General features: G+C 45.8%; 1 protein-coding gene across 4 annotated transcripts; it reads left to right on the forward strand.

The window, feature by feature from the left end:
- Positions 1 to 36,653: 36,653 nt before the first annotated feature.
- LOC103643234 (uncharacterized) lies at positions 36,654 to 44,071 on the forward strand. Of its 4 annotated transcripts, XM_008666388.4 has the most exons (7): positions 36,654 to 38,497; positions 38,620 to 38,803; positions 38,885 to 39,053; positions 39,186 to 39,344; positions 40,022 to 40,097; positions 43,226 to 43,384; positions 43,619 to 44,071. In XM_008666388.4, the coding sequence occupies exons 1-7, from the start codon at positions 36,749 to 36,751 to the stop codon at positions 43,709 to 43,711; spliced, it is 2,589 nt and encodes an 862-aa protein (XP_008664610.1). In that variant the 5' UTR covers positions 36,654 to 36,748; the 3' UTR covers positions 43,712 to 44,071. The 4 variants fall into 4 exon arrangements, 3 of the variants coding, with proteins under 3 accessions (XP_008664610.1, XP_008664609.1, XP_020402260.1); XR_560904.4 differs by having other exon boundaries at positions 38,620 to 39,053; positions 39,200 to 39,344; XM_008666387.4 differs by having other exon boundaries at positions 38,620 to 39,053.
- The last annotated feature ends 28,018 nt before the right edge of the window (positions 44,072 to 72,089 follow it).

Consider the following 72,089-nt stretch of genomic DNA (forward strand, 5'->3'; position numbering starts at 1 on the left):
GTGAGCTTGTGCCGCCCTCGGGCGTCTTGTCGCAGTCGAAGCACCAGGTCGCCCACCTGGAGGTCTCGGGACCGGACCCCTCAGGCGTGGTAGCATCGCAGAGACTGCTGGTACCACGCCGAGTGTAGTAAGGCCATGTCCCGAGCCTCTTCCAGCTGGTCCAGTGAGTCTTCTCGATTAGCTCGATTGCTTTGGTCGGTGTAGGCCCTCATCCTCGGGGAACCGTATTCTAAGTCTGTGGGCAAGATGGCCTCGGCCCCATAGACTAGAAAGAACGGTGTGAAGCCCGTGGCTCGGCTCGGCGTCGTCCTCAGACTCCAGACCACCGAGGGGAGTTCCTTCATCCATCGCTTGCCGAACTTGTTGAGGTCGTTGTAGATCCGCGGCTTGAGTCCTTGTAGAATCATGCCGTTGGCACGCTCTACTTGCCCATTCGTCATGGGTTGAGCCACGGCGGCCCAGTCCACCCGGATGTGATGATCCTCGCAGAAGTCTAGGAACTTTCTGCCGGTGAACTGGGTGCCGTTGTCGGTGATGATGGAGTTCGGGACCCCAAAGAGATGGATGATGTTGGTGAAGAACGCCACCGCCTGTTCGGACCTGATGTTGTTTAGGGGTCTGACCTCGATCCACTTGGAGAATTTGTTGATGGCGACCAGCAGGTGCGTGTAGCCCCCGGGTGCCTTCTGCAAGGGGCCGACGAGGTCCATACCCCACACAGCAAACGGCCAGGTGATGGGTATCGTCTGCAGAGCCTGAGCGGGCAGGTGTGTCTGCTTCGCATAGAACTGACACCCTTCGCAGGTGCGGACAATTCTAGTGGTGTCGGCCACCACCGTCGGCCAGTAGAAACCTTGTCGGAAAGCGTTTCCAACAAGGGCTCGAGGCGCTGCGTGATGACCGCAAGCCCCCGAGTGAATTTCTTGCAAGAGCTCCTGGCCTTCGGCGATGGATATGCACCGCTGGAGGATGCCTGAGGGGCTGCGGTGGTAGGGCTCCTTCCCGTCCCCCAGCAAGACGAACGACTTGGCGCGCCGCGCCAACCGCCGAGCTTCGGCTCGGTCGAGGGGTAGCTCTCCTCGGTGGAGATATTGCAGGTACGGGGTCTGTCAGTTTCGATTAGGCGTGACCCCGCTCCGCTCCTCCTCGACGTGCAGTGCCTCACCCTCGGGGGCCGAGGATGCCTCGGGCTGAGCCGAGGGTGCCTCGGGCTGGGCCAAGGGTCCCTCGGCTCAGCCCGAGGCACCCTTGGCCCAGCTCGAGGCACCCTCAGTTCGGCCCGAGGTACCCTCGGCCCCCGAGGGTGAGGCACTACGCATCGAGGAGGAGCGAAGCGGGGCCACGCCTAATCGAAACTGGCAGACCCCGTACCTGCAATATCTCCACCGAGGAGAGCTACCCCTCGACCGAGTCGAAGCTCGGCGGTTGGCGCGGCGCGCCAAGTCATTTGTCTTGCTGGGGGACGGGAAGGAACTCTACCACCGCAGCCCCTCAGGCATCCTCCAGCGATGCATTTCCATCGCCGAAGGCCAGGAGCTCCTACAAGAGATACACTCGGGGGCTTGCGGCCATCACGCAGCACCTCGAGCCCTTGTTGGAAACGCGTTCCGACAAGGTTTCTACTGGCCAACGGCGGTGGCCGACGCCACTAGAATTGTCCGCACCTGCGAAGGGTGTCAGTTCTACGCCAGGCAGACCCACCTGCCCGCTCAAGCCCTGCAGACGATACCCATCACCTGGCCTTTTGCTGTGTGGGGTCTGGACCTCGTCGGCCCCTTGCAGAAGGCACCCGGGGGCTACACGCACCTGTTGGTCGCCATCAACAAATTCTCCAAGTGGATCGAGGTCCGACCCCTAAACAGCATCAGGTCCGAACAGGCGGTGGCGTTCTTCACCAACATCATCCATCGCTTTGGGGTCCCGAACTCCATCATCACCGACAACGGCACCCAGTTCACCGGCAGAAAGTTCCTGGACTTCTGCGAGGATCACCACATTCGGGTGGACTGGGCCGCCGTGGCTCATCCCATGACGAATGGGCAAGTAGAGCATGCCAATGGCATAATTCTACAAGGGCTCAAGCCTCGGATCTACAACGACCTCAACAAGTTCGGCAAGCGATGGATGAAGGAACTCCCCTCGGTGGTCTGGAGTCTGAGGACAACACCGAGCCGAGCCACGGGCTTCACGCCGTTCTTTCTAGTCTATGGGACCGAGGCCATCTTGCCCACAGACTTAGAATACGGTTCCCCGAGGACGAGGGCCTACGCCGACCAAAGTAATCGAGTTAATCGAGAAGACTCACTGGACCAGCTGGAGGAGGCTCGGGACATGGCCTTACTACACTCGGTGCGGTACCAGCAGTCCCTGTGACGCTACCACGCCCGAGGGGTTCGATCCCGAGACCTCCAGGTGGGCGACCTGGTGCTTCGGCTGCGACAAGACGCCCGAGGGCGGCATAAGCTCACGCCTCCCTGGGAAGGGCCGTTCGTCATCGCCAAAGTTCTGAAGCCCGGAACGTACAAGCTGGCCAACAGTCAAGGCGAGGTCTACAGCAACGCTTGGAACATCCAACAGCTACGTTGCTTCTACCCTTAAGATGCTTTCAAGTTGCTCGTATACCTCGTTCCCACGCAAAGTTTAGTCATCAAGGAAGGGTCAGCCTTGCCTCGGCAAAGCCCGACCCTCCCTCGAGGGCTAAAAGGGGGGAACCCCCTCTGCGTCGAAATTTTCCTCGAAAAAAGATCCTTTCTGCCAGAATGTCTTTCGTGCTTTTCGACTACTTCGAAAGTGGATCCTGAAAATGACGGAGTACACGTAAGCAGCCAAGGCTGACCGAGCCGAGGGACTCCTACGCCTCCGGGATACGGATACCTCACTCATCACCTTCTGCGATAAGTAACTCGCGTTCGGATAAGTGATTCCGCGGACCGAACAAGTCTTCACGCTCGAAAGCTCCTCTGCCGAAGCGATTCTTCGGGCCTTCTCGACTGCGTCGATGACAGAACCCTATGGATGGGCAAGAGTGCGCGTAAGCGGCAAGGCCGACCGAGCCGAGGGATTCCTACGCCCCCGGGATACGGATACCTCACTCATCGCCTTCCGTGAAAAGCAACTCTCGCTCGCACAGACAATTCTGTTACCGACGAAAAAGTCCAGATACCCGAAACAAGGGGAAAAGAAACGCAGCTTTACAACACGACGATGGTGTGTTTGGGCCTCGGTGGCCGCAGAAAACACACACTACAAGATAATCCGATCTTGCAGGCTCGGATCTTGACAGTTGAAGGGGGCAGCAGCACCCTCGGCGTCAACTACACCTTCGGCGAGGTCCGACCTAGCCTCGGACGGCGACGCGGTCCGAGGATCTCCACTCTGAGGGACGACATCATCACCACGCCCAGGCCATCGCCGCTAGGGTCTTCTCCAGGAATCCGGCTCAAGCGGACGGCTCGGCCGGTCACCCCGAGGCCTCGGCCTGCTGTCCCCCGAAGACATCAGCCCGGCCTGAGGCCTCGGCAACTCAATTCCGGCGTCGGTCCCGCCAGTGGACGACCCAGCCAGGCTCTGGCCGACCAAGTCTTCTTTTCGAGCCAACTCTGCCTCTGTCCGTGCTGACGCCGCTACCCCTGGCTTCGGCTCATCGAAGAGCGGCCAAGGGGTTCCTTTAACTAAGCAAGAGAAGCCTCGGACAGCAAGGCCGACCGAGCCGAGGGACTCCTACGCCTCCGGGATATGGATACCTCACTCGTCACCTTTGCACGGGGCGACTCACGCTTGGTGAAGCGGTTCAGATAACCAACAGGCGAGTCTTAGTGCTCGAAAATGAGGAAAAACACGGCTCCGCGCCAAAAATACATACATGTTCAGGCCCCAACAACCACAATGAACAAAAGACCGGCACTCAAGGTGCCATTACAAACGGAACTCCGGTTCCGTCCCCGCGGGTATGAACAACCTCCACACCGGGGAGCCTGCGGGGCGACAAGTTCCGGGCGACTCGCCAGCGACCTCTGCAGCAGCAGCTATGGTCCCAGGACGGACGCGGCCACCGGAAGGCTCTCGTTCGCGTCCCCGCTCAAGGGACGCGAACCAGACATCAAAGCCAAAGAGCGGGCCGCTCCAAAGCGCACCGGTAGGTCCTCGCTCCCGTCCTCGCCACGCAAGCGAGGAAGAGGACGGAATGTTGCATCCTAGCTGGGCAGCAACAGTCCGCCTCCCCCGGCATGGCTGGAGGACGCCTCCTCCGCAGAGCTGGAGGATGGTTTCCACCACCAGAAGCTAGAAGAGGAGGTGGCCAGCCGACCCGTGCGGGAGGTAGAGCCCCGGCTAGCCTCGCTCTCCGCCCCAGCGAGGATGATGAACATCCTTGAAGCTGAGGGCGGGACCAAGATCGCAGCCCGGCTTGCTTCTCCCCATCCAGGGGCTGGTGGTCACCGTCTCAGGTGACCACCGGCGAGGGGATGCAGCCGGGCCGCGTTATGAAAATCCTTGAAGCCGAACGATGGCTGAAAGGTAGCAACTTCCACGAAGTTGTGTTCCTTCAACGACAAGGCGGAAGGATTGCGGGTGTCCCCCATCTGGGGGCTCGGAAGGTGGAAAGACACGGTGCATAAGGGAGCGCGAAGACATGGTCGCCTTTCAAGGGGGTCACCCTCCTTTTAAAGGCGACTCTCCCTACTTGCGTCCCCAGCCGTCGTGGGCTGAGTCTTCTCCAACATGCTCCAAGTTCCTCCCCCTACGGTGCGGGGGCTGGGTCCCACGCGTCATGCAAACTGGCCCAGGGCAGAAGAAGCCAAACCGCCGCGCGCGGTGCATGCAACCGCCCAGCGGTTACAAGCATTCCTCCACTTTCGCCCAGACCGGCGGGTGAAAGGGCGGACAGCCGTGCAGGCGGCATGCAACCGTGCCAAGTGGGCGTGCCCCTCCGACTTCCAATGCACCCAGTATGGAGGCCCAGGCCCACGCGTCATGCAACCGGCGCGCCGGTTGCTACGTGCGAGCAACTGCACCACCGCTCGCACCACTACCACGCCTCCTCGATTGCAGAACCAGTACCGCGACTCGAGGCAACCCTGCGTACGACCCAGCAGTGCCAGCCAGGCGCGACGGTCAATACGGCCAAAAATGGGCCGGCAGTAATGGTGGTGGCAGGCAGGCAGGAGCAGCGGCCACGTTGTCAGCCAAGCTTACGTCCCATCCAGGGGCAGCGAGAGAACCCTCTCTCACGGCGTGAAGACGGCGCGCCCGTGTTCCGTTCCTCGAACGGCTCGCGCACGCGCAACGGCTGCCCCGCGAACCGCTCGCCCCGTCGCATTAACTCCGCGGCGGGACAGGCGGCGCCTCAGGCGGGAGAAGCGAGCAACGCTTCGCCTTCGCCATAATGACCGCGTCAAAAAAGGTACGCCACGTCATTCGATTTCGTATCCTTTTCCTTTTCCTCTTTCTCTCTCTTACAACAGGGACCGGGAAAGGGGGATACCCCGAAAAGGATCCTTCTCCGTGAAGGAAACAGGCCCCGAGCCTCACTACTGATCAGAGGTTCGAAGGCTGGCCCCTCGGAGGGGTTCAACAGCCGCCTCAGAGCGCTTGGGTTCTGCGCCCACTACTGGTCAGAGGTTCGAAGGCCGGCCCCTCGGAAGGGTTCAACGGCCGCCTCAGGCCACTCGGGCTCCACGCCCAGTACTGATTAGGGGTTCGTAGGTTGGCCCTCGAAGGGTTCACAGCCGCCTCGGACACAGAGCGAGGGATGACCCTGGGTACGTTCGATACATAACCAAGGCTCGGGCTATGCTCCCGAGGTACCCTAGGACATTTCCGAGACCAGCGGGAATGATCTTGTAACGGAATCCCATCAGAGGGAGGCATCAAGCCCTCGGATCCCGTCGAAAGGGGACCGGGTCCGGCAGATCACCCGCAGGTACTTTTGAGCGCGCCTCCGGGCCTCTAGCCGACCCCTAACAATTGGGACACGGGCGTCCACTCGGATTACCCGCCAGCAGCTCACCGGAGACACCATGTTCGGCGCCCTCCGAGGGCAACATGGCGCTTTCCCCCTCCTCCTTGCGGAAAGGCGACGCATGGGCGTATGTAAAAAAGTTGAGTCTGTCCCTGACCGTCCTCTCGCCCTGTGCAGAGGCTCGGGGGCTGCTCTCGCAAACCCGGCTCCAGCCAAACCATTGACAGCGTCAACATACCAGCCCGAGAACTTGGGACCCGACCGTGCACCCGGGCTACGGCCAGCTCGCATGAGGGAACGACCAGACCAGCCGAAGCATTGCGCGAGGCATTAAGACCTCGCAGGAGTCAAACCACTCCTCCGAGGCCTTGGGGGCTACACCCGGTGGATGCGCTCGCGCGCACCCACCGGAACAAAACGCAACCGAGAAAGGCTGGTCCCCTTGCAAAAAAGTGCGACAAAAGCCTCCAAGCGAGTATTAACACTCCCTTCGAGGCTCGGGGGCTACTGTCAGGGACCATAATTAGGGGTACCCTCAAGACTCCTAATTCTCAGCTGGTAACCCCCATCAGCACAAAGCTGCAAAGGCCTGATGGGTGCGACTAAGTCAAGGATCGGTCCATTCGAGGGACCCGATCACGCCTCGCCCGAGCCCAGCCTCGGGCAAGGGCAGCCGACCCCGGAGGATCTACGTCTCGCCCGAGGCCCCCTCCAGCAACGGACACACCTTCGGCTCGCCCGAGGCCCAGTCTTCGCCAAGAAGCAACCTAGGCCAAATCGCAACACCAACCGACCAAATCGCAGGAGCATTTAATGCAAAGGTGGCCTGACACCTTTATCCTGACGTGTGCCCTCCAGTCGACAGAGCCGAAGTGACCGCAGTCACTTCGCCGCTCCACTGACCGGTCTGACAAAAGGACAGCGTCGCCTGCGCCGCTCCGACTGCTGTGCCACTCGACAGAGTGAGGCTGACAAGCAGCCAGGCCCGGCCTCAGGCGCCATAGAAAACTCCGCTTCGCCCGACCCCAGGGCTCGGACTCGGGCTCAGCCCCTGAAGACGACGAACTCCGCTCCGCCCGACCCCAGGGCTCGGACTCGGGCTCAGCCCCTGAAGACGACGAACCCCGCTCCGCCCGACCCCAGGGCTCGGACTCGGGCTTAGCCCCGGAAGACGACGAACTCCGCTTCGCCCGACCCTAGGGCTCGGACTCGGGCTCAGCCCCGAAAGACGACGAACTCCGCTTCGCCCGACCCCAGGGCTCGGACTCGGGCTCAGCCCCGGAAGACGACGAACTCCGCTTCGCCCGACCCCAGGGCTCGGACTCGGGCTCAGCCCCGGAAGACGACGAACTCCGCTTCGCCCGACCCCAGGGCTTGGACTCAGCCCTGGCCTCAGCCGACGGTCTCTGCCTCGCCCGACCCAGGGGCTCGGACTCGACCTCGGCCTCGGAAGACAGACTCGACCTCGACCTCAGAGGAGCCTCCACATCGCCCAACCTAGGGCACGGACCGACCACGTCAACAGGAGGCGCCATCATTACCCTACCCCAAGCTGACTCAGGCTACGGGGAACAAGACCGGCGTCCCATCTGGCTCGCTCCGCCAGACAAGTAATGATGGCGCCCCGCACGCTCTATGACGACGACGGCTCTCAGCTCCCTTACGGAAGCAAGAGGACGTCAGCAAGGACTCGACAGCCCCGACAGCTGTCCTTCCGCTAGGCTCCATCGCTCCTCCGACGGCCACGACACCACACGAACCGGGTGCCAAAACCTCTCCGGCTGCCACGATGGCATGTACTTAGGGCGCTAGCTCTCCTCCGCTAGACACGTTAGCACACTGCTACACCCCCATTGTACACTTGGATCCTCTCCTTGCGCCTATAAAAGGAAGGACCAGGGCCCTCTTACAGAGGGTTGGCCGCGCGGGGAAAGGACGGGACAGGCGCTCGCGTGAGACCGCTCGCTCCCTCCCGCGTGGACGCTAGTAACCCCCTACTGCAAGCGCACTCGACCTGGGCGCAGGACAAACACGAAGGCCGCGGGATTTCCACCTCTCACGTCCGTCTCCCTCCGGCTGCCTCCCCCTTCGCGCTCTGTCTCGCGCCGACCCATCTAGGCTGGGGCACGCGGCGACAATTTACTCGTCGGTCCAGGGACCCCCCGGTCTCAAAACGCCGACAGGGATGTTTGAATATACTAGAGCTAATAGTTAGTAGCTAAAATGAGTTAAAATATCCAAACACACTAGCTAACAGTTTAACTATTAGTTATTTTTAGTAAATTAGTTAATAGTTAGATAGTTATTTGTTAGCTAGCTAATTTAACTAACAATTTTTTAGCCAACTAACTATTAGTTCTAGTGCATTCAAACACCCCGTTTGAATGCACTAGAACTAATAGTTAGTTGGCTAAAAATATTAATGAAATTAGCTAACTAACAATTAGCTAGTTAACTATTAATTAATTTTCCAAAAATAGTTAATAGCTAACTATTATCTAGGGTGTTTGGATGTCTCAACTAATTTTAGTCACCAACTATTATCTCTATTATATTCAAACACCCATTTAAACTAATTTACACTCAATTCACCTAAACACATGAAGATTGAAGCCAATACTAGATTACCCAAATAAGGGGATGTTTGATTGCACGAAAACTAATAGTTAATGACTAAAACTAGTTGAAACATTCAAACACCCTAGCTAATGGTTCAACTACTAACTATTTTTGGTAAATTAGTTAATAGTTAGATAGTTATTTATTAGCTAGTTAATCTAACTAACAATTTTTAGCCAACTAACTATTAGTTACAGTGCATTCATGAAAGTCTCCTAGAGGGGGGTGAATAGGGCGAATCTGAAATTTATAAACTTAAGCACAACTACAAACCGAGTTAGCGTTAGAAATATGAATGAGTCCGAGAGAGAGGGTAAGAAACAAATCGCAAGAAAATAAAGAGTGAGACACAAGGATTTGTTTTACCGAGGTTTGGTTCTTGCAAACCTACTCCTCGTTGAGGTGGTCACAGAGACCGGGTCTCTTTCAACCCTTTCCCTTTCTCAAACGGTCACTTAGACCGAGTGAGCTTCTCTTCTCAATCAAACGGAACACAAAGTTCCCGCAAGGACCACCACACAATTGGTGTCTCTTGCCTTGGTTACAATTGAGTTTGATCACAAGAAGAATGAGAAAGAAAAGAAGCAATCCAAGCGCAAGAGCTGAAATGAACACAAAAGTCGCTCTCTCTAGTCAATATTTGATTTGGAGTGATTCCGGACTTGGTAGAGGATTTGATCTCTTTGGTTATGTCTAGAATTGAATGCTATAGCTCTTGTAAGGTGTTGAAGGTGGAAAACTTGGATGGCCTTGAATGTGGGGTGGTTGGGGTATTTATAACCCCAAGCACCAAAATATGGCCGTTGGAAGGCTGCTGTCGCATGGCGCACCGGACACTGTCCGGTGCGCCAGCCACATCAGCAGGACGTTGGGGTTCGACCGTTGGAGCTCTGACAGGTGGGGCCTCTGGGCTGTCCGGTGGTGCACCGGACAGGACCTGTAGACTGTCCGGTGCGCCAACTGTGCATGCTCTATCCACTGCGCGCGCAGGCGCGCATTAAATGCGTTGCAGTCGACCGTTGCGCGCGAAGTAGCCGTTGCTCCGCTGGCACACCGGACAGTCCGGTGAATTATAGCAGAGCGGCCTCCCATTTTCCCAAAGGTGGCAAGTTCAGCTTCGAGTTCCCTGGTGCACCGGACACTGTCCGGTGGTGCACCGGACAGTCCGGTGCGCCAGACCAGGGTGCCATTTGGGATGTCTTTTGCTCTCTTTGTTTGAACCCTTTCTTGGTCTTTTTATTGGCTTATTGTGAACCTTTGGCACCTGTAAAACTTATAATCTAGAACAAACTAGTTAGTCCAATTATTTGTGTTGGGCAATTCAACCACCAAAATCAATTAAGGAAAAGGTGTAAGCCTATTTCCCTTTCAATCTCCCCCTTTTTGGTGATTGATGCCAACACAAACCAAAGCAAGTATAGAAGTGCATAATTGAACTAGTTTGCATAATTGTAAGTGCAAAGTTGCTTGGAATGAAACCAATATATTCTCATAAGATATGCATGGATTGTTTCTTTATATTTTTCAACATTTTGGACCACGCTTTCACCACATATTTTGTTTTTGTAAATTCTTTTCAAAGTCTTTTTGCAAATAGTCAAGGGTAAATGAATAAGATTTTGAGAAGCATTTTCAAGATTTGAAATTTTCTCCCCCTGTTTCAAATGCTTTTCCTTTGACTAAACAAAACTCCCCCTTAATAAAATCCTCCTCTTAGTATTAAAGAGGGTTTTAGATATTAATTTTGAAGAAGGTATGCCAATTTGAAATTATATCATACACAAGATATCAATTGAAAAATTCATCTTTTCTTAATTCAGATTTTTGAAAATTGGTGGTGGTGCGGTCCTTTTGCTTTGGGCTAATACTTTCTCCCCCTTTGGCATGAATCGCCAAAAACGGATACTTGAGTGAAATATAAGCCCTTTTTACTACTTTCTCCCCCTTTGGTAAATGAAATATGAGTGAAGATTATACTAAAAACGGAGAGTTGCTCGGAGTGACAGCGAAGGATGAGTAATTTCTATGGAGTGGAGTGGAAGCCTTTGTCTTCGCCGAAGACTCCAATTCCCTTTCAATCTTTTGATCGACGGATTTACCTCCCGTGTCGAGGTCGAGATGCCCATTGGTTCCCATGGGTGTCTTGATGGGCTTGGCATCCTTCATCCCAAACTTGTTTAGAATGTCTTGAATATACTTCGTTTGGCTAATGAAGGTGCCCTCTTGGAGTTGCTTCACTTGAAATCCTAAGAAGTACTTCAACTCCCCCATCATTGACATCTCGAATTTCTGTGTCATGATCCTACTAAATTCCTCACATGTAGATTCGTTAGTAGACCCAAATATAATATCATCAACATAGATTTGACATACAAACAAATCATTTGCAAGAGTTTTAGTAAATAAAGTAGGATCGGCCTTTCCGACTTTGAAGCCATTAGTGATAAGAAAATCTCTTAGGCATTCATACCATGCTCTTGGGGCTTGCTTGAGCCCATAAAGCACCTTAGAGAGTTTATATACGTGATTAGGGTACTCACTATCTTCAAAGCCGGGAGTTTGCTAAACATAGACCTCTTCCTTGATTGGTCCATTGAGGAAGGCACTTTTCACGTCCATTTGATAAAGCTTAAAGCCATGGTAAGTAGCATAGGCAAGTAAAATGTGAATTGATTCTAGCTTAGCTACGGGTGCATAGGTTTCACCGAAATCCAAACCTTCGACTTGTGAATATCCTTTGGCCACAAGTCGGGTTTTATTCCTTGTCACCACACCATGCTCATCTTGCTTGTTGCGGAAGACTCACTTGGTTCCTACAACATTTTGATTAGGACGTGGAACTAAATGCCATACCTCATTCCTTGTGAAATTGTTGAGCTCCTCTTGCATCGCCACCACCCAATCCGAATCTTGTAATGCTTGCTCTACCCTGTGTGGTTCAATAGAGGAAACAAAAGAGTAATGTTCACAAAAATGAGCAACACGAGATCGAGTAGTTACCCCCTTTTGAATATCGCCGAGGATTGTGTTCACGGGGTGATCTCGTTGGATTGCTTGGTGGACTCTTGGGTGTGGCGGTCTTGGAACTTGTTCATCTTCCTCATCTTGATCATGGGCATCTCCCCCTTGATCATTGCTCTCCTCTTGAGGTGGCTCAACTTCTTGATCTTCTCCTTCATCATTTTGAGATGTATCCTCATCTTGAGTTGGTGGAGATGTTTGTGTGGAGGAAGATGGTTGATCTTGTGTTTGTGGAGGCTCTTCGGATTCCTTAGGACACACATCCCCAATGGACATGTTTCTTAGCTCGACGCACGGAGCCTCTTCATCACCTAATTCATCAAGATCAACTTGCTCTACTTGAGAGCCGTTAGTCTCATCAAACACAATGTCACAAGAGACTTCAACTAATCCAGAGGACTTGTTAAAGACTCTATATGCCCTTGTGTTTGAATCATAACCTAGTAAAAAGCCTTCTACAGCCTTAGGAGCAAATTTAGATTTTCTACCTCTTTTAACAAGAATAAAGCATTTGCTACCAAAGACTCTAAAATATAAAACATTTGGATTTTTACCGGTAAGGAGTTCGTATGATGTCTTCTTGAGGATTCGGTGTAGATATAACCGGTTGATGGCGTAGCAAGCGGTGTTGACCGCCTCGGCCCAAAACCGATCCGAAGTTTTGTACTCATCAAGCATGGTTCTTGCCATGTCCAATAGAGTTCGATTCTTCCTCTCCACTACACCATTTTGTTGTGGCGTGTAGGGAGAGGAGAACTCATGCTTGATGCCCTCCTCCTCAAGGAAGCCTTCGATTTGTGAGTTCTTGAACTCCGTCCCGTTGTCACTTCTTATTTTCTTGATCCTTAAGCCGAACTCGTTTTGAGCCCGTCTCAAGAATCCCTTTAAGGTCTCTTGGGTATGAGATTTTTCCTGCAAAAAGAACACCCAAGTGAAGCGAGAATAGTCATCCACAATAACTAGACAGTACTTACTCCCGCCGATGCTTATGTAAGCAATCGGGTCGAATAGGTCCATATGTAGGAGCTCGAGTGGCCTGTCAGTCGTCATGATGTTCGTGTGTGGATGATGAACACCAACTTGCTTCCCTGCCTGACATGCGCTACAAATCCTGTCTTTCTCAAAATGAACATCTGTTAGTCCCAAAATGTGTTCTCCCTTTAGAAGCTTGTGAAGATTCTTCATTCCAACATGTGCTAGTCGGCGATACCAGAGCCAGCCCATGTTAGTCTTAGCAATTAAGCAAGTGTCGATTTCAGCTCTATCAAAATCTACTAAGTATAGCTGACCCTCTAACACTCCCTTAAATGCTATTGAATCATCACTTCTTCTAAAGACAGTGACACCTGTATCCGTAAAAAGACAGTTGTAGCCCATTTTACATAATTGTGAAACTGAAAGCAAGTTGTAATCTAAAGAATCTACAAGAAAAAACATTGGAAATGGAATGGTCAGGTGATATAGCTATTTTACCCAATCCTTTGACCAAACCATGATTCCCATCCCCGAATGTGATAGCTCGTTGAGGATCTTGGTTTTTCTCATAGGAGGAGCACATCTTCTTCTCCCTTGTCATATGGTTTGTGCACCCGCTATCGATGATCCAACTTGAGCCCCCGGATGCATAAACCTACAAAACAAATTTAGTTCTTGATTTTAGGTACCCAAATGGTTTTGGGTCCTTTGACATTAGATACAAGAACTTTGGGTACCCAAACACAAGTCTTTGACCCCTTGTGCTTGCCCCCAACATACTTGGCAACTACTTTGCCGGATTTGTTAGTTAAAACATAAGATGCATCAAAAGTTTTAAATGAAATTTTAGAATCATTTGATGCAATAGGAGTTTTCTTTTTAGGCAATTTTGCACGGGTTGATTGCCTAGAACTAGATGTCTCACCCTTATACATAAAAGCATGATTAGGGCCAGAGTGGGACTTCCTAGAATGAATTCTCCTAATTTTGCTCTCGGGATAACCGGCAGGGTACAAAATGTAACCCTCGTTATCCTGAGGCATGGGAGCCTTGCCCTTAACAAAGTTAGACAATCTTTTAGGAGGGGCATTAAGTTTGACATTGTCCCCCCTTTTGGAAGCCAATGCCATCCTTGATGCCAGGGCGTCTCCCACTATAGAGCATACTACGAGCAAATTTAAAATTTTCATTATCTATCTCATGCTCGGTAATTTTAGCATCTAATTTTGCTATATGATCATTTTGTTGTTTAATTAAAGTTATGTGATCATGAATAGCATCAATGTTAACATCTCTACATCTAGTGCAAATGGAAACATGCTCAATGGTAGATGTAGAGGGTTTGCAAGATTTTAGTTCAACAATCTTAGCATGTAATATGTCATTTTCACTTCTAAGATTGGATATGGTAACATTGCAAACATCTAAATCCTTAGCCTTAGCAATTAATTTTTCATTATCAATCTTAAGGCTAGCAAAAGAGATATTCAATTCTTCAATCTTAGCAAGTAATTCAACATTATTATCTCTAAGATTGGGAATTGAAGCATCACAAACATTTGAATCAACCTTAGCAATTAAACTAGCATTCTCATTTCTAAGGTTGGTGATAACATCATGACACGTGCTTAGCTCACTAGACAATTTTTCACATTTCTCTACTTCTAGAGCATAAGCATTCTTAACCTTAACATGCTTCTTATTTTCCTTAATTAGGAAGTCCTCTTGGGAGTCCAAGAGTTCATCCTTTTCATGAATAGCACTAATTAATTCATTTAATTTTTCCTTTTGTTGCATGTTTAGGTTGGCAAAAAGGATGCACAAATTGTCCTCCTCATCACTAGCATTATCCTCATCACTAGAGGTTTCATATTTAGTGGAGGATTTTGATTTTACCTTCTTTCTTTAGTCGTCCTTTGTCATGAGGCATTTGTGGCCGACGTTGGGGAAGAGTAGGCCCTTGGTGACGGCGATGTTGGCGGCGTCTTCGTCGGAGGAGGAGTCGGAGGAGCTCTCGTCGGAGTCCCATTCGCGGCACACATGGCCATCGCCACCCTTCTTCTTGTAGTATCTCTTCTTTTCTCTCCTCTTTCCCTTCTTGTCGTCACCCCTGTCACTATCACTAGATAATGGACATTTAGCAATGAAATGACTGGGCTTACCACACTTGTAGCACACCTTCTTGGAACGAGGCTTGTAATCTTTCCCCTTCCTTTGTTTGAGGATTTGGCGGAAGCTCTTGATGATGAGCGCCATTTCCTCATTGTCGAGCTTAGAGGCATCGATGGGTTGTCTACTTGATGTAGACTCCTCCTTCTTCTCCTCCGTTGCCTTGAATGCAACCGGTTGTGCTTCGGGCATGGAGGGGCCATCTAGCTCGATGATTTTCTTTGAGCCTTTGATCATCAACTCAAAGCTCACAAAATTTCCTATCACTTCCTCGGGAGACATTAGTGTATATCTAGGATTGCCACGAATTAATTGAACTTGCGCAGGGTTAAGAAAAACAAGGGATCTAAGAATAACCTTGACCATTTCATGGTCATCCCATTTTGTGCTCCCGAGGTTGTGCACTTGGTTCACCAAGGTCTTCAAGCGGTTGTACATGGCTTGAGGGTCCTCGCCTTGGTTGAGTCGGAACCGACCGAGTGAAAGGGAAATGTGCCCTTGGGCCATTTCTAAGTATTTTGGTGGTTTAGTGCCCAACACAAGTACCTAAGTGTAAAAAGGTGGACAAAGTACAAATCAAGGATAAAGGTATGTTTCTCAGACTTAGTACATTGCTTTATGGACTAATGTATTGTGTCTAAGTGCTGGAAACAGGAAAAATCCAATTGGAAATGTCTTGGCTAGAGCAGCCAAGACTCTTCTGAGTCTGGGAGCACCGGACTGTCCGGTGCGCCAAGCTGGCTCGAGCGAAGTGGTCGCTCTCGGGAATTCACCGGCGACGTACGACTATAATTCACCGGACTGTCCGGTGTGCACCGGACTGTCCGGTGAGCCAACGGTCGGCCGGGCCAACGGTCGGCCGGGCCAACGGTCGCCGCGCAATCTGCGCGGGACACGTGGCCGAGCCAACGGCTAGAAGGGGGCACCGGACTGTCTGGTGTGCACCGGACATGTCCGGTGCGCCAACGGCTCTCAGGCTGCCAACGGTCGACTGCGCCATTTTTGGAAGGAAATCGGGCACCGGACTGTCCGATGCGCCAGTCGACAGAAGGCAAGATCAGCCTTCCTAGATTGCTCTCAACGGCTCCTAGCTGCCTTGGGGCTATAAAAGGGACCCCTAGGCGCATGGAGGAGAATACCAAGCATTCCTACAACATTCCTAAGCACCAAGACATCGATTCCACGCCTTTGATTCTTTGCGATAGCAATTAGAGCTCTTGTTGAGTGGTGAACTCATTGAGTTGTGTTGTGAGCTCTCGTTGCGACTTGTGTGCGTGGTGTTGCTGTGATTTCTTGTCTTGAGTGCGTTGCTAATCCCTCCCTTGCTCTGTGCTTCTTTGTGAATTTCAAGTGTAAGGGCGAGAGGCTCCAAGCTGTGGAGATTCCTCGCAAACGGGATTGAGAAAAGCAAGCAAAACATCGTGGTATTCAAGTGGGTCTTTGGACCGCTTGAGAGGGGTTGATTGCAACCCTCGTCCGTTGGGACGCCACAACGTGGAGTAGGCAAGCGTTGGTCTTGGCCGAACCACGGGATAACCACCGTGCCATCTATGTGATTGATCTTGTTGGTTATTGTGTTTTGTTGAAGATTCCTCTCTAGCCACTTGGCGGTTATTGTGCTAACACTTAACCAAGTTTTTGTGGCCTAAGTTTTTAAGTGTTACAGGATCACCTATTCACCCCCCCTCTAGGTGCTCTCAATTGGTATCAGAGTCGTTCTCTTCACAAAGGGACTAACCGCCCGAAGAGATGGATCCTAAGGGGAAGGGAATCGTGGTCAACGACAAAGAGAAGGAATCCTTCGTCAACGAGCCGAAGGATGACAAGCCTACAGACTCCGGCTCGGGCCATAGACGGAAAGATGGGAAGAAGAAGAAGACGAGGCACATCAAGGAGATCGTCTACTACGACGACAGCGATGAGTCTACTTCTTCCCAAAAGGACGACGACCACAACGACTACGAGAGAAGGAAACCGGTCAATTCTAACTTTTCTTTTGACTACTCTCGTATTCCTCAAAGTACAAATGCTCATTTATTATCTATTCCACTTGGTAAACCTCCTCATTTTGATGGAGAGGACTACGGATTTTGGAGTCACAAAATGCGTAGTCACTTGTTCTCTCTCCATCCTAGTATATGGGAGATTGTAGAGAGTGGAATGCACTTTGATAGTTCGGATAGTCCCATGTTCATTAATGAGCAAATTCATAAGAATGCACAAGCTACTACTGTTCTTCTAGCTTCATTGTGCAGGGATGAATACCACAAACTGAGCGGCTTGGATAACGCCAAGCAGATCTGGGACACCCTCAAGATTTCACATGAGGGGAACGACGTCACCTTGCTCACCAAGATGGAGTTGGTGGAGGGCGAGCTTGGACGATTCGCGATGATAAGGGGCGAGGAGCCGACACAAACATACAACCGGCTCAAGACCCTTATCAACAAAATAAGGAGCTACGGAAGCACGCGATGGACGGACCACGACGTCGTCCGACTGATGCTAAGGTCCTTTACCGTTCTTGATCCTCATTTGGTGAATAATATTCGTGAGAATCCCAGGTACACCAAAATGTCGCCCGAAGAAGTCCTTGGAAAATTCGTAAGTGGGCGAATGATGATCAAGGAGGCGAGGTACGTGGACGACGCATTGAATGGTCCAATCACCAAGCCTCAACCCCTTGCTCTCAAGGCAACAAGAAGCAAGGAGGCGCTACCTAGCAAGGTGGCACAAATTGAGGCGGCCGGACTCAATGATGAAGAGATGGCTCTCATCATCAAGAGATTCAAGACGGCGCTAAAGGGTCGCAAGGGGCAGCCAAGCAAGACCAAGACAAAGGGGAAGCGCTCATGCTTCAAATGTGGTAAGCTTGGTCATTTTATTGCTAACTGTCCCGACAATGATAGTGACCAGGATCAAGGGAACAAGAGGGAGAAGAAGAAGAACTACAAGAAGGCAAAGGGCGAGGCACATCTTGGCAAGGAGTGGGATTCGGATTGCTCCTCGTCCAACTCCGACAATGAAGGACTCGCCGCCACCGCCTTCAACAAGTCGTCCCTCTTCCCCAACGAGCGTCACACATGCCTTATGGCAAGGGAGAAGAAGGTATGTACTCGAGACTCTACCTATGCTTCTTCAAGTGAGGACGAATCTAGTGATGAGGATGAAATAGATTATTCATGTTTATTTAAGGGCCTAGATAGAACCAAGGTAGATAAAATTAATGAGTTGATTGATGCCTTGAATGATAAGAATAGGCTTTTAGAAAAACAAAAAGATTTGTTGTATGAAGAACATGACAAATTTATAGAAGCACAAAAATCTTATGCTTTAGAAGTTAAAAGAAATGAAATGCTTTCATGTGAATTATCTTCTTGCCATGAGACAATTTCTAGCTTAAGGAGCATGAATGATGATTTGAATGCTAAGTTAGAAATAGCTAGTAAACCAACAACTTGTGTAGAAAATGTTGTTATTTGCAATAGATGTAAAGATTTTGATATTGATGGTTGTAGTGAACACATAACTTCTATTGCAAAGTTAAATGATGAAATGGCTAGTCTTAATGCCCAACTTAAGGCTAGCAAAAGTGATTTTGATAAACTTAAATTTGCTAGGGATGCCTACACGATTGGTAGACACCCCTCAATTAAGGATGGGCTTGGCTTCAAGAGGGAAGCCAAGAACTTAACAAGCCATAAGGCTCCCATCTCCGCTAAGGAGAAAGGGAAGGCCCCTATGGCAAGTAGTACTAAAAAGAACCATGCTTTTATGTACAATGATAGAAGACAGTCTCATAGGAGTTGTAATGCTTTTGATTCACATGCCTATGATTCTTATGCCATGTATGCCTCCAGTTGTTCCTATATGCATGGTAGAAATATGCCTAAGAAAAATATTCATCATGTGCCTAGAAAGAATATTGTTCATGTTCCTAGAGAAGTTATGAATGGTCCCTCTACAATTTATCATGCTTTAAATGCTTCCTTTGCTATTTGTAGAAAGGATAGGAAGATAGTTGCTAGGAAATTAGGGGCAAAATGCAAGGGTGATAAAACTTGCATTTGGGTCCCTAAGGAAATTGTGACTAACCTTGTAGGACCCAACAAGAGTTGGGTACCTAAGACCCAAGCCTAAATTTGCCTTGCAGGTTTATGCATCCGGGGGTTCAAGCTGGATTATCGACAGCGGATGCACAAACCATATGACGAGGGAGAAGAAAATGTTCACCTCCTACGTCAAGAATAAGGATTCCCAAGATTCAATCATATTCGGTGATGGGAACCAAGGCAAGGTGAAAGGTTTAAGCAAGATTGCAATATCGAATGAGCACTCTATCTCTAATGTGTTTTTAGTTGAGTCTCTTGGATATAATTTACTATCTGTTAGTCAATTATGTAATATGGGATATAATTGTCTATTTACATATGTAGATGTGTCTGTCTTTAGAAGATGTGATGGTTCACTAGCTTTTAAGGGTGTACTAGACGGCAAACTTTATTTAGTTGATTTTGCAAAAGCGGAGGCCGGTCTAGATGCATGCTTAATTGCTAAGACTAGCATGGGCTGGCTATGGCATCGCCGATTAGCACATGTGGGGATGAAGAACCTTCACAAGCTTCTAAAGGGAGAACACGTGTTGACTAACGTGCAATTCGAAAAAGATAGACCTTGTGCAGCTTGTCAAGCAGGTAAACAAGTGGGAGGAGCACATCACAGCAAGAATGTGATGACCACTTCAAGACCTCTGGAGCTGCTACATATGGACCTATTCGGACCCGTCGCCTATCTGAGCATAGGAGGAAGTAAGTATGGTCTAGTTATTGTTGATGACTTTTCCCGCTTCACTTGGGTGTTCTTTTTGCAGGATAAGTCTGAAACCCAAGGGACCCTCAAGCGCTTCCTAAGGAGAGCTCAAAATGAGTTTGAGCTCAAGGTGAAGAAGATAAGGAGCGACAATGGGTCCGAATTCAAGAATCTTCAAGTGGAAGAGTTCCTTGATGTTGGGGACTTGTTCTCAAATGCTATGAGCTAAGAACAAGGCAACATAGAAAATGTTAAACGATAAGGTCCTTCGTCCTTTGAAGCATTATTTCCCTTAGGATATAACGATCTCCGGACGAAGGTCATGAAGGACGTACCTTCATCATCACAGTATACAAAAGACGAAGCATATGAAACATAAAAGATAGCATGAATAATCATATAACATCATTCATTTAACTTTATTATATTATCATAGAGAAATAGAAACAATATTGAATTATAAATGTACCTTCGGCTCGGAAAGAGATGAAAATACAAGTGTGACGCAAAAGCAAATGCCAAGTCAGCGTGAACAGTACGGGGGTACTGTTCACCTATTTATAGGCACAGGACGCAGCCTGTGAGGAATTACAAGTATGCCCCTTATGAAAACTTACAACATTGACTCAGACATTTATGGACTAAAAGGTCATTCTATCTTTAAGTCGGTTTGCAATGCCGAAGCTTTACGAAGAGGAACCTTCGGCTATCTTATACAAACAGCTTCATCCGAGGATCGCTTCTCTCTACAAGACCTTCGGCGACGAAGCATGGACCCAACAGTAGCCCCTTTCGCGGTGCTAGATCGTTTTTCGTAACGAGCTTGATCCGTGAAAAAAGTTTCTTAAGCTTCGGAGCGCCGAAGGTCTCAAAAACACCTTCCCTGAGCTCGTTGTCGAGAAACGATTCAATTTCCCTGCGCGTGGCGACCCCACCGTACAGAATTACTGTTCAGTCTTTGCGGCCCACCGTACAGCGAGTGCGAGCGGGTGTCCGCCTGGTGTAAAACTTCTGGCGCTTCGCCTTCTTACCTGCGGCACTATATAAACAGACGAGTAGGTGTGAAGTTACCACAGCATTTACTGCTATTTGCACTGTTTTGCTGCCAAAATTTTTAACCATCGCCGAAGCTTGTTTGTCAGAATTGAACGAAGCTCCATCTTGAAGCCTGCTTCGGAGAAAAAAGTATTAAAGTTTCACAAGTTCATAGTTAAATGGCCAGAGTCCGTTCTACAGCTAGGGTTGAACGTGAGGGGGACGAAACTGAAGCTTCGGAGACCGTCCCTATCTCCGAAGCCATGCGACGATCCGGGTTAGTGACTTCGGAAAAGGCTCCTATTGATGATGTAGAACAAACAATCGCTGAAGCAGAAGGAGAAGATGCTGAGGAAACTGACCCCGAAGATGATTATCACCTTGCTACGCCAAACAAACCCAGCCACTTGGACTTCGGGAAATCTACTGTTTCGAAGGCTGATTTGTCCAAGATGGTAAAGTCAGGCTATTTTACTGAAAATCAAAAGAAGCTATTACGCTTCGGGGGAGAAGAGACTACCCCAAAGCCGGAAAAAGATGAAATTGTTATTTTTAAGAGCTTCCTAAAGGCTGGGTTAAGATTCCCCCTTCATGGGATTATTGCAGAGATATTAAAGAATTTTGGAATCTATTTTCACCAGCTGACCCCCAACGCTATCGTTAGGCTCAATGTTTATATCTGGGCACTCCGAAGCCAGGCGGTGGAACCGTTTGCGGACAGCTTTTGCCGGGTTCACGAATTGCACTATCAGACAAAGGCTAGAAAAGATGGATTACATGAGAATTTTGGTTGTTATAATTTTGCTTATCGGAAAACTACGAAGTATCCTGTGATCAGCTACCGAAGCAAATGGGCAGCAGGGTGGAAATCGGAATGGTTCTATGTTAAGGTTGATGATGATAAAGAAAAGCTTGTGCAAAGTCCACTGGAACTGACCTTCGGGGAAACTCGCCCCCAGTGCCACATGTTACCAGAGGGTCCAACCCAAAAAGCAATGTATGAATTCAAAATAATTGCAAAGAATATCAGTACAAGGGACCTGGTTCAGGAATTCTTGGCTTTCAAGGTTTTCCCTAGTGTAAAAGAGTGGGAAATGCCGAAGCTGGAGGGGGAAAAGAAAAAAGGTGAACTTGTACGTTTGCCTTACTACTTCAAATTTAAAAAATACTTTAAAGCTCCTTGCCAAGAGTGGCTGGACACGATTGAAGTGATGTGCAACGAAATACTTGGTAATTATTCCAAAAAAGAAGATCAATTGATGACCGCAGCCTTCGGCACCCGTCCAAAACGAAGGCTGAATCGAGTGTTGGACGCCTTGGGTTTCGAATATCCAGACTACGAAAATCTGAACAAAGGTGCCGGAGGCCAAAAAAGGAAAAGGGTAACTGAAGCCCTAGATGAAGGTAAAAAAGAGCCAATAAAGAAGAAAATTCCAAAGAAAAGGAAAACTTCTTCTCCGAAGCAACAAATATCCGAAGCAGAAGAAACTCCCGCATCACCTTCTGCTGCTGTTGTTGAGGAAATTCTGAAGGTAATGACTGAATCCTTACCTGCGAAGCTAAGTCCACTGGATCCTCAACTGACAAAGTTTTTTCAGAAGGACAAGGAGCCCGAGAAATCGAGGAAAATAATCAAGGCAAAGAAACAAAGAATCATTACCGTAACAGAGGTAATTGACAAAACACCGCCAAGAGCTTCGGCCCAAAAAACACGAGCAGCTGCAGAGGGGGCAGATATTGAAATTGCACCTTCGGAGGCCGCAGCCGCCGAAGCTACCTCAGCCGAAGATTTGAATTTAGAGAGCACAATTGAACATATTGACCAAATGCTGCTAGACATGGCTGCAGAAGAAGCTGCCGCTGTTGCCGAAGAGACTGTGACCGTAGCGTCAAAGAAAGGAAAAGAAATTGCTGACGAAGCTTCAGAAAACGAAGCCTTCGCGTTCCAAAACTTAATTGGAGAACATCTAACAAAAGCTGAAATAGAAGAGCTTAAAGAGTATGCCCAATCCTGTGGATACAAACCTGGGGCACTCCTCTTCGGAGGCGTTGATGATGAGAAATTAGAGTGCATTCGAGACCAAACAGGGGCCAAAGTTATCAGTACTCTGTCCAAGAGTATTGGATTCCCGAAGCTAGAAGCAGATATCAGCCGCTACCGACGACAGCATGTCGTTGGTAGTTTGTTTTACTCCAACTTCAAGGTAAATGACTTGTCCCCTAACTTTTATTGCTTCTAATAAAAACATGTCTGACGAAGGTTGTGTTTGTGTAGAGTATGCTATTGAGCAAAGCCTTGCAAATGCAGCAAGACCTTGAAGATAAAAAGCATGAAGTTATAATTGGAAATTTGGAAAACAAAATAAAGGAGCAATCAGATGCTTTTGAGAAAAAGAACTTTGAACTCCAGGCAGCCGAAGGTTTACTGGCGGAAGCTGAAGCAAAAATATTAGAACTGAACACGAAGCTTCTCTGCCAGTCTGAGCAGTTCGAACAAGAAAAACAAGATCTCAATGCAAAACTTGAAGCCGAAGCTCAGCAAAACTCGGATTTGAGAAAACTACTGACAAATCTTCAAGAAAAATGCCTAGAATTTAGCAACAAGTGCATTCAGCGACTAAGAAAGATTTTTCATTCAGTTGGAGCTAGCAGCGAAAAATTTACCCCCTCAGCTGAAGACCTACCAAAAACCTTCGAACACATTGAGGGGGAGATTGACGAGCTCGACGAAGTCATAGCTGGGCATGGTGACTTCTGTGCCTGGGTGGCTTCTCGAGGGACTGCTGCAGCCTTCATGAAGGCTGGCTGTGATCATGGGAAAATTGTCAATAGGCCAAATTTTACTTTGTCACCATCAATCCTGGATGACATCCCTGATCTCGCCCGAAGCATCTCGAATCGATTTGTAAAAATGATATGGACAAAAGGTGGTCGAGAGAAAGCTGGAGACGAAGCTCGTAGCCACCGTGATCCAGTAAGAAATCATACCTTGTGCTTACCTTTTCCTATGAACTTGATTCTGACTTCCAATGACCTTATTCATGTAGGATGACGAAGCCGAAGCTGATGATCAAAAATAACGCCGAAGCCGAAGCTCCTTGGTGGTTTAGATAGTAGACTGCAGATAGTACTTGAAAAACTTTTGAGATAACTTTTGTAAATGTAAACAAAACTTCCATGTATACTATCCATACCTTGTAATATATCCTTAACCTTTTGACTGATGTATGAGAAATGCTTTGATGTGGACGAAATCTCCTTTTTTGAGCCGAAGGCGAAAAAACACCTTCCCTTCTTTTCGTACGCAACGAAGCATAGAAAACAACATTTTCCTTTTTGCCGAAGCTCTCTTTCATAAAAACAACAGTTTCCCTTCTTTTTTGTGTACGAAGCTCTTTTTTCCCTTTCTTTTTCCTTTTCTTGCCGAAGCAACCATTTTATGTGATGAAGATGATTATCCTACATATGCCTAGATGGATGTTTATGAATGCAAATGCTATGATGTAATGTGTTGTGCAAATGAATGGCCAAACACGTATCCGAAGCTAAATTCATAGCCATTATTTTCTTAAAAACAATCACACCTCAGCTCTGCATTCCCTTAGGAACGACTTTGGAGCTTCTTCGCCTTTACTTTTGGCGGAATCAGCGTTGACTTTTCGCTGTAAGCTCTGCATTCCCTTAGGAACGTCTTTGGAGCTTCTTCGCCTTTTACTTAGGCGGTATAAGCTCTGCATTCCCTTAGGAACGTCTTTGGAGCTTCTTCGCCTTTTACTTAGGCGGTATAAGCTCTGCATTCCCTTAGGAACGTCTTTGGAGCTTCTTCGTTTTTACTTTTCGGCACTCGATGGTGCGCTCTCAGCTTTTACATTTACATTCTTTGGGGGATTTTGCTCTTATAAGACTAAAAAAGGAAATTACATATGCTGGCCCCATTAAAAACCTTTCTCCCCCTTTGGAAAGGAAAAGGGTGCCATGAAAGAAAAAATAAAAATGTGAAAAATTACATCGAATTATACATAATATCGCCGAAGCTCATCCGCATTCCAAGACCTAGGAATGTCATTGCCGTCCATATCTTTCAATCTGTATGAACCGGGCCTTGACGAAGATGCTACTAAGAAAGGCCCGTCCCATTTCAACTGCAATTTGCCCACTGTTTCCGGGTTGGCCACCCTCCGAAGTACCAAGTGCCCTGGCTCAATATTTTTTAGCCGAACCTTTCTATCCCGCCATTTGACTGTTTCAGCTTGATATTTATTAATATTCTCCACGGCTTGCAGTCTGATCCCTTCTAAAGCATCTTTTTCTATAGAATAAGCAGCTTCGGAATCTGATTCTGCTGAAGCTACTATCCTTATTGATCCGGATTTAGCCTCCTCTGGAGTTATTGCTTCGTCACCGAATAATAACTTAAATGGAGTGAAGCCTGTAGACCTTGATGTTGTCGTGTTGTGGCTCCACACCACTTTGGTTAGCTGATCTGGCCATTTTCCTCTAGGTTGATTGAAGATTAGCTTCATTATTCCTGTCATTATAATGCCGTTGGCTCTTTCAACGAGTCCATTTGACTCCGGGTGCCTGACTGATGCAAAATGGATCTTCGTACCAATTTGGTCACAGAAATCCTTGAAAGCTTCGGAGTCAAACTGTGTTCCATTGTCCACAGTGATAGCCTTTGGCACCCCGAAACGACAAACAATATTCTGCCAGAAAAACTTTTGGACGGTAGCCGAAGTTATTGTGGCTAAAGGCTTCGCCTCAATCCATTTAGAAAAATATTCCACAGCTACCACAACATATCTCAAGTTCCCTTGGGCCGGTGGCAACGGACCTAACAAGTCAAGGCCCCACCTTCGTAATGGCCAAGTGGGTTGTATGAGCTGTGTCAAGGACGAAGGTTGTTTTTGATCTCTTGCACATTTCTGACAACCTTCGCACTTTTGAACCAATTCTGCTGCATCCGAAGCTGCCTTCGGCCAATAAAATCCTTGACGGAAAATTTTTCCAAGTAACGGCCTAGATCCGATGTGAGATCCACACAGGCCTGCATGTATTTCTTTCATTAACTCTATACCTTCGGTTCTGGATAAGCATTTGAGCAACGGAGCACAAACTCCATGTTTGTACAACTCCCCTTCTATCATGACATATGGACGAGCTCTTGCCTCTATTCTCTTGTTATAAGCTTCGTCATCTGAAAGAAATTTACCCTGAAGGTAAGAGATGATCTCAGTTCTCCAATCTTCACTAAAAACAGGAGATATATTAAGAACTGCTCTTTCAAGGAGTTCCACCGAAGGTGCTTTTATTGTTTCAAAGAACACATCCGAAGGTAAAGGCAGCCCCTGTGCTGCTGACTTAGCTAGCAGATCAGCATGCTCATTTTGTCCTCGAGGGATATTCTTGACAGAAAACCCTTCGAAGGAAGCTTCGATTCTTCGAACCATATCCAGATATTTTTCAAGCTTCGGATCCTTAGCCTTACAACTTTTGTCAATATGACCCGAAACAACCTGGGAATCAGTTTTAAGTATGGCCCTTCTGATTCCCATTGCTTTTATCTTCCGAAGACCTAAAATCAATGCTTCGTACTCAGCAATGTTATTTGTGCAATTAAAATCAAGTTTTGCCGCATAACAGGTTTTGACTTTGGAAGGTGAAACCAACACAGCAGCCGCTCCTGCTCCGAAGGTTCCCCAAGATCCATCACAAAACACTATCCAGGCTTCGTTGTCTTTATTTGTTTCCTCCTCCTGAGCCCCTGGTGTCCAATCAGCAATAAAGTCTGCCAGTGCCTGCGACTGAATCGAAGATCTATGAACATATTCAATACAAAATTCATTGAGCTCTGCAGCCCATTTTCCAATCCTTCCAGTAGCTTCTCTGTTCCTCATAATATCCTTCAGAGGTTGTGATGAAGGAACAATTATGCTGTAAGCTTGGAAATAGTGTCGAAGCTTCCTGGAGGCCATCAAGACAGCATACAGTATCTTCTCCAACTCTGTATAATTTTTCTTTGATAAACTAAGGACCTCGGAAACAAAATATATTGGGGCCTGCCTTTTGACTTGACCATCAAGCTTCTCCTGAACAAGCGCTGCACTTACCGCCGAGTGCGAAGCTGCTACATATAACAATAAAGGAGCCCCTGGCATTGGTGGAGTCAATGTTGTTAGATCTATCAAATACTGTTTCAGTTCTTCGAAAGCCTTCTGCTGGATTGGTCCCCATTGAAAGACTTCGGCCGACTTCAGCACTTCGAAGAATGGTAAATTTCTCTCTGCCGATCTGGATATGAATCTATTGAGGGATGCCAACCTTCCTGTCAATCTTTGAGCCCCCTTCTTTGTAGTTGGTGGCTCCATTCGAAGTATAGCTTCAATTTTACTTGGATTGGCTTCAATTCCCTTTGTTGAAACCAAGCATCCAAGAAATTTCCCCTTCTTCACTCCGAAGACACATTTTTCTGGATTTAACTTTAAGCCAGCTTGCCTGAAACTGGCGAAGGTCTCCTGCAGATCAGCAATATGATTCTCCTGCTTCGTGCTTTTGACAATGATGTCATCAACATAAGTTAACACATTTCTGCCTATTTGAGATTGAAGAACCTTCGCAGTCATTCGGCTGAAACTTCCTCCAGCGTTTTTGAGCCCCTCAGGCATCCGAAGATAGCAATATGTGCCACTTGGAGTGATGAAGCTAGTCTTCGGCTCATCTTCCTTCTTCATCCAAATTTGGTGATAGCCTGAATAGCAGTCTAACAGACTCATGAGCTCTGACAAAGCTGCTGCATCAACTAAAGAGTCTATCCTTGGTAGTGGGAATTCATCCTTCGGACAAGCCTTGTTAAGATCTGTAAAATCGATGCACATTCGCCACTTGCCATTGGCCTTTTTTACCATAACAGTGTTAGCCAGCCATTCTGGGTACTTCACTTCTCTAATAACTCCTGCACTGAGGAGTCTTTTGACTTCGTTGCGAGCACCTTCGGCCTTATCATCTGACATTTTCTGAAGCCTTTGCTTTCTGGGTCTGAAGGATGGATCGACATTGAGCGAGTGCTCAATAACATCCCTATTAACTCCGCATAGATCATTGGCTGACCATGCAAAAACATCTTTGTTATTGAACAAAAACCTTATCAAGGTTTTTTCCTGCTCTTCAGATAGTTGAGAGCCTAACAGCACCTTCTGCTCTGCTATGTCCTCACATAATAGCATAGGCTTCGGCTGATCTGCTGAAGCTGCTTTCTCCCTTCTGAATTTGTACTGTTCACAAGCTTCGGCTCCATCGATATTATGGATTGCTTTGGAGTCAGTCCAGTTACCTTCGGCCCTTCTTGCGGCTTCCTGACTTCCATGGATAGCAATGGGTCCCTGTTCCGAAGGTATCTTCATGCAAAGATAAGCAGGATGAAGGATTGCTTCGAAGGCATTAAGAGTACCACGACCAATAATTGCATTGTAAGGATATTCCATGTCAACAATGTCAAACACAACTTGCTCAGTTCTAGTGTTGTTGATGAATCCGAAGGTCACTGACATGGTGATCTTGCCCAGTGCTACAATCTGTCTTCCTCCGAAGCCACAGAGAGGATGTGTAGCATCATGAATCTTATCTTCTGGCTCTTGCATTTGTCTGAAGGCTTTAGCAAATATGATGTCAGCTGCACTGCCTGTGTCAACCAAGACATTGTGGACCAGAAATCCTTTGATAACACAAGAGATAACCATGGCATCGTTGTGTGGGTAATCTTTGAGCTGAAGGTCCTCTTGGGAGAAGGTAATAGGAATGTGAGACCATCTTGTCTTGATGAAGGGTCCTTGCACCCCAACATGCTGTACCCTTCTCTGTGCTTCCTTCTTCTGTTTCTTGTTAGCTGGCTCTGAGGACGAGCCACCTGTGATCGGTAGCACCAGCTTCGGGTCCGAAGCAGCTCCAGCTTGGTTGTTGAACGAAGCCATCAGCTCAAAAAGTGGAAGTGAGTTCACCGGAGGTGGGCGCCAATGTTGGGGACTTGTTCTCAAATGCTATGAGCTAAGAACAAGGCAACACAGAAAATGTTAAACGATAAGGTCCTTCGTCCTTTGAAGCATTATTTCCCTTAGGATATAACGATCTCCGGACGAAGGTCATGAAGGACGTACCTTCATCATCACAGTATACAAAAGACGAAGCATATGAAACATAAAAGATAGCATGAATAATCATATAACATCATTCATTTAACTTTATTATATTATCATAGAGAAATAGAAACAATATTGAATTATAAATGTACCTTCGGCTCGAAAAGAGATGAAAATACAAGTGTGACGCAAAAGCAAATGCCAAGTCAGCGTGAACAGTACGGGGGTACTGTTCACCTATTTATAGGCACAGGACGCAGCCTGTGAGGAATTACAAGTATGCCCCTTATGAAAACTTACAACATTGACTCAGACATTTATGGACTAAAAGGTCATTCTATCTTTAAGTCGGTTTGCAATGCCGAAGCTTTACGAAGAGGAACCTTCGGCTATCTTATACAAACAGCTTCATCCGAGGATCGCTTCTCTCTACAAGACCTTCGGCGACGAAGCATGGACCCAACACTTGAGGAGGAGGGGATCAAGCACGAGTTCTCCGCTCCCTACACACCTCAGCAAAATGGTGTGGTAGAGAGGAAGAACAGGACGCTCATAGATATGGCGAGGACTATGCTTGGAGAATTCAATACCCCCGAGCGTTTTTGGTCGGAAGCCGTGAACACGGCTTGCCACGCCATCAACAGGGTCTACCTTCACCGCCTCCTCAAGAAGACTTCATATGAGCTGCTGACTGGTAACAAACCCAATGTATCTTATTTTCGTGTATTTGGGAGCAAGTGTTATATTCTTGTGAAGAAAGGTAGAACCTCTAAATTTGCTCCCAAAGTTGTAGAAGGGTTTTTATTAGGTTATGATTCAAATACAAAGGCGTATAGGGTCTTCAACAAATCATCGGGTTTGGTTGAAGTCTCTAGCGACGTTGTATTTGATGAGACTAATGGCTCTCCAAGAGAGCAAGTTGTTGATCTTGATGATGTAGATGAAGAAGACGTTCCAACGGCCGCGATACGCACCATGGCGATTGGAGATGTACGGCCTCAGGAACAATTGGAGCAAGATCAACTGTCTTCCTCAACTATGGTGCATCCCCCAACCCAAGATGACGAACAGGTACCTCAAGTGGAGGCGCATGATCAAGGGGGAGCACAGGATGATCAAGTTGAAGAGGAAGAAGCACCTCAGGCACCTCCAACCCAAGTTCGAGCGACGATCCAAAGAGATCATCCCGTCGACCAAATATTGGGTGATATTAGCAAGGGAGTAACTACTCGCTCGAGATTAGTTAATTTTTGTGAGCATTACTCCTTTGTCTCTTCTATTGAGCCTTTCAGGGTAGAAGAGGCCTTGCTAGATCCGGACTGGGTGTTGGCCATGCAGGAGGAACTCAACAACTTCAAGCGCAATGAAGTTTGGACACTGGTGCCTCGTCCCAAGCAAAATGTTGTGGGAACCAAGTGGGTGTTCCGCAACAAACAGGACGAGCACGGGGTGGTGACAAGGAACAAGGCTCGGCTTGTGGCAAAAGGTTATGCCCAAGTCGCAGGTTGGACTTTGAGGAAACTTTTGCTCCTGTGGCTAGGCTAGAATCAATTCGTATCTTGCTAGCATATGCCGCTCACCATTCTTTCAGGTTGTACCAAATGGATGTGAAGAGCGCTTTCCTCAACGGGCCGATCAAGGAGGAGGTGTACGTGGAGCAACCCCCTGGCTTCGAGGATGAACGGTACCCCGACCACGTGTGTAAGCTCTCTAAGGCGCTCTATGGACTTAAGCAAGCCCCAAGAGCATGGTATGAATGCCTTAGAGACTTTTTAATTGCTAATGCTTTCAAGGTTGGGAAAGCCGATCCAACTCTTTTTACTAAGACTTGCGATGGTGATCTTTTTGTGTGCCAAATTTATGTCGATGACATAATTTTTGGTTCTACTAATCAAAAGTCTTGTGAAGAGTTTAGCAGGGTTATGACGCAGAAATTCGAGATGTCGATGATGGGCGAGTTGAACTACTTCCTTGGGTTCCAAGTGAAGCAACTCAAGGACGACACTTTCATCTCCCAAACGAAGTACACGCAAGACTTGCTAAAGCGGTTTGGGATGAAGGACGCCAAGCCCGCAAAGACGCCGATGGGAACTGACGGACACACCGACCTCAACAAAAGAGGTAAGTCCGTTGATCAAAAAGCATACCGGTCCATGATAGGTTCTTTGCTTTATTTATGTGCTAGTAGACCGGATATTATGCTTAGCGTATGCATGTGTGCTAGATTTCAATCCGATCCTAAGGAGTGTCACTTAGTGGCTGTGAAGCGAATTCTTCGATATTTAGTCGCTACACCTTGCTTCGGGATCTGGTATCCAAAGGGGTCTAACTTTGAATTGATTGGGTACTCAGATTCCGACTATGCTGGATGTAAGGTCGATAGGAAGAGTACATCGGGGACGTGCCAATTCTTAGGAAGGTCCCTGGTGTCATGGAATTCTAAGAAACAAACTTCTGTTGCCCTATCCACCGCTGAGGCCGAGTATGTTGCCGCAGGACAGTGTTGCGCGCAACTACTTTGGATGAGGCAAACCCTCAGGGACTTTGGCTACAATCTGAGCAAAGTCCCACTCCTATGTGATAATGAGAGTGCTATCCGAATAGCGGAAAATCCTGTTGAGCACAGCCGCACAAAGCACATTGACATCCGACATCACTTTTTGAGAGACCACCAGCAAAAGGGAGATATCGAAGTGTTTCATGTTAGCACTGATAACCAGCTAGCCGATATCTTTACCAAGCCTCTAGATGAGAAGACCTTTTGCAGGCTGCGTAGTGAGCTAAATGTCCTAGATTCGCGGAACTTGGATTGAATTGTAGCATACATGTGTTTATGCCTTTGATCATGTTCCTTATGCATTCTGTTTCTTATTGTGGTGCTCAAGTTGTACAAACACTCCCTGGACCTCACAAGTCCTTTTTGCAAGTGATGCACATATTTAGGGGGAGCTGTGCTACAACTTGACCCTTTGAGACTAACCATATGCTTGAGTTTGCTTGTTTTAGTCTCAAAGGAGGTTTGAAAGGGAAAAGGTGGACTTGGACCATGAAAGACTTCCACTGCACTTCGATGAGAGGGTAACTTATTCCAAGTTCATCTCATGTACTCTTATTGCCTTTGTGTTCTTATTTGAAGATTTTGGTGAGGCAATGGGGTTAAGGGGCCGAGATTGATCCCGTTTTGGTGCTTGATGCCAAAGGGGGAGAAAATAAAGGCCAAAGCGATAAATGGATCAGCTACCACTTGAGAGATTTTGAAAATAGTAGAATAGAGCTTTTGGTTTGTCAAAACTTGGTTTGTCAAAACTCTTTTATTGTCTCTCTTATCGAAAGTTGGCTTCTTGTGGGGAGAAGTGTTGATTATGGGAAAAAGGGGAGTTTTTGAAATCCTGAATCAATTTCTCTTGGAATGACTCTCTTTATGTCTTAACATGTGCGTTTGACTTAGAGATAGAAATTTGAGTTTGATTTGCAAAAACAAACCAAGTGGTGGCAAAGAGTGATCCATATATGTCAAATTTGAATCAAAACAATTTGAGTTCTTATTTGAAGTGATTTTGTACTTGTTCTACTTGCTTTATGTTGTGTTGGCATAAATCACCAAAAAGGGGGAGATTGAAAGGGAAATGTGCCCTTGGGCCATTTCTAAGTATTTTGGTGGTTTAGTGCCCAACACAAGTACCTAAGTGTAAAAAGGTGGACAAAGTACAAATCAAGGATAAAGGTATGTTTCTCAGACTTAGTACATTGCTTTATGGACTAATGTATTGTGTCTAAGTGTTGGAAACAGGAAAAATCCAATTGGAAATGTCTTGGCTAGAGCAGCCAAGACTCTGCTGAGTCTGGGAGCACCGGACTGTCCGGTGGTGCACCGGACAGTGTCCGGTGCGCCAAGCTGGCTCGAGCGAAGTGACCGCTCTCGGGAATTCACCGGCGACGTACGACTATAATTCACCGGATTGTCCGGTGTGCACCGGACTGTCCGGTGAGCCAACGGTCGGCCGGGCCAACGGTCGGCCGCGCAATCTGCGCGGGACACGTGGCCGAGCCAACGGCTAGAAGGGGGCACCGGACTGTCCGGTGTGCACCGGACATGTCCGGTGCGCCAACGGCTCTCAGGCTGCCAACGGTCGACTGCGCCATTTTTGGAAGGAAATCGGGCACCGGACAGTGTCCGGTGTGCACCGGACTGTCCGGTGCGCCATTCGACAGAAGGCAAGATCAGCCTTCCTAGATTGCTCTCAACGGCTCCTAGCTGCCTTGGGGCTATAAAAGGGACCCCTAGGCGCATGGAGGAGAATACCAAGCATTCCTACAACATTCCTAAGCACCAAGACATCGATTCCGCGCCTTTGATTCTTTGCGATAGCAATTAGAGCTCTTGTTGAGTGGTGAACTCATTGAGTTGTGTTGTGAGCTCTCGTTGCGACTTGTGTGCGTGGTGTTGCTGTGATTTCTTGTCTTGAGTGCGTTGCTAATCCCTCCCTTGCTCTGTGCTTCTTTGTGAATTTCAAGTGTAAGGGCGAGAGGCTCCAAGTTGTGGAGATTCCTCGCAAACGGGATTGAGAAAAGCAAGCAAAACACCGTGGTATTCAAGTGGGTCTTTGGACCGCTTGAGAGGGGTTGATTGCAACCCTCGTCCGTTGGGACGCCACAACGTGGAGTAGGCAAGCGTTGGTCTTGGCCGAACCACGGGATAACCACCGTGCCATCTCTGTGATTGATCTTGTTGGTTATTGTGTTTTGTTGAAGATTCCTCTCTAGCCACTTGGCGGTTATTGTGCTAACACTTAACCAAGTTTTTGTGGCCTAAGTTTTTAAGTGTTACAGGATCACCTATTCACCCCCCCCTCTAGGTGCTCTCACCGAGCTCCCCCTCGATCGTCTCCCGCTTGGTGATTTTGGTCACCTCATCTTCTTCGTGCGCGGTCTTGAGTATGTCCCAAATCTCCTTGGCACTCTTCAATCCTTGCACCTTGTTATACTCCTCTCGACTTAGAGAGGTGAGGAGTATAGTGGTGGCTTGGGAGTTGAAGTGCACGATTTGGGCCACCTCGTCCTCATCGTAATCTTCATCCCCTACGGATGGTACCTGTACACCAAACTCAACAACATCCCATATGCTTTTGTGGAGTGAGGTTAGGTGATATCTCATCATATCACTCTACCTAGAATAATCTTCACCGTCAAACGTCGGTGGTTTGCCTAATGGAACGAAAAGTAATGGAGTATGCTTAGGAATGCGAGGATAGCGTAAGAGAATCTTACTAAACTTCTTGCGCTCATGGCGCTTAGAAGTTACGGACGGCGTGTCAGAGCTGGAGGTGGATGGCGACGAAGAGTCGGTCTCGTAGTAGACCACCTTCCTCATCTTCTTCTTCTTGTCACCGCTCCGACCCGACTTGTTGTGTGAAGGAGATCCCTTCACCTTGTTGGCGGACTCCCCGGATGGAGCCTTCCCATGGCTTGTGGCGGGCTTCTCGCCGGTCCCGATCTCCCTCTTGGCGGATGCTCCCGACATCACTTCGAGCGGTTAGGCTCTAATGAAGCACCAGGCTTTGATACCAATTGAAAGTCGCCTAGAGAGGGGGGTGAATAGGGCGAATCTGAAATTTATAAACTTAAGCACAACTACAAGTCGGGTTAGCGTTAGAAATATGAATGAGTCCGAGAGAGAGAGAGGGTAAGAAACAAATCACAAGAAAATAAAGAGTGAGACACAAGGATTTGTTTTACCGAGGTTCGGTTCTTGCAAACCTACTCCCCGTTGAGGTGGTCACAAAGACCGGGTTCTCTTTCAACCCTTTCCCTCTCTCAAACGGTCACTTAGACCGAGTGAGCTTCTCTTCTCAATCAAACAGAACACAAAGTTCTCGCAAGGACCACCACACAATTGGTGTCTCTTGCCTTGGTTACAATTGAGTTTGATTACAAGAAGAATGAGAAAGAAAAGAAGCAATCCAAGCGCAAGAGCTCAAATGAACACAAAAGTCGCTCTCTCTAGTCACTATTTGATTTGGAGTGATTCCGGACTTGGGAGATGATTTGATCTCTTTGGTTGTGTCTAGAATTGAATGCTATAGCTCTTGTAAGGTGTTGAAGGTGGAAAACTTGGATGCCCTTGAATGTGGGGTGGTTGGGGTATTTATAGCCCTAACCACCAAAATATGGCCGTTGGAAGGCTGCTGTCGCATGGCGCACCGGACAGTCCGGTGCGCCACCGGACACTGTCCGATGCGCCAGCCACGTCAGCAGGCCGTTGGGGTTTGACTGTTGGAGCTCTGATAGGTGGGGCCTCTGGGCTGTCCGGTGGTGCACCGGACAGGACCTATAGACTATCCGGTGCGCCAACTGCGCGTGCTCTGTCCACTGCGTGCGCAGGCGCGCATTAAATGCGTTGCAGTCGACCGTTGCGCGCGAAGTAGCCGTTGCTCCGCTGGCACACCGGACAGTCCGGTGTGCACCGGACACTGTCCGGTGACTCACCGGACAGTCCGATGAATTATATCGGAGCGGCCTCCCATTTTCCCGAAGGCGGCAAGTTCAGCTTCGAGTTTCCTGGTGCACCGGACACTGTCCGGTGGCACACCAGACAGTCCGGTGCGCCAGACTAGGGTGCCATTTGGGATGTCTTTTGCTCTCTTTATTTGAACCCTTTCTTGGTCTTTTTATTGGCTTATTGTGAACCTTTGGCACCTGCAAAACTTATAATCTAGAACAAACTAGTTAGTCCAATTATTTGTGTTGGGCAATTCAACCACCAAAATCAATTAAGGAAAAAGTGTAAGCCTATTTCCCTTTCAATTCAAACGCCCCTAAAGCCTAACCTGGAGGATGCAGAGAAAAGGGCACACGATTCCGCTAGCGCATCTAACGAAAGAGATCAAAGGAGAACCAAGTGCACAACAGCACACAAGAGACACAGCTGCCCCGTGGTACCCTCGCCGCGCCGGCGACTGGGGTGTCTGCTTCCGCTGAAAAAGTCAACCTAGCAAAACCATTTCTTTGGTTCTCCGCTCCCCGAGGCCACGACCCGATGCCACACAACGACCGTACGACGCCTCCCTCGTCCCGGCTCCTGTTTTTCCCTTAAAAACGGGGAGCACACCGCCCGGTTAGAGGTGTCAATAGGGACCCGATACCCGTCAACCCGTGGGGAATTCCCCTATTAGGGTACGAGTATGAGACAAAAATTGTACCCATGAGTATGGATATGAGACAAAATCTCCACTCATTGGATAAAACGGGTATGGGTTTGGGAAGCAATAATCCGAACCCGATTACCCATGTGTATTTCATACATGTACACCTGTCGTGTTTGTATGAATGAGGTGAGGCCGACCCAACCACCAAGCCCAGCACGACAGCGCACCATGCCCCAGGTCCTAGCCTAATAAGGCAACACGACAAGGCAATTAGCAGACTAGCAAAACACAAAACTCTAAAATAATCAGTCATATGCTACGCCCTGCCTAGACGACGATGACGACCATGGATTCTCAGGCGGCAACGAACTCAGATGGTGACCAATGAAGGTGAGCAAACTCCATTTCTTCTATCAGTCCCGAAGTACTTATTTCTTTTCTGATGGATGGATGAATGGATCATGGTTCATGGATAAGTGCTTTCCGATGTGGTGATGTCTGAAATCTAGATTGTTTGTGCTATCTGTTAGTACCTAGTTATCTCTTAATTGGGGATGTGAACCCATTGGGGACCCGAAACCCGAATAGAGATGAGTATGAGATGAGTTTTGCACTCATGATGGGTATGAAGATGGATATAAGGATGGATCAAACATAATGAGGATGAGTATGAGATGCTATAATCCGATGGGGGAATTCCCGTTAACATCTACGCCCGGTCCTGCAAGCCTCCTGTCCTCCCCTTCCGTGCCCTTACAAAAACTTTCTCCCCGCGCAGTCGCGCGGCCAAACCAAACCCCTCGCGCCATCACGCTTCCCTCCCTCGTGCGTTTGCACCGTCACGCTTCCCTCCCTTGTGCGTTTGCGCCGTCACGACTTCTGCGATGCCCCGCCCCCGTTCACGCGACAAGGCGGCATCCCCGCCGTCGCCGGCCGGTGCCCGGCAACGCACCCCCGCGCCGTCCCCGTCCACCTCTCTCCACCTCGGTATCGGCCCCGCGTCCCCCGACAACGACCTCGGCGTCGGATCCCTCGACCTCAAGCAACCCGCCGCTGCGCCTCCCCGACACAGCCTGCTCCTCGCGGGCGCCGCCCTCCGCCTCGGCCTCGGCCCCGCCTCCCCCGATGACGACCGCGGCGCCAGATCCCCCAACCTCAGCCCACCCGCCGCCGCGCCTCCCCGACGCAGCCTGCGCCTCGCGGGTAGTCGAAACACTCTCTCCGTGTCGGGCAGGGGCGAGAAGGGGGCGAGGAGGGCCCATGCTCGAGTCTCCGCCTCCTCCCTTGCTACCACCGTCTCGCCTAGGGCCGGGAACTCTAGTAGCGATGACAGCGGGTCGGGGGCGGATACGGCTTTGGCGAGCGGCGAGCGTTATGGCAGTGCGGTGCCGTTCACGACCCGGTCTCGTATCGTGAAGCGGCGGGCGGAGGCGAGCCCTCAGGCGGGCGGGGAGGTGGGGATCGGGTCGGCTGGTCGAGGCCAGGTGCCTGACGAAATGCTGCACCGGGACGTGGGGACGCCGTCGAAGCGGTGCAGGACCGTATTGGTCGGAGGAGTGGAGACAGTGTATATGTCTGATACAGAGAGTGATTCTGATGAGGATTGCATGATGCTGGGTCCAAGTGGGACCGAACTGAATCCTATTGCTGTGGATATGACTGAAAATGGGAGTCTGGATGATCCTGCCAATGCAAGCGACGTGGAGTCTTTGCAGACGCATAATCTGCTAGGGACGACAAATGTTGGGGTGGTTGAGCAATCAGTATATCCTTCAGGAAGTGCTTCAAGTTTTGAAGCAAGAATCTCTGCAGATATGTATGTCTCGAGCCATTACAGTTCTAGAAAGGGAAGCAAAGTGAACGGGAAGCTTGTTTTGGAGAATAACAGTTCTCGTGCTGATGCTAATGTGGGCTCTGCAGTTGGTACCAGTCCCCGCAAATTCAATCCATACAGCAAAGGAAAGGGAAAGATGGTTGCAGAAGATACTTTATCATCTCTGGTCTCCAGTGAGGACGAGCCAGATTTGGATCCAGTGCATTCCAAAGAGACTCAGGTTAATCCAGGATCAGTTTCTGCTTCTATGGTGTCATATCGCAGACAAAAAGCAAAAGAGAGAGCTATCAGGTTGGCTCCTGAATTTGCTTTCTTTAAAGCAGATAAAGATGAGCATAGTGAAGATGATGATGAAGAACTAGAGCCTGGTCCTGACTCTCAGGACTGGCCAGGCTCATTCGTAACTGCTGCAAGGATGTATGAAGAAAGAGAAGCTAAGTTGAGAGCTCGAGAGTTGAATTCTTCAAAGCTGAACAAATCTGCAAATAGGGTCATTGTTTGGTCGCCTTCAAAGGATGAGAAGAATCCAGCACGAGCTCAAGCTGCCCCATCACTTACAAGCTTATGCTTAAATACACTTGCGAAACATTCTGAATGTATTGGAACACTTGAAGGTATTCCAGAGGAGCTAAAGAATAGGCTGTTCAAGATTCTGTGTCATTCTAGGAAGATGAATACTTATCTTCTCAATGAACTATTATGTGACAGTCCTACAGAACTGCATCTCAGTGAGTGTTCATGGCTGAGTGAGGATGACTTTGAGAAAACTTTTGGGAAATGCAGCATTGAAAGCTTGCAGGTACTATTTGTTTACTCTGCAGTTTCTGTGCTATGGACACATTATTTTTCCTTTCAGTACAATCTTATTTCTTTTGGATAAATTAACTTGTGAGAACTCAATCAGTGTTTGTCTTAATGTAGGATCTACAGCTTGATATATCTGGGAGATGCATGCCTGATTACATATTGCCAACTACCTTAGCTAAGGTTCCTAACTGTATGCCATTGTTGAGAAAAATATCTCTGAAGGGAAATTATCGGCTTTCTGATAATGGTTTAGTCACAATCATCTCGGCTGCACCTTCTTTATGTTCCATAAATCTGTGTGAGTGTTCTCTTCTCACTTCATCTGGAATCAATATTCTTGCAAACAAGTTACATTCAGTTCTTAGAGAACTGTATATAGATGATTGCACAAACGTGGATGCTATGGCAATTCTTCCTGCTCTACAGAAGATTAATCATCTAGAGGTTTTGTCAATGTCTGGAATACAATCTGTGTGTGACAAGTTTGTGAAGGGGCTCATTCCTGTGCATGGTTCAAATCTGAAGGAGTTAGCATTTGCTGGTTGCTTGTAAGTCTTTGCAGATTCCTACTTTAGGAAATAGTTTTCTTTTGGAAGTATCAGTACCATAGTTATATTACTATTATGCCAGTATTCAAAAGCAACATGGAACTGTATATCTGTCTTGCTATCTAAATGTAGGGAACTTACCTCAGCTTCCATCAAGACTGTTGGGGAATATTGTCAAGAATTAACTTCATTGGATCTCCGCAACTTGAATAGGCTGCGTGACTCAGCACTGTGGCATCTTCGTGGTTGTAGGCTACTAAGGAAACTAAGGCTTCAAAGAAACGCATTCAGGTATTGCCCCACTTCCCCTGATTTTTATTGACTGATCCAAATTTGAAGTGCTTCATTACTAAGCAGAATTAAGTGCTGTGCAAACATTCATGTCCTTTTTTGTCAATTTTTAATGTGTATCATTGCATATTATTGTTTTCCAAACTCAGATGCATAATGATTATTATGTTTGTATTTTTAGCTTCTTTCTGGCATTCTAACCATTTTGTCAATGCTAACTCAATTGCCTTTTCTATTATGTTTGTGCATTGTACAAGTGCTGATTTTTTTCTGACTGATCGTAATGAGGGCCTGATAGTAATGTCATGACCCACTTAATCACTTATAGAACTAGTTCTGCATCTGTAATTCTGTATAATTAAATTACTGTTGTTTTAAAGTTGATGAATTACTAAGGACTGATATATTACAAAGGGAAACGGAAGGCAAATCACTACTGTAATTTAGTGACTCTTGGTTTATTTCCATGCTCATGAAGGTATCCTGAAGTTGACATAAGCAAGGTTTAATAGTTTATGTATTGTGGAGCTCATGTCTTCCATTTTACAAAAAGTATCACCCATTAATTCATTTAATGGTACTTTTAATTTTTCTTGGTCATAAAATGCTCTGTTGTGTATGAGATGGCCACAAATTCTTCCCTATGGTATGATTAATTTACTCGTCCATTATTACAGTGATGAAGCTGTGTCTCAATATTTGGAGGAATCTGGAGGAGGCCTGACCGAGTTAATGCTAAACAATGTTAAGAAGGTAATTTCTCCATTCTTTCACTTCTTGAATATGTGGTAGTCCCTCAATGATATTGTTATGGTCGCTAGATCGGTGAGTGATTGGAGAGGGGTATCGATAGGCAGGAACGTCGGCCGGGGGCCTCTGCCCACGGCCGAGCAAGAGGAGGGTTTCTCCCTTCTAATTCTTACCTACTTTATTTCTCATCCATGGATTACATAAATAGGCCGGCTGACCGCCCCTGTCTAGCTAGAGATCCTTATATCCTTAAAACTCTCCTAAAAACTCTCAACAAACTAACTGATAACCTTCCTAGATAATCTCAACTAATCTCATAAATAATCTCAACTAAGCTTCTAATCTTATCTCTAACTATCACTATCTAATCCTCCTTGGAGGGCCCATGGCTGCTGCTGCTGCCGTAGCCCCTCCGTGGGCCTCCTTAGGCCCTGACACTACACCCCTCCTGGACAAGCAGCTCGTCCTCAAGCTGCAGCATGACGGGTGCTCAAAGACCAAGTCTACTTGACCCAAAACCAGACACCTAGAAGACAAGCCTTTTACATCTCGGCTTATCTTATTATTCTGAATCTGAATTTTTTTTGACCCCATAAGATTAGGCAGACACCCTCCGCGCATTGGACTTGCATGTGTGCAGCAACCTGGATCCCATGGACGCCATCTGGACGAAAGGGGAGCACATGAACAGGCACCTGGAATAGGCCGCAACAATAACCAGCGGAGGCGCCCTCGTGGCGTCCGATAGCGGAATGTGGTGGCGCTAAACAGTTGCGCGCCCTTGCCGATGACGAGGGGAGTGTCTTCCCTACTGTCGCTGCCGTAGAGTTGAAGTTCGTCACCCGCGGGACACGTACCATGCTCACACTTGGAGATAGCGGCTTGGTGCAGCTACTGATGGCCGAACGATAGGGTGAGGTCGCGCTCTCGTGTGCCGAGGTCAACCGTCATCAAGGCTGCCTTGAGCATCTGCCGGCGCATCTCTCGCACTCTGTCGTGCAAGGAAGCCACGAGCAGCAGCCTGTATGCCCACAGCCGCCGACATCTGGAGCCGTGCGGACAACACCAGCTGTTGCTGCTCATGTTACACTGCTACATTGATTTGCAGCAGCCCCTGCTCAACCATCCGGAGCGAGGCTTGCATCTTTGCGAGATCAGCCCTTATGTTGGTCCACAAGTCTCCCATCGATGGAGCTGGTGATTGTTGAGCCGTGGCTGCCCCTAGTGGGTCGCCCATGGGGATGGAGACGTCGTCAACGAAGATGATGTGACGAAATTTGGCGTTGTCCTTGGAGATGGGCACGCCGGCGTCCAGGATGTGTGACAAAATTGGCAGGCGATGCTGCCCATGGAGATGGAGACGCTGGTTGGCAGGATGGCGTGACGAAGGTGGCATGCGGCGCAGCCCATGGAGATGGGAACGCCGGTTGCCTGGACGACATGACGAAGGTGACATGCGACACAGTCCATGGAGATGGGGACGCCGGTTGCCACGAAATTGGCAGCAGAAGCCATGGGATCGGATCGAAACCCAAGCTATCCGATACCAGATGTTATGGTCGCTAGATCGGTGAGGGATTGGAGAGGGGTATCGATGGGCAGGAACGTCGGTCGAGGGCCTTTGCCCACGGCCGAGCAAGAGGAGGGTTTCTCTCTTCTAATTTTTGTCTACTTTATTTTTAATCCATTGATTAAATAAATAGGCCAGCTGGCCGCCCCTGTCTAGCTAGAGATCCTTATCTTCTTAAAACTCTCCTAAAAACTCTCAACAAACTAACTGATAACCTTTCTAGATAATCTCAACTAATCTCCTAAATAATCTCAACTAATCTTTTAATCTTATCTCTAACTATCATTATCTAATCCCCTTGGAGGGCCCATGGGCCATGGCTGCTGCTGCTGCCGTAGCCCCTCCGTGAGCCTCCTTAGGCCCTGACAGATATAAATGTTATCCTTAGGACGAACTTATATTATTTGTTTAGATGTGGACTGTTTAGTCCCTTTCCTTATTTTTGAGCAAGAGAAAAAGCTATTTACAGATCAGTTTTGAGGCGGTTTAATTTGAACTTATGTTGCATTAATAATGTGGAACAATATTATCTGAACATTGATGCAAATTACTATATGAAGACCTGCTACTGATAAAAAGGCTTAAGTAAACCTTAGGATGGCGTTACATGCAACAAATGTTTGTTGGCTAGTCAGGAGCATTGTAATGTGCAGGGGTTAGAGAACCACTAGTAGGGATCACATTGAACTTAAATGGGGAGAGGTACATTTAACTTATGCACTCAGATGGTCTATTTATTCAAGCTGGAACTTAATGAGTGCACGTCTGAACATTTCTGGTTTGGTGTAAGCATAACATAATTTTTGAGATACATGATTGGTTGGACGCAATGGACAGTATGAACAAACTGCAAATCTACATTTGGGCATGTGCATGGGCATGCTTGAGTTTGTTCAGGCTGCATCAATCACTAAGAACCAATCTGATGTTTGAGTTTGTTCACTTGGCTAAAATATCTTTGTTGCACAAAAGTTCTGTGATCCAGAGGGGTAAAACTTCGTAAGACGCTGTCTAGGCCCTGTTTGGATCCATGGTGCTAATGGCTAGCAACTAAAAAAATAGCAAGTGTGTCTCCAAACACCCGACCTACTAATGTGTTCTAATCATAGTACATTTTGTGGCAAGTTGAAGGTTGCTACTAGGTGCTAATAGTTAGCAATGCTAAGTTTAGTAGATCCAAACAGGCCATAACCTTTTGTTTGTTGAAGTGTATAACAACTTAAACTGTTATTTACTCTCTTTTTTTTTGCTTGTTTCTTTTCAATCTGACTAGGAAGTTGTATTAAGTTGTTAATATGTTTACTTGACCAATTCTGGTGATAGCTTTCATCTGTTTCACTTATGAATAATCCGCCGCTCATAATTAGTTCTCATCTGATGTATTCCATCTAGGTTGGAGACCTTACTGTTATTTACTCTTTTGCTTGTTTCTTCTCAATCTGACTGGTAAATTCAGTTGGTTAACATGTTTTCTGGACCAATTTTGGTGATGTCTTTCATCTATTTCACTTACGAATATCCATCACTCATAATTAGTTCCCATCTGATGTATTTCATTTAGGTTGGAGACCTTACTGCTCTTGCAATTTCTCGCAAGTGTTCTGTTCTATTGAATGCCCTGGATCTTTCCTTCTGCCGTGAACTGACAGACGATTCTTTGGGGCTGATTGTCGACAGCTGCCCATCATTGAGGATTCTTAAGCTATTTGGTTGTACCCAGGTATGATGACCTTCCTAGCAAATAGTTACAGAGCAATACTGTCTCAACAGTAAACATAAATAAATGTACTTCCTATAACATGTTCTTACTATCAGCAGTTCCAATCATGTTCCTTCTATCAGCAGTAGACATCAATAATGAACACCTGTTGATTGGTAGTGTCATCTGAGTAAAGAGAGCATCTGTTGTTTGGGGCTTTGGAAACCGTACTTACTGCGGACCATTTCATTCCAGGTCACGGATTTGTTCCTCAAGGGTCACTCGAACACATCGGTCGAAATCGTCGGAATAGAAGGGAGTATACTCGCGCAGATGGATAACCGTTAGTTTGTGTGGAGAACAGAGACCGACACTACATTCTCCAGTTGTCTAAGCTTAGGATTCGAGGCATCAAGGTCCACATCGTGGCTGCAGCAACAAGTGGGGAATATTTTGTCGACCAGTCTACCTTGCTTATACCAGTCAGCCATGTAGAAAGCTTTCTTGAAATGCTTTGTTTTTCTCGGATACCTTTTTTTTGAAAGGTTTCTTTGGTTAACTGAAGCGGTGGAAAATCTGCTGCTGCATCATGCAAGTTAACGATAGAATATTTTTAATTGTTTAGATGGTAAAGGTTAGGGCTTGTTTGGTTCCTTTAGTGTGTGTTTGGTTTAGCTGTGAGCTTTGAAAAAGCTGCTGTGAGCTGTCTACTGTGTGTTGAGCTCCAAAATGAGCGGCGGATGGTTCGCGCGTGCGCAGAGCAGATTAGGGTTCCGAGTTTTGTGCTACGGTTGTTAGCTAGATTCGCGGAATTAGCTCAGGAGATTAGTTTGTAAAGGGTTTAGCCCCCCTCCTCTATAAATAGAGATGTATACGATCGATTTGTAATCATCAATCGAATCAATAACACTTTTATCTCGCATTTATTTCCTATACAATTAGGAGTATTTCTAGTCTAGTTCTAGTTTAGCCTCTCAATCCCCAAATTCTTCGCTTCTCTTTGACTCTACGTCGATTAGAGGAGTCTAGGTCGGTCTGCCTGAGCCTAGACATCACCTAGGATCTCTCCTCCCCGACGGGGTCCCTCTCGGGAGCGAGATCCAGGCGCCGCCGGCGACCTTTGCCGCCCCCTGCACACGCGCGGACCGTCCGGCTGTCAGGCTAGAAACCCTAGCCCTGCGCAAGGTCGCGGATCGTCCGGCCCCTGGCCGCGGACCGTTCGCCCCTGCGCAGAGAGCACCGCCGCTGGTTCGTGCTGAGTGATTGGCGCCCCAAAAAGGCACCAACATACTTTTTGATGACTCTGCTGGGGAAGATTTCATACAGACCTATCGAGATCGGCCCTCAATGGCCGGTTCAAAAGATAGCTCTGAAGTTTCCGCCAGCAATATCATCACACCGACATGGGAAACCTTGCCGGCTGAAGACCAGCTACTGTTCGAGGAGCGTCAGGAGCAGCCGATCCGAGAAGCAAAGGAGAAATTCCTGGCCGACTTCAAGGTGGACAAGAACAACAAAGTCGTTCGGTAACGGGCGACAGATCTGGCTTCGCTCCGACCTACTACGAATACCCCCAATGTAAGTAGCACCAATGAACTCCAATCTCTTAAAGCTTACATAGACGAACAACGAGAGCAGATGCAACATATCGTAGGGGATATACAAAATGATCATAAAAGGCTAGTGCGTGCGCTTGATAAGTCTACTATTGCAAATCTTTCTTCGCACGAGGTTGAACTGAGGGAATACACACGTAATTCATCGGCTACATGTTGTCACGGCCAGTCACAACCCCTTTATGGGATACCGATAGACATGTACCTTGGTCAACAACAGCCTCCCACGCACATCGGCGATAAATTTGTCGATCTGCGCATGTCCGGACCGTCCGCACGTGAGCGCGGACCGTCCGAGCCAACGGCGCCCGATCCCATTTTTAGAAGCGAATTACCGAGGCCTACACCCAAGCCGCCACATAACGTGCAAACCCTAGATAACCCATTCGGACCGTCCGCGTATGACGCCAGACAGTCCGAAAATAATGTCGGACAGTCAGAAAAAGATACGGCTACCATCAAAACAGCCGATCCAAAATACTCCATGCCTCGATGGTGCCCAGCGGGATTGACACGGTTCCAAAAGAGGAAATTACAGCGCCTAAGAGCAAAGGAGAGCCAGGAGAAGGAGGCGGAAAAGATATTCAATGACACACATCCACAATACCCGCCACCACAAAAGAAATGGAGACCAAAGCCCGTTGAGGAAAAACAAACGGCCACACTTGTGCAGCACCCTGCAGGTATGGCAGATAGCCCGGCCAACAAGGCTGGACAATCTGCACCAGGCACGGACCGTCCGGCCCCTGCGCGCGGACCGTCCGTCCTTCACCAGGAAGCCTCTGGACAACATGCACCAGGCGTGGACCGTCCGGCCCTTGCGCGCGGACCATCCGCCGTTTACCAGGAAGCCTCCGAGACACGCCGACATCAATGGAAGAAGACGATCTACTTGGAGAAGACCTGGTCGACTATGAGGCTTCTCCAGAATGCCCAGGTATGGACGTAAATATTATTACATTTTCCGCCGATTGTACTATTGTCGGCGACGATGAACTTGTTGTCGCCCAGTTTAATTTTGGTCCTAAAGAAGCCGCCTTTACTAAACCAAAGGAATCGGTAAATCATTTAAAGCCGCTCTTCGTGCGCGGTCATATTGATGGGATACCGATTGCTAAGATGTTGGTAGATGGAGGGGCGTCTGTAAATCTAATGCCTTATTCGTTATACAGAAAATTAGGTAAACAAGATGACGAACTTGTCAAGACCAACATGACCCTCAGCGGTGTTGGAACTGATAGTTCGATCAAAGCCAGGGGAGTCACGTCCGTTGAATTAACCATCGAGACTAAGACCCTTGCTGCTGCATTCTTCGTCGCTGATGTAGAAGGAAATTACAGTTTAATCCTAGGCAGAGATTGGATTCATGCTAATCAATGTATACCATCTACATTACATCAAATGTTAATACAATGGGTAGGCGATGATGTAGAACAAGTACATGCTGATGTATCGGCCTGTATCGCTGTGGCCGATGCCCCTGTACTATGGACTTATGAGACTGCTACATGTCTCACAGGAGTAGATTTTTCTGATTATCAATTCATAAGTATAGATAGGAAGGGTTTCATTCCTGTAATGCTAGAGCCGATGGAGAATCGGCTAAATCCTAAATAAAGTTTAAATGATGAGTACACACAAAGTTCATGAGTCTTTGGTCACGAACAATTCGGCTTCTAAGGCCGGATGGTCTGGCCTTTCACAAAACAGTTCGGACTTTAAGACCGAACATCTACCGCAGTGTAAAGACAGTGTTACGGATCATCCGATCCCAGAGACCGGAAAGTCCGCCATCACACAAAGATCATCTGATCCCTCTGTGGGAGACATGATAGAGGAATTCAGAGATCTTGATAAACTAGGACAGGGGTTTACATCGACTGATCCTTTGGAGGAGATTGACATAGGAGATGGTAAAACTCTAAGGCCGACTTTTGTAAACAAGACCCTAAAGACCAATCCTAGAAATGAGATGATCGGTCTATTGAAGGAATATTCAGATTGCTTTGCTTGGAATTATACTGAGATGCCTGGATTAAGCCGAGAGATTGTAGAGCATCGACTGCCTATTAAGTCCGGTTTCAGACGTTTCAAGCAGAAGGCTAGAACATTTCGTCCAGACCTTCTCCCACGGATCAAGGCCGAAATCCACCGGCTGCTAGAAGCTAATTTTATTAGACCTTGCAGATACGCAGAATGGGTCTCCAATATTGTGCCGGTGGAGAAGAAGGAGTCAGGTAAGCTTAGAGTATGCATTGATTTTCGCAATTTAAATAGAGCAACTCCTAAAGATGAGTATCCCATGCCCATAGCCGACACATTAATCAATAATGCATCAGGAAATAGAATTATTAGCTTTCTTGATGGTAATGCCGGATATAATCAGATTTTTATGGCCGAAGAGGATGCATCTAAAACGGTCTTCATATGTCTAGGCTTCATTGGTTTATTTGAATGGGTTGTCGTGACATTTGGTCTTAAAAATGCTGGTGCTACTTATCAGAGGGCTATGAATTTGATTTTCCATGAGTTGTTAGGAAACACTGTGGAAGTCTACATTGATGATATTGTAGTAAAATCGGCTGTGCTTTTGGGGTGTCGGCTGGTAAGTTTTTAGGATTTATTATCCATGAACATGGCATAGAGATAGACCCTGGCCAAATTAAGTCTATTCGGAATGTGGGACCTCCGACCTGTAAGGTCAAAGTGCAGAAGTTTCTCGGCAAGGTAAATTATTTACGAAGGTTTATTTCTAACCTAGCCGGGAAGATTGATGCCTTCACCCCTATCCTTCGGCTTAAAATGATGCCGAATTCGCTTGGGGGCAGAGCAGCAGGAAGCATTTGATCTCATTAAAAAATACTTGTCTTCGGCTTGAAAGGGAAATGTGCCCTTGGGCCATTTCTAAGTATTTTGGTGATTGAGTGTCAACACAAGTGCTTAAATGTGAATCAATACCCATGGATGAACAAAGTGCAAATCTAGAGCAAAGGTATGTTTCTAAGTTTTAGTACATTGGTTTTGTGTACTAATATACTTGTCTAAGTATTAGAAACAGGAAGAAGAAGAAGAGAAGAAAGTTGGCTGTGTACAGCCAACAGGCTGTTTCGGTCTGGGGCACCGGACTGTCCGGTGGTGCACCGGACAGTGTCTGGTGCGCCAGGCTATCTCGGCCGAAGAGGCCGCTCTCGGGAATTTGCTGACGGCGTACGACTAAAATTCACCGGACTGTCCGGTGTGCACCGGACTGTCCGGTGAGCCAACGGTCGGCCAGGACCAACGGTCGGCCGCGCGATCAGCGCAGGACACGTGGCCGAGTCAACGGTCGGAAGGGGGCACCGGACTGTCCGGTGTGCACCGGACATGTCCGGTGCGCCAACGGCTCCCGCATCTGCAACGGTCGGCTTCGCCATTTAAGGAAAGGAATCGGGCACCGGACACTGTCCGGTGTGCACCGGACTGTCCGGTGCGCCCGACGACAGAAGGCAAAGATGGCCTTCCAGATTTGTTCTCAACGACTCCTAGCTGCCTTGGGGCTATAAAAGGGACCCCTAGGCGCATGGAGGAGAACACCAAGCAACTCTTGAGCATTCTTGATCATCCACACTCAGTCTTTGCGCATCCGTTTGTGATTCTAAGTGATTCGAGCTCTGTTCTTGTGATAAACTGTGAGATAGTCTTTGAGCTCGAATCTTGGCCGTGTGTGTGCGCGTTTCGCTGTGGATTTGTGTGTGTTGCTTCCCTCCCTTACTCCGTGCTTCTTTGTGAATCTTAAGTGTAAGGGCGAGAGACTCCAATTTGTGGAGATTCCTCGCAAGTGGGATAAAGATAAGCAAGGCAAAATACTGTGGTATTCAAGTGGGTCCTTGGACCGCTTGAGAGGGGTTGATTGCAACCCTCGTCCGTTGGGACGCCACAACGTGGAGTAGGCAAGTTTTGTACTTGGCCGAACCACGGGATAAATCACCGTGTCTCCTCTGTGTTGAATTCTCTGTGATTGTCGTATTGTGCAAGATCTTCTCTTTAGCCACTTGGCAATTATTGTGCTAACCTCTAACAAGTTTTTGTGGCTATAAGTTAAGTTTTTACAGGATCACCTATTCACCCCCCCTCTAGGTGCTCTCAATTGGTATCGGAGCCGTTCTCTTCACAAAGGGACTTACCGCCCGAAGAGATGGATCCTAAGGGGAAGGGAATCGTGGTCAACGACAAAGAGAAGGAATCCTTCGTCAACGAGCCGAAGGACGACAAGCCTACCGACTCCGGCTCGGGGCATAGACGGAAGGAAGGAAAGAAGAAGAAGACAAGGCGCATAAAGGAGATCATCTACTACGACGATAGTGATGAGTCTACTTCTTCCCAAAAGGATGATGACAACGACTACAAAAAGACGGTCAATTCGAACTTTTCATTTGATTATTCTCGTATTCAACATAGTTCGAATTCGCATTTGCTTTCCATTCCTCTTGGCAAACCTCCACACTTCGATGGGGAGGACTACGGATTTTGGAGTCACAAAATGCGTAGTCACTTATTCTCTCTCCATCCAAGCATATGGGAGATTGTGGAGAATGGAATGGAATTTGATAGCTCGGATAGCCCTATGCTTATAAATGAACAAATTCATAGAAATGCACAAGCTACTACTGTTCTCTTAGCGTCTTTGTGCAGGGAAGAGTACAATAAGGTGAGTGGCTTGGACAATGCCAAGCAGATATGGGACACCCTCAAGATCTCTCACGAGGGGAACGACATCACCATGCTCACCAAGATGGAGTTGGTGGAGGGCGAGCTTGGACGATTCGCCATGATAAGGGGAGAGGAGCCAACTCAAACTTACAACCGGCTCAAGACTCTTATCAACAAAATAAGGAGCTACGGAAGCACACGTTGGACGGATCACGACGTCGTCCGCCTAATGCTCAGGTCCTTTACCGTTCTTGATCCTCATCTCGTGAACAATATTCGTGAGAATCCCAGGTACACGATGATGACGCCCGAGGAAGTACTTGGAAAATTCGTGAGCGGGCGGATGATGATCAAGGAGGCAAGATACGTCGACGACGCATTGAACGGTCCACTCCATGAGCCTCAACCCATTGCTCTAAAGGCAACGAGGAGCAAGGAGTCGCTTCCTAGCAAGGTGGCGCAAGTTGAGGCGGCCGGGCTCAATGATGAAGAGATGGCTCTCATCATCAAGAGATTCAAGACGGCGCTAAAAGGTCGAAAGGGACAGCCAAGCAAGGCCAAGACCAAGGGAAAGCGATCATGCTTCAAATGTGGTAAGCTTGGTCATTTTATTGCTAACTGTCCCGAAAATGATAGTGACCAGGAGCAAGGGAAAAATGGGAAGAGAGAGAACAAGAAGGCTTACAAGAAGGCCAAAGGCGAAGCACACCTTGGAAAGGAGTGGGATTCGGATTGCTCTTCGTCCGACTCCGACGACGAAGGACTCGCCGCCACTGCCTTCAACAAATCGGCTCTCTTCCCAAACGAGCATCACACTTGCCTCATGGCAAGGGAAAAGAAGGTAATCACTCGTAATGCTAATACTTATGATTCTTCTAGTGATGATGAATCTAGTGAGGATGAAATTGATTACTCTAGTTTATTCAAGGGATTGGATAGAACTAAGATAGCTAAGATTAATGAGTTGATCGATGCCTTAAATGAAAAGGATAGAACCTTAGAGAAACAAGAAGACCTCTTATATGAAGAACATGATAAATTTGTTAGTGCACAAAATTCACTTGCTCTAGAAGTTAAAAGAAATGGAATACTTTCTTGTGAACTTTCTACTTGTAATAAAACCATTTCTTCTTTAAAAGGTGAAATTAACGATTTAACTGCTAAACTAGAAGTAGCAAGTAACTCGTATGTTGAAAATATTACAATTTGCACTAGGTGTAAGGATTTTGATGTTAATGCTTGTAGTGAACACTTAGTTTCAATTTCAAAACTAAATGATGAAGTGGCTAGTCTTAATGCTCAACTTAAGACTAGCAAGAGTGAAGTTGATAAAATAAAATTTGCAAGGGATGCCTACACAGTGGGTAGACACCCCTCAATTAAGGATGGTCTTGGCTTCAAGAGAGAAGCCAAGAACTTAACAAGCCATAAGACTCCTATCTCCACCAAGGAGAAAGGGAAGGCTCCTATGGCTAATAGTGTTAAGAAGAATCATGCTTTCATGTACTATGATAGGAGATACTCTAGAAATGCTTTTAGAAGTAATGATGTTTTTGATTCACATGCTTATGACTCTTATGCTATGACTGCTTCTAGTTCTCATGTTATGCATGGTAGAAATGTGTTTAGAAGAAATGTTGTTCACCAAATGCCTAGGAGAAATGTAGTTCATAATGCTCCTAGGAAAGTAGTGAATGAACCTTCCGAAATTTATTGTGCTCTAAATGCTTCCTTTGCTATTTGTAGAAAGGATAAGAAAATTGTTGCTAGGAAGTTAGGGGCAAGATGCAAGGGAGATAAAACTTGCATTTGGGTCCCTAAGAATATTTGTGCTAACCTTATAGGACCCAACATGAGTTGGGTACCTAAGTCCCAAGCCTAAATTTGCCTTGCAGGTTTATGCATCCGGGGGTTCAAGCTGGATTATTGATAGCGGATGCACAAACCATATGACGGGGGAGAAGAAGATGTTCACCTCCTACGTCAAGAGTAAGGATTCCCAAGATTCAATTATATTCGGTGATGGGAATCAAGGCAAGGTAAAAGGGTTAGGTAAAATTGCGATTTCTAATGAGCATTCTATCTCTAATGTATTTTTAGTAGAGAGTCTTGGATATAATTTGCTATCTGTTAGTCAATTATGTCACATGGGGTATAACTGTCTATTTACAAATGTAGATGTGTCTGTCTTTAGAAGAAGTGATGGTTCACTAGCTTTTAAGGGTGTATTAGACGACAAACTTTATTTAGTTGATTTTGCAAAAGAAGAGGCCGGTCTAGATGCATGCTTAATAGCTAAGACTAGCATGGGCTGGCTGTGGCATCGCCGCTTAGCACATGTGGGGATGAAGAACCTTCACAAGCTTCTAAAGGGAGAACACGTGATAGGTTTGACTAACGTGCATTTCGAAAAAGATAGACCTTGTGCAGCTTGTCAAGCAGGTAAACAAGTGGGAGGAGCGCATCACAGCAAGAACGTGATGACCACTTCAAGACCCCTGGAGCTGCTGCATATGGACCTCTTCGGACCTGTCGCCTATCTGAGCATAGGAGGGAGTAAGTATGGTTTAGTTATTGTTGATGATTTTTCCCGCTTCACTTGGGTGTTCTTTTTGCAGGATAAGTCTGAAACCCAAGTGACCCTCAAGCGCTTCCTCAGGAGAGCTCAAAATGAGTTTGAGCTCAAGGTGAAGAAGATAAGGAGCGACAACAGGTCCGAATTCAAGAACCTTCAAGTGGAGGAATTCCTTGAAGAGGAAGGGATCAAGCACGAGTTCTCCGCTCCCTACACACCACAGCAAAATGGTGTGGTAGAGAGGAAGAACAGGACGCTAATCGATATGGCGAGGACAATGCTTGGAGAATTCAAGACCCCCGAGTGTTTCTGGTCGGAAGCCGTGAACACGGCTTGCCACGCCATCAACAGGGTCTACCTCCATCGCCTCCTCAAGAAGACTTCGTATGAGCTTCTAACCGGTAACAAACCCAATGTATCTTACTTTCGTGTATTTGGGAGCAAGTGCTACATTCTAGTGAAGAAAGGTAGAAATTCTAAGTTTGCTCCCAAAGCTGTAGAAGGGTTTTTGTTAGGTTATGACTCAAATACAAAGGCGTATAGAGTCTTCAACAAATCATCGGGTTTGGTTGAAGTCTCTAGCGACGTTGTATTTGATGAGACTAATGGCTCTCCAAGAGAGCAAGTTGTTGATTGTGATGATGTAGATGAAGAAGATGTTCCGACGACCGCTATACGGACCATGGCGATTGGAGAAGTACGGCCACAGGAACAAGATGAACGAGATCAACCTTCTTCCTCAACTATGGTGCATCCCCCAACCGAAGATGACGAACAGGTACCTCAAGTGGAGGCGCTTGATCAAGGGGGAGCACAAGATGATCAAGTGATGGAGGAAGAAGCGCAACCGGCACCTCCAACCCAAGCTCGAGCGATGATTCAAAGGGATCATCCCGTCGATCAAATTCTGGGTGACATTAGCAAGGGAGTAACTACTCGATCTCGATTAGTTAATTTTTGTGAGCATTACTCCTTTGTCTCTTCTATTGAGCCTTTCAGGGTAGAGGAGGCCTTGCTAGATCCGGATTGGGTGTTGGCCATGCAGGAGGAGCTCAACAACTTCAAGCGCAATGAAGTTTGGACACTGGTGCCTCGTCCGAAGCAAAATGTTGTGGGAACCAAGTGGGTGTTCCGCAACAAACAGGACGAGCACGGGGTGGTGACGAGGAACAAGGCTCGACTTGTGGCAAAAGGTTATGCCCAAGTCGCAGGTTTGGACTTTGAGGAGACTTTCGCTCCTGTAGCTAGGCTAGAGTCCATTCGTATCTTGCTAGCATATGCCGCTCACCATTCTTTCAGGTTGTACCAAATGGATGTGAAGAGCGCTTTCCTCAACGGGCCAATCAAGGAGGAAGTGTACGTGGAGCAACCCCCTGGCTTCGAGGATGAACGGTACCCCGACCACGTGTGTAAGCTCTCTAAGGCGCTCTATGGACTTAAGCAAGCCCCAAGAGCATGGTATGAATGCCTTAGAGACTTTTTAATTGCTAATGCTTTCAAGGTTGGGAAAGCCGATCCAACTCTTTTTACAAAGACATGTGATGGTGATTTGTTTGTGTGCCAAATTTATGTCGATGACATAATATTTGGTTCTACTAACCAAAAGTCTTGTGAAGAGTTTAGCAGGGTGATGACACAGAAATTCGAGATGTCGATGATGGGCGAGTTGAACTACTTCCTTGGGTTCCAAGTGAAGCAACTCAAGGACGGCACCTTCATCTCCCAAACGAAGTACACGCAAGATCTGCTAAAGCGGTTTTGGATGAAGGACGCCAAGCCCGCAAAGACTCCGATGGGGACCGACGGACACACCGACCTCAACAAAGGAGGTAAGTCCGTTGATCAAAAAGCATACCGGTCAATGATAGGTTCTTTGCTTTACTTATGTGCTAGTAGACCGGATATTATGCTTAGCGTATGCATGTGTGCTAGATTTCAATCCGAACCTAAGGAGTGTCACTTAGTGGCGGTGAAGCGAATTCTTAGATATTTGGTTGCTACGCCTTGCTTCGGGCTCTGGTATCCAAAGGGGTCTACCTTTGACTTAGTTGGATACTCAGACTCCGACTATGCTGGATGTAAGGTCGATAGGAAGAGTACATCGGGGACGTGCCAATTCTTAGGAAGGTCCCTGGTGTCATGGAACTCTAAGAAACAAACATCCGTTGCCCTATCCACCGCTGAGGCCGAGTACGTTGCCGCAGGTCAGTGTTGCGCGCAACTACTTTGGATGAGGCAAACCCTCCGGGACTTTGGCTACAATCTGAGCAAAGTCCCACTCCTATGTGACAATGAGAGTGCTATCCGCATGGCGGAGAATCCTGTTGAGCACAGCCGCACAAAGCACATAGACATCCGGCATCACTTTTTGAGAGACCACCAGCAAAAGGGAGATATCGAAGTGTTTCATGTTAGCACCGAGAACCAGCTAGCCGATATCTTCACTAAGCCTCTAGATGAGAAGACCTTTTGCAGGTTGCGTAGTGAGCTAAATGTCATAGATTCGCGGAACCTGGATTGAATTGTAGCATACATGTACTTATGCTTTTAATCATGTTCCTTTTTGCATTTTGTTGCTTATTATGGTGCTCAAGTTGTACAAACACTCCCTGGACCTCACAAGTCCGTTGCAAAGTGATGCACATGTTTAGGGGGAGATGTGTTACAACTTGACCCTTTGAGACTAACCATGTGCTTGAGTTTGGTAATTTAGTCTCGAAGGAGGATTGAAAGGGAAAAGGTGGACTTGGACCATGAAAGACTTCCACTGCACTCCGATGAGAGGGTAACTAATTCCAAGTTCATCTCATGAAATCTTATTGCCATTTGCTCTTAATTGAAGACTTTGGTGAGGCAATGGGGTTAAAAGGCCAAGATTGATCCCGTTTTGGTGCTTCATGCCAAAGGGGGAGAAAATAAAGGCCAAAGTGATAAATGGATCAGCTACCACTTGAGAGATTTTGAAAATAGTAGAATAGAGTTTTTGTTGTGTCAAAAGGCTTTTATTATCTCGTATGTCAAAAGTTGGCTTCTTGTGGGGAGAAGTGTTGATTATGGGAAATAGGGGCTTTTATTATCTCGTATGTCAAAAGTTGGCTTCTTGTGGGGAGAAGTGTTGATTATGGGAAATAGGGGGAATTTTTGAAATCTTTGATCAATCTCTTTTGGAATGACTCTCTTTATGCCTCAACATGTGTGTTTGACATAGAAATAGAGATTTGAGTTTGATTTGCAAAAACAAACCAAGTGGTGGCAAAGGATGATCCATATATGCCAAAATTGAATCAAAACCAATTTGAGTTTTTATTTGAAGTGATTTTGCACTTGTTCTAGTTGCTTTATGTTGTGTTGGCATAAATCACCAAAAAGGGGGAGATTGAAAGGGAAATGTGCCCTTGGGCCATTTCTAAGTATTTTGGTGATTGAGTGTCAACACAAGTGCTTAAATGTGAATCAATACCCATGGATGAACAAAGTGCAAATCTAGAGCAAAGGTATGTTTCTAAGTTTTAGTACATTGGTTTTGTGTACTAATATACTTGTCTAAGTATTAGAAACAGGAAGAAGAAGAAGAGAAGAAAGTTGGCTGTGTACAGCCAACAGGCTGTTTCGGTCTGGGGCATCGGACTGTCCGGTGGTGCACCGGACAGTGTCCGGTGCGCCAGGCTATCTCGGCCGAAGAGGCCGCTCTCGGGAATTTGCTGACGGCGTACGGCTAAAATTCACCGGACTGTCCGGTGTGCACCGGACTGTCCGGTGAGCCAACGGTCGGCCAGGACCAACGGTCGGCCGCGCGATCAGCGCAGGACACGTGGCCGAGTCAACGGTCGGAAGGGGGCACCGGACTGTCCGGTGTGCACCGGACATGTCCGGTGCGCCAACGGCTCCCGCATCTGCAACGGTCGGCTTCGCCATTTAAGGAAAGGAATCGGGCACCGGACACTGTCCGGTGTGCACCGGACTGTCCGGTGCGCCCGACGACAGAAGGCAAAGATGGCCTTCCAGATTTGTTCTCAACGGCTCCTAGCTGCCTTGGGGCTATAAAAGGGACCCCTAGGCGCATGGAGGAGAACACCAAGCAACTCTTGAGCATTCTTGATCATCCACACTCAGTCTTTGCGCATCCGTTTGTGATTCTAAGTGATTCGAGCTCTGTTCTTGTGATAAACTGTGAGATAGTCTTTGAGCTCGAATCTTGGCCGTGTGTGTGCGCGTTTCGCTGTGGATTTGTGTGTGTTGCTTCCCTCCCTTACTCCGTGCTTCTTTGTGAATCTTAAGTGTAAGGGCGAGAGACTCCAATTTGTGGAGATTCCTCGCAAGTGGGATAAAGATAAGCAAGGCAAAATACTGTGGTATTCAAGTGGGTCCTTGGACCGCTTGAGAGGGGTTGATTGCAACCCTCGTCCGTTGGGACGCCACAACGTGGAGTAGGCAAGTTTTGTACTTGGCCGAACCACGGGATAAATCACCGTGTCTCCTCTGTGTTGAATTCTCTGTGATTGTCGTATTGTGCAAGATCTTCTCTTTAGCCACTTGGCAATTATTGTGCTAACCTCTAACAAGTTTTTGTGGCTATAAGTTAAGTTTTTACAGGATCACCTATTCACCCCCCCCCTCTAGGTGCTCTCACGGCTCTCGTATTAAAAGCACCACGAGCAGGAGTACCATTCCGATTATACATTGCCGCTGAAGATAAGGTCATTGGGGCTGTTCTAACACAAGAAACTGAAGGAAAGGAGCATGTGGTGACTTATCTAAGTCGGAGGTTGGTGGATGCTGAAACAAGGTACACTTTTATTGAGAAGTTATGCTTATGTTTGTTTTATACATGCACCAAGTGTAGGTGTTATTTACTGTCTAGTCATTGCATTGTTTCTGGTCAAGCCGATGTAATTAAATACATGTTGCATAACCCAATTATGAGTGGTAGAATTGGTAAGTGGGCTTATGCACTCATAGAATATGACTTGGCCTATGAACCATTGAAATCTATGAGAGGCCAGGTCGTAGCAGATTTTATTGTAGAACATCGGATTAATGATACTCATAAACTAGACATGTCATACCTCACTATTACTCCTTGGACTTTATATTTTGATGGATCGGTTTGCAATAAAGGGCAAGGGATTGACATTGTACTTGTTTCGCCAAGTGATGTCTCCTTCGACTTCTCTAGCCGATTGAAAACTTACTGCACTAACAATCAAGCCGAATATGAAGCCCTTTTATTCGGCTTGGAACTTTTAGATTGTATGGGAGTAAAACATGTGAAGACATTTGGTGATTCTCAGCTGGTCGTCCAACAAGTGTTAGAGGAATATCAATGTTTTGATGGCACTCTAAATAATTATCTTGAAAAATGTTGGAGCATAATCCATTCTTTTGACGAATTCAGTATTTGGCATATCTCTAGAGTTGAGAATCATAGAGCTAACGATTTGGCACAAGATGCATCAGGTTATCGGATAAAGAGAGGGAAATTTCACAATACTGAAAATCTGATAACCAGTGCAGGGCCAAATCCCCAGGTCGCGGACCGTCCGCGTGAAGACGTCGGACCGTCCGAGGTTACCAGGAAAGTTCTCCTAATCGATTCGGCTGATAATGAGGCCGATGCAAGTGATTGGAGGACGCCCATAATTAATTATTTACGAAATCCCAATGTTAGGACAGATAAGAACATTTGGCGTACAACTTTCAAGTATGTTTTGATGAGTGATGAACTCTACCGCCGAACAGTCAACGACGTCCTGCTTAAGTGCTTGGGCCCAGATGATGCTATATTAGCCATAGCCGAAGTGCATGAAGGAATTTGTGGTACCCATCAATCGACTCCAAAGATGAAGTGGCTGTTGCGAAGGTCTGGTTTTTATTGGCCTAATATGATAGCTGATTGTTTCAAGTACTACAAGGGTTGCCAAGTGTGTCAAAATTCGACGACCTACAGTTGGTCCCTGCAGCCGAATTACATCCTATCATCAAGCCTTGGCCTTTCAGAGGATGGGGATTAGACTTTATTGGGGAAATTCATCCTTCATCATCAAAGGGGCATCGATTCGTGTTAGTTACCACTGACTACTTTACCAAATGGACTGAAGCCGTTGCTCTGAAGAACATGACACACAAGGAGGTGATTGAGTTCATAACTGAGCATATTATTCATAGATTCGGCATTCCCCAGACCTTGACTACTGAAAGTGCATTCATCCCTTTTGTGAGTTTTGGTGATTTGGATAACAACACATTTAAAGGTCTAACAAGTTTGCTAAGTGTTGAACAGGAAATTCAGTATGATGAACATACTTGAATAGTGTATAATGATCAGTGAACAAGGTTCAACACAAGGTCAAATAACCAGTGAGACAATGCAAATGGATATAATATGGTCTCTATATTGGTTTGAATATATGGACAAGTCCTGAGAAATCACTATGCATAAATATGATCATAATAGAGGTTGAAGTGATTAAGAGGATTGGTCAAGCCAAAGTGAATAAGATATGAGGAATCGTGAATTGGCTAGACCATATTACTATTAGTCCATATATGAATATATGAGAATCAAACTAGAGCTTGATTGATCTTAGTAGTTATATCTAGATGACATTCAAGCAAGGTTCACAATATTGAAGAAATGATTCTCTCAATGGATGCTCAATATGATGTGACTCAAGAATGGCTTGATAGGGTGAAGATAGCAAGGAAAGGGCTTCGAGGAACTAAGCGAAGGTGAAGGCCAAGTGACAGCTTATGGACCGAGGTACCATGGCTAAGGTGAAGAAGAGAGTACTTGCACTAAGTCGATGAACTAATCAGCTATGAAGAGTTATAACATGTTGATGCATCAGTAAGATGACTTGAAGCCATGATTTGATCTCATATATGGTGATATGGTACAAGTCATAGGGTTTGATTTGTGTTTGCTGCAAAAGGTGAGACAAAGATGTTTGTGATCCTTATGAAGCAACACCATGGAGAAATCACACATGAGACACCAATGACTCAAGGAGTTTACTTAATTAATTTTATTTAATTTGAGTATAGGAATCGTCGTACTATAAAGGGGGATCCAAAAGGAAGGTTGGTGTTTTGCCAAAGCTCAAGCACTCTATATTCAAAAGCTATTTTTGAAAACCAAAAATCTCTTGAACATTCTATGATAGACCATGGTTAGGTTTGAGAAACCTAAAGTGTTCTTGTTGAAAAGCAGCTGAACTTCTTCAACTGCAGCTGAGCTTTTCAGCTGAGCTGAACTTCAGCTGAGCTGAGCTGAACTTCAGCTGAGTTGAGCTTCTTCAGCTGCAGCTGAGCTGAACTTCAGCTGTGTTGAACTTTCTCAACTCCAGCTGAACTTCAACTTCAACTGGGGTCCAGGCAAGTTCAACCGGGGTCCAGGGCAAGTTCAACCGGGGTCCAGAGAGGTTCAACCGGGGTCCAAGAAAAGTTCAGCCGGGGTATTTTTGCTGGACCTCACTGGTCAATACCGGTTGAACCGGTCCTAGGAGAGGTTCAACCGGTGTCAGGGTCACCTGACCGGTCTGACCTCCTGACTGGCAGACTGACTGCCAGTCTGACCCCCAGGCGGTTGAACTGGTCTTAGGGGCGGTTCAACCGGTCTGGTCAACCCTGACCAGTCTGCAGGTCAGTCTGCGCGTCAGTCTGCCAGTCAGACTGGCAGACAGGCTGTCAGGCCTGCCAGGGGCGGTTCAACCGCCCTAGGGGGCGGTTCAACCGGTCTCAGGCAGAAAAATCTGCCCAAACGGCTAGTTTTGAGCTCCACCTATATATACTACCTCCTACCTCTCTCCCCACAGCAGTGAGCACGATTTGAACTCCATTTCTAACCCAAGAAACACCTCCCTCTCTCAAACACACATCTCTTGCCTCTCCCATTTCAAATCTTTGGAGAGAAATCTTTGAGTGAGCTTGAGAGCTGCGGTTTTGTGCTTCATCTCTAAATCTCTCTTGCTCTTCTTCTTGATTCGAGCTTTGGTACTACATCGAGTTCTTTGTGGATTCATTACTCTTGGAGCCTCTAGCTCCTAGACGACTAGGTGTCTCTTGTGAGTCTCCAAATCTTGTGGAAGACCACAAGAAAGTTTGTATTACCCGCTCATTTGAGCAAAGATTAGTGTGTGAGCTTGACCTTTGTGGTCGGCAAAGGGAGGATTAGGGTTAAAAGAGACCCGGCTCTTTGTGGGCGCCTCAACGAGGAAGTAGGGCACCTTGGTGGTGTGATCGAACCTCGGGATAAATCTTGTGTCTCTTGTGTTCTTGCTCATTGTGTTTGTTTGTGTTCTTCGTTCTCTCACCCTTCCGTGAAATATTTGTTCATATCTTTTTGGTGTGTGGATTTTGAGAAGTGCCCTTCTCAGATCTACTACTTTGAACCCTGTGGATCATTTAGAACATCTCATTTCCAAAGTTAACTAGGTGAATTTCGAGATCAATTCAGTTTTATATCTCATTCTTTAGTTGAGCTCGTTCAAACCAGTTGCACCGGTTTTGACACCAGACAGTTTTACCTAGTTTGTTTCTAGTTTTTGTTGAAAAAGTTTTAACTTGCCTATTCACCCCCCCTCTAGGCATCTTTCAATTGGTATCAGAACCTAATCCTCGTTCTAACGCTTAACCGCGTGAGGAAAGATCATGTCGGGGGGACTAAGAAACGAAAGTGCTTCTAAGCTTGAAAAAGTTGAGGTTGCCTCGACTTCATCTTTTGTTGCAGATGTTGATCCTAGGGCAATAGATCTTGCCATGAGAATCGCCGAAAGGATGTTCCTCAAAATGAAGGAAGTTGAGGCGAAGAACAAAATTGAAGAAGAAAATGATCGATGGAGACCAAACGACGAATCCACCTCTTCACAAGGTTCGTCTTTCAAATCCACTTCTCATATGTGCTTTATTGCTAATGGGAGTGACAGTGAAAGCGAAAGTGAGGATGAAGAGGAGCAAGAAAGTGATAGTGAAGATGAGGACGATCTTCAACAATTCTTCGCTCAACTAAGCAAGAAACATCGGATGAGCTTGCTCAAACTCATGAAAAGAGCAGAAGAACAAAAAGAAATGCTTCATAAGCAAGAAGACTTCCTCATCAGAAAAATCGAAGACTTAGAGAAGTTGACCAAAGAGCATGAGAAGCTAAAGTGCTCTCATGATGATTTGGTCCAAAGGTATGAAGACATTTCAATTGAGCAATTTAAAGTTGTTAATCATTCATCATATATTGCTCAATTAGAAAACAAAAATGCTATGTTCAAGAACACGATAGAAAGGCTAAATATTGAAAATCTAGCTTTGCAAGAAAAACATGATATGCTTGTGTGCTCTCATAATAAATTTATGGATTCACATATCATGTTAGAAATGGCTCATGAGGTTGTGTTAACTAATTTTAAATCATACCAACCTCACATATGCACATGTACTCAAGTAGAAACTATATTATCATGTGCTAACAAATGTTGCTCTCAAGAAAGCCAATCTTCCATTGAGCTAGAAATTTCAGGAATTAGTGATATTTCTATCACACAAGAAAATAAAGAGCTCAAGGAAGAAGTTGGAAGGCTAAGAAGGAGCTTAACTATTTTGAAGGGAAAGTGTCATGCTCAACCTTCTCAAGATAACCGTGATAATATGATGAAAAAGCTTGAGAAGGGGACAACCATAGCATGCACAAAACCCCTTCAAAAGAATACCAAGCTTTCCAAGAAGGACATGAGCAAGACTCAAGGTGAGAAAATTAATGCTCATATTATTTGCTCTAACAATGTACCTATGTGCTTCAACAAAGAAAGATCAAGGAGAAGCGATAGGAGGTGCTATGGATGCAAGGAGAAGGGTCATGAAATTGGTTCATGCCCCCGCATGAAGAACCAAGACCTTGCACGATCAAGAAAGATGACCATCAAGAAGGATGAAAGCAAAAGGCAAATGCATTGCAAGGACAAGCATCGCATTTGCTACAATTGCCGTGAAAGAGGTCATCTATTCAAGGTTTGTCCAAAGGGTAAAACACCTAAGCCTAACATGTCAATACATTCAAATATACTTAGGAGACCCAAATTTGACTCTTGTGCTAGAAAGGTGATGAGTTCACCACATTCTAGGACCAAGGCTATTTGGGTGCCTAAGTCCTTATTGACTAACCTTGATGGACCCATCATGAGATGGGTACCAAAATATACTTAATAAGATTTTGCAGGTACCTAGAGATGATATGAAGCTTTGGGGTGCTTAAGCAGTTTAACTCAATCCTTATCTCAAGCTATCAATCTTACATTGTTTATCCTTTAAGATTGACCCAAAGATGAATTTAGTTGTTATATCACTAACTTCATATTCATCTCTAGCAAGAACTTGTGTTGTAGGGAATAAGGATTAACCTTTGTCAAGCAAAATGCCTACAACTAAGGGATATCCAAAGGATGGTAAAAATTAATTCTTAAGTGCACATTGCTTTTAATTGGTATATTCCTTTGTGTCTTTTGTAGCCACATAGGAAAAATGAAGCACTTGAGAATGAACTTAAAAGATTTTACCTTGCTTTGGAAAGGATCTAATTATATGGTAGATTGCAAGTTCATATTTTTATATTATGACAATCTACATGCTTTAAATTGATTGTATGTATCTTGTGGCATATTTCAAGTTAATCATCATATTATTGCCATGACCTAGACATAAAGAGTATTATCCCATGTTCTTAAATGAATAGAGTGCTAAGTAAGAAATTCAAATTCTTAAAGCACTTATCAAAAGGGGAATTCTCTATATGACTAAAGTTGTGAGACTAATGTTTTTATCTGAGTGATTTATGTAGTTTCACAACATGAGAATGTGTTTCTAAAATGGAGTGTGTCATTCAATCTATGCGTACATTTTAAAATTTGAAATGAGGTTTATTGTGGAAAATTATTTTAAAATTTTCATTCCAAGCTCAACTGGTCTGACCAGCTGAACTTTCTAGCTCAGCTGGGGAGACCAGCTGAACTTCTGAGTTGAACTTCAGTTCGGCTGGTATTCACCAGGAACCCCCCTGGCTGAAACCGGTTGAACCGGTGTCCAGGACCGGTTGAACCGGTCTGGCACAGTTTGACCGGCCAGTCTGACCATTTTTTCAGACTGCGTCAGCCCTTTTTCAGACGCCTTTTTCAGTCTGCAACAACACCTTTTTCAGGCGTCAGATCAGCTTTTGCAGCACCTTTTCAGCAACTTTTGCAGCACCTTTTCAGTAACTTTTGCAGCACTTTTTCGGTCACTTTTGCAGTACTTTTCAGCTTTATTTTTGCAGACTTTTACTGTTTCATTTGGTATGTGACCAATAATAGTTCTTTTCAAGTGGCATTCTTTCAATTGGTAATAATCTATTTTATGAAGAAAAAAATGTCAATATGAAAGTTAAATTATTTTTGGCTTAAATTTGTAAATTGGTGCATATTATTAATTCACTCATCCATGTGCATTAATTTAAAAGGAATTTAATTTATGCCTTTACGCCTGATAAATGATGATTTGTTTGCCATTCATATATAGATATCATCATTCATTAAATACTTCCTTGTACTACTAATACCTCTTTTCAAAGTGTTTTATCGACTAGTTTTAAAAGGAAAAGAGATAACAAAGAAGGAAGTCTCCACAAATGATAAAAAGAAGAATGCTAAAGTGACACCACCACAGATAGTAAGATCTGTCAAATTGGTATAACAAATGGTACATTTATATGGTGGTAAGTATTCATAGGCATAAGTTAATTCATTGCAAATTTGTCATGCCTTGACCATGATATGTAATATACTCCTCATGAGACTCTTAAATGAATTGAAAGTGCATGTGGCAAGTCATTCAAATACTTGATGCACATATCTAGTGGGAGAACATTATATATCTTGTGTCATAGAGAATAAGTTTCACTTAAGTAAGCTATACTAAGACAATCCAAAATGGTAAATTTGTACCTCATTCATATGGATTGTAATCTTTGTTTTCTAAATAGCTACTCTTGATGCAGTTTAAAATTCCCTTATCGTTAATTCTAAAAGTGCATAAGAATCTTTTTGTTGATATTCATCACATACATATGCACTAACATGGATATGATTTTTAAACTGTAAAAGGTACAATTAGTGATCCATACTCTCTAAATTTTGGAAACCCATATTTTGATATCTTAGAAATCTACTTCAATCGATATCCATATGCTTCACATTGTATTGGATCACTAAGTTGTAAATTCCATGCATAACTTGTCTTTATGTTATGAATGCTTGTGCCACTAACCTTGATAAGCTAGGTGCACCCAAAGTCAAGGTAGGTTCATCATCAAGAAGGCAACACAACGATGTATTAATAAAAGGAGAAAAGGCTCCTATTCTTAACTCTAGTTTTTATCTATGTGATTAAATATTGACTTGAAACCATGTAAGATGGTTGTCAAGTATATGTGGGTGCCTACACAAAGAGAAAGGCCACAATAAGGATTGTGTGGGTACTCAAGGCTCTTACCACTAATCTCAAAGGACCCTATTCAAATTGGGTACCAAGATATGAAGCTTAAACTTGTTTTGCAGGATCACTCCTTCAATGGATCAAGTTGAGTGCTCGATAATGAATATATAAATCATATTTGGAGATAGTAGCAAGGGTGGTAACAACTGAATCTCATGTGCATATTATTTTCAAATCCTATCTCTTTTGTGACTTGTGTAGCCACTAAGGAAAAAGAAGCACTTGAGGATATACATCAGTTGTTGATTATGAAATAAAGGTCTAATTGGAAGATGAATGAATATTATCATATGGTCAACAATCGAAAACTGTGTGATGTATTCTCTCTAGTAATTTGGATTTGATTCTTCTATATTAGACACTCACCATAATATGGATTAAGTCAGTCCTTTAGACTTCATTGAATAACCATGCATATTATCAATGTCATTCAAAATATATTGTGCATGAGGGCTTAAGGGAAATTTAGTCCATATTATGAGGTTTCTCTATTTTAGCAACTAGCTTGCCTTCCACATATAAAGGGTTGCTAAATAAGAAACTAGTGCTTGTGCTACTAATGCCATCTCTTATGTTGAGTTTATCCATAGAAAATCTATGTTAAGAGATGGTGCTTGTTTTACATTGGATAAATCACAAGCTTAAAGGATACTATTCAACTAAAGTAAGATGAAGTTGATAAGAGGCCAAGGTATGAAAACTTCCTCTCCTTCAGTTGTTTTAGTTTTCTATCCTTAGTGGGATGTACCATAGTATAGGTTAATTTCCTTGCAATATAAAATGTTCAATAGTGCATATAACTTTGTCATCAACTATATGTGTGCACTAATTTAAAGGAATTTAGTCTATCCTTTTGGGTTTCAATAATGATGATTCATTTGCCATCCACATATAAGGATCATCATTTGTGAAACCCTCTCTTGTGTTTTTAATGCTCTCTTTTCTAAGTGTTACAACGAGGTCCTTCCAAGAGCTTTCAAGATGGATTCAAAATCTACAAATATAAGAGTCTTGGTTCTTTCAAATCATTGAGTTTCAATAGGTCTCATATCAAGTATGATCGAATCAAGAAAAGATGAAAGAAGTTCAAGATCACTTGGTTGGATAAAATCGTAAAGAGAAAAGAGATCACAGCGACTCAAGAAGGGAGTTATTTTTGTTTGTCAACCAAATAATGAAGATGTAGTGACATATTTATATGATATCCTTCATTATGAGGTTTGAGGTTCATATTAGCATGCTTTACCCTTCAATATTTCAATTGATATACCTTCAGTTCTTAAACTTTTAATTGGTTTAATTTTCATCATCTATGTAAAGCATGTTATGTTAAACCAAGATATAGTGCAAACATCTCCTTTAACCTCGTATTGTTGATGTGCATAAGTGTACTTTGTGTACTCTTGCATGCACAAATTGAGGGAGAGTTTAGCCTATATCTTGTGAGACTAATGAATTCTTTCAAGTTCATGTTGTGTAGTCTCACACCTTGGAGAACATCAAATGAGGATGAATGGTTCTATAGAAATGAAGAATTTCTCTTAATTGTTTGAAGAGGATAAGTTTCTCTTTGAAATGTCAAGCCCATCAAAAGCTAAGATGGAAATTCAAGATTATAATGGAGACCATGTGGCGTAGAACAAAGGTGTGTCACTCCATGAACTATTGTATTACAATTGTGTATCTAGGCTCTTACATGCTAGTGTGTGCATGTATATGCAATATCTTAAGTCACGCCATAAGGTTGCACTTGTGGTGATGATTAAAGAATCTCTAGATATTTGATTAATACCTCTTGTGGTGATGTCATAAGTTTGTCTTAAGTCATCTTAGTGAGGTATGAGTCAAACATGCTAACTTCTCAAGAATCTTGGCTTAAATATTGCATATCATGTCTATTAGTATACCTTTTGATTATGAGTAATTCCTTCAATTGGTGCAATTTCATATTTTCATACTTTATTTGTACCAAGGTTCAAATTGTAGAACTTAATCCCCTGGCCTCACAAGTCCAAGTGCATAAGCTAAACAAGCATTCATCACTTGTATGCACACATTTAGGGGGAGAATGGTCTATAATTTGAATCTTTGAGACTAACTTCATTTTCAAGTCTATTATGTGTGTAGTCTCCAATTAGAAAGGAATCTTCAAGCAAAGACAATCGCTTCCACTGCAAATTTTGATGGGTATCAAAGATTCTTTGCTCCAATAAATGTATCTTCTATACATTTCATAAGAGAATGAGTTTCTCTTGTATATGCTACTCCAACGTCATCTAACAATGGTAAATATGTATCACATCCTTTTGGATCGCAAATGTCTAAAGTAGTATAGCTTATAAATTCTCCTGTCTAGCACTTAATTGATTAAATAGTGCACATGTTCCTTATGTTGCATGATTATGTTCAGTTGATACTCCTTTTATGCTAATGGTACTTTAAATTGCAAATAAGTACTCTCAACTGGTATCAATTGAATTCATATATATGTGCGCACTAAAACTTGAGGAGGACTTAGTGTAATATGCAATTAGTGGTCTGCTTATCTAAAAAATTGTATCAATTGGTGTTTTTCAATTGGTATTTTCATACATGATCACTAGTTGTATAATCCATACTTGTGCAATTTTCATGTTGCCTCTTGTTATGATAAGAAAATGCTAGGTGACATCTAGACTCCAGGTATCAAGATTTATCTTTCAATTAGTATGACAATATTCATTTGATATCTTGGACCTATGTCACAATTATGCCAACAAGAGCTTGCAAATGAATTCTAAATCCAACACAAGTCTGGAAACCCCTTGAAAAGGTAAAATGCAAAGGTACATCACTTGTGACACTTATCCGTTACCTTTGTGCCATCTAAGGATCATTTTCATGATAGTGTGTTCACATCTCGCTTAATCATAATTTCTACCATTTATATTCTTTGTATCCTTTTTGGAGATTTATGACAAAGGGGGAGAAATTTTGGATTAAAGCTTACCTTTAGTATTATGTAACTAAGTGTTAGAATATTTTTAAGAAGGGGAGAAATAATTAACAAAAAAGGGGAATCATAAGAAAAACATAAGATGTAGAAAGTTGATGAGTGCATACTATGTCATGAGCATCACATTTATTTTATGACACACTGCACTCCATGAATAGTATGATATAAGTTATCTCCATACTTTGACCCAAATATGTGCTTTTGGTATTTGAGTACAAAACTGGTATTTTCTGAAATGCACATATTTAGGGGGAGGAAACTATATCATAGGATTCAAAATCTTATTTATCAAATCTTATGTAAGCTTTAAATGTGTTGTCATCAATCACCAAAAAGGGGGAGATTGAAAGTGCATTCATCCCTTTTGTGAGTTTTGGTGATTTGGATAACAACACATTTAAAGGTCTAACAAGTTTGCTAAGTGTTGAACAGGAAATTCAGTATGATGAACATACTTGAATAGTGTATAATGATCAGTGAACAAGGTTCAACACAAGGTCAAATAACCAGTGAGACACTGCAAATGGATATAATATGGTCTCTATATTGGTTTGAATATATGGACAAGTCCTGAGAAATCACTATGCATAAATATGATCATAATAGAGGTTGAAGTGATTAAGAGGATTGGTCAAGCCAAAGTGAATAAGATATGAGGAATCGTGAATTGGCTAGACCATATTACTATTAGTCCATATATGAATATATGAGAATCAAACTAGAGCTTGATTGATCTTAGTAGTTATATCTAGATGACATTCAAGCAAGGTTCACAATATTGAAGAAATGATTCTCTCAATGGATGCTCAATATGATGTGACTCAAGAATGGCTTGATAGGGTGAAGATAGCAAGGAAAGGGCTTCGAGGAACTAAGCGAAGGTGAAGGCCAAGTGACAGCTTATGGACCGAGGTACCATGGCTAAGGTGAAGAAGAGAGTACTTGCACTAAGTCGATGAACTAATCAGCTATGAAGAGTTATAACATGTTGATGCATCAGTAAGATGACTTGAAGCCATGATTTGATCTCATATATGGTGATATGGTACAAGTCATAGGGTTTGATTTGTGTTTGCTGCAAAAGGTGAGACAAAGATGTTTGTGATCCTTATGAAGCAACACCATGGAGAAATCACACATGAGACACCAATGACTCAAGGAGTTTACTTAATTAATTTTATTTAATTTGAGTATAGGAATCGTCGTACTATAAAGGGGGATCCAAAAGGAAGGTTGGTGTTTTGCCAAAGCTCAAGCACTCTATATTCAAAAGCTATTTTTGAAAACCAAAAATCTCTTGAACATTCTATGATAGACCATGGTTAGGTTTGAGAAACCTAAAGTGTTCTTGTTGAAAAGCAGCTGAACTTCTTCAACTGCAGCTGAGCTTTTCAGCTGAGCTGAACTTCAGCTGAGCTGAGCTGAACTTCAGCTGAGTTGAGCTTCTTCAGCTGCAGCTGAGCTGAACTTCAGCTGTGTTGAACTTTCTCAACTCCAGCTGAACTTCAACTTCAACTGGGGTCCAGGCAAGTTCAACCGGGGTCCAGGGCAAGTTCAACCGGGGTCCAGAGAGGTTCAACCGGGGTCCAAGAAAAGTTCAGCCGGGGTATTTTTTCCGGACCTCACTGGTCAATACCGGTTGAACCGGTCCTAGGAGAGGTTCAACCGGTGTCAGGGTCACCTGACCGGTCTGACCTCCTGACTGGCAGACTGACTGCCAGTCTGACCCCCCAGGCGGTTGAACTGTTCTTAGGGGCGGTTCAACCGGTCTGGTCAACCCTGACCAGTCTGCAGGTCAGTCTGCGCGTCAGTCTGCCAGTCAGACTGGCAGACAGGCTGCCAGGCCTGCCAGGGGCGGTTCAACCGCCCTAGGGGGCGGTTCAACCGGTCTCAGGCAGAAAAATCTGCCCAAACGGCTAGTTTTGAGCTCCACCTATATATACTACCTCCTACCTCTCTCCCCACAGCAGTGAGCACGATTTGAACTCCATTTCTAACCCAAGAAACACCTCCCTCTCTCTCTCTCTCTCACATCTCTTGCCTCTCCCATTTCAAATCTTTGGAGAGAAATCTTTGAGTGAGCTTGAGAGCTGCGGTTTTGTGCTTCATCTCTAAATCTCTCTTGCTCTTCTTCTTGATTCGAGCTTTGGTACTACATCGAGTTCTTTGTGGATTCATTACTCTTGGAGCCTCTAGCTCCTAGACGACTAGGTGTCTCTTGTGAGTCTCCAAATCTTGTGGAAGACCACAAGAAAGTTTGTATTACCCGCTCATTTGAGCAAAGATTAGTGTGTGAGCTTGACCTTTGTGGTCGGCAAAGGGAGGATTAGGGTTGAAAGAGACCCGGCTCTTTGTGGGCGCCTCAACGAGGAAGTAGGGCACCTTGGTGGTGTGACCGAACCTCGGGATAAATCTTGTGTCTCTTGTGTTCTTGCTCATTGTGTTTGTTTGTGTTCTTCGTTCTCTCACCCTTCCGTGAAATATTTGTTCATATCTTTTTGGTGTGTGGATTTTGAGAAATGCCCTTCTCAGATCTACTACTTTGAACCCTGTGGATCATTTAGAACATCTCATTTCCAAAGTTAACTAGGTGAATTTCGAGATCAATTCAGTTTTATATCTCATTCTTTAGTTGAGCTCGTTCAAACCAGTTGCACCGGTTTTGACACCAGACGGTTTTACCTAGTTTGTTTCTAGTTTTTGTTGAAAAAGTTTTAACTTGCCTATTCACCCCCCCTCTAGGCAACTTTCAACTACGGATCAAGGGACTTCTTTTATGTCAAAGGAGGTACGTGAATTTGCTGAATCATATATAATTAAGTTGCTTAATTCATCTCCATATTATGCTCAGGCCAATGGACAGGCCGAGTCTAGTAATAGGGCATTGATTAACTTGATAAAAAAGAAGATATCTGATAATCCTAAGCATTGGCATAAGATTTTGTCTGAAGCTTTATGGGCTCACAGAATATCTAAACATAGTGCTACTAAAGTGTCTCCTTTTGAGCTTGTCTATGGGCAGGAAGCAGTGTTGCCTGTGGAAATAAGTTTGAACGCTGTCAGGTTCGCCAGACAAAATGATCTAACTCTCACTGATTATTACAATGCAATGATGGATAATATTGATGAGGTGACCGACAAGAGGGTGATAGCTTTGAGAGCAATAGAAAAGGACAAGATCATGGTAGCCAGGGCCTACAACAAGAAGGTCAAAGCAAAGTCATTTCAAGTAGGGGACCTGGTGTGGAAGACCATCCTGCCTCTAAGGAATAAAGACCGAAAGTTTAGAAAATGGTCGCCAAGCTGGGAGGGTCCTTATAAAGTAAAACAGGTAGTATCTGGTAACGCCTATTTACTACAAACATTACAAGGCAAGGATTTACCCAAAGCTTTGAATGGACGTTTCCTCAAGCAGTACCATCCTAGTATGTGGCAAGATGCTTAAGAAAACCGATGTGATCACATCGAGTTAAGATGCTTTTGGTTTGCCCAGCTCCACCAAAAGGCAGGGGGGCATATGTTTGGCACCAAAATGAGGTGCGGACAGTCCGACCCTGAGGCCGGACGGTCCGCGCCTGTGGGCCAGACGGTCTGCGCGTGCGCAGAGCAGATTAGGGTTCCGAGTTTTGTGTTACGGTTGTTAGCTAGATTCGCGGAATTAGCTCGGAAATCAGTTGTGTAAAGGGTCCAGCCCCCCTCCTCTATAAATAGAGAGGTATACGACCGATTTGTACAACATCAATCGAATCAATACTACTTCTATTTCGCATTTATTTCCAGTACAATTAGGAGTAGTTCTAGTCTAGTTCTAGTTTAGCCTCTCGATCCCCAAATTTTCCGCTTCTCTTCGACTCTACGTCGATTAGAGGAGTCTAGGTCGGCCTGCCCGAGCCTAGACAACTCATAGGATCTCTCCTCCCTGACGGGGTCCCTCCCGGGAGCGAGATCCAGGCGCCGCCGACGATCTTCCGCCGTCCCTGCGCACGCGCGAACCGTCCGGCCGTCAAGCAGGAGCCCTAGCCTCGCACCAGGCCGCGGACCGTCCGCCCCTGTGCAGAGAGCACCACCGCACCTCGCACCAGGCCGCGGACCGTCCGGCCCCTGCGCGCGGACCATCCGCCCCTGTGTAGAGAGCACCGACGCTGGTTCGTGTTGAGTGTTTGGCGCCCTAAAAAGGTGTCAACACCGTCCCAGCTGGACTCCCTATCTCACCATACGACACACCAGCACCATAATATAATCTACCAAAACCGTGAGGGTGAGTACTTTTCGGCCCCCAGAAGGCCAGAAAGGAATGGCCAGTCCTATGAGCCTCATAGGGCATGTATTAATGCGGCGCAA

Source organism: Zea mays, chromosome 1, assembly GCF_902167145.1.
Source record: "Zea mays cultivar B73 chromosome 1, Zm-B73-REFERENCE-NAM-5.0, whole genome shotgun sequence".
In the NCBI taxonomy this organism is placed as follows: Eukaryota; Viridiplantae; Streptophyta; class Magnoliopsida; order Poales; family Poaceae; genus Zea; species Zea mays.

Excerpts from the sequence above, each read along its gene's own strand:
- LOC103643234 (XM_008666387.4), top strand. The coding sequence starts at position 36,749 with ATGCCCCGCCCCCGTTCACGCGACAAGGCGGCATCCCCGCCGTCGCCG. Across the intron at positions 39,054-39,185 it reads TTAGCATTTGCTGGTTGCTT|GGAACTTACCTCAGCTTCCA; the intron begins GTAAGTCTTTGC and ends ATCTAAATGTAG. Across the intron at positions 40,098-43,225 it reads TGCTAAACAATGTTAAGAAG|GTTGGAGACCTTACTGCTCT; the intron begins GTAATTTCTCCA and ends TATTTCATTTAG.